Source organism: Vigna unguiculata, chromosome 10, assembly GCF_037176805.1.
Source record: "Vigna unguiculata cultivar grain cowpea cultivar isolate G323 ecotype 2 chromosome 10, ASM3717680v1, whole genome shotgun sequence".
In the NCBI taxonomy this organism is placed as follows: domain Eukaryota; kingdom Viridiplantae; phylum Streptophyta; class Magnoliopsida; order Fabales; family Fabaceae; genus Vigna; species Vigna unguiculata.
The window spans coordinates 41,331,573-41,403,661 of record NC_140801.1 but is presented as its reverse complement, the minus strand read 5'-3'; the positions used below and the strand labels follow the sequence as shown (position 1 = coordinate 41,403,661).

General features: G+C 35.1%; 3 protein-coding genes and 1 pseudogene across 6 annotated transcripts in view; all 4 read right to left on the bottom strand.

The window, feature by feature from the left end:
• Nucleotides 1-4,472: 4,472 nt before the first annotated feature.
• Nucleotides 4,473-10,901, bottom strand: LOC114166825 (MACPF domain-containing protein CAD1-like). The gene is made up of 7 exons (XM_028051677.2): nt 10,149-10,901; nt 9,082-9,320; nt 8,804-8,999; nt 8,631-8,708; nt 6,777-6,960; nt 6,492-6,655; nt 4,473-5,522 (listed from the first exon to the last, which is right to left on the bottom strand). Exons 1-7 carry the CDS (start codon nt 10,404-10,406, stop codon nt 4,896-4,898), a joined length of 1,746 nt encoding a protein of 581 aa, XP_027907478.2. The 5' UTR covers nt 10,407-10,901; the 3' UTR covers nt 4,473-4,895.
• A 22,146-nt stretch (nt 10,902-33,047) lies between these two features.
• LOC114166855 (serine/threonine/tyrosine-protein kinase HT1-like) lies at nt 33,048-38,574 on the bottom strand. 4 transcript variants are annotated; one of them, XM_028051727.2, is made up of 8 exons: nt 38,281-38,574; nt 38,078-38,171; nt 37,673-37,898; nt 36,465-36,597; nt 36,079-36,274; nt 35,012-35,136; nt 34,311-34,469; nt 33,048-33,543 (listed from the first exon to the last, which is right to left on the bottom strand). In XM_028051727.2, the coding sequence occupies exons 3-8, from the start codon at nt 37,882-37,884 to the stop codon at nt 33,250-33,252; spliced, it is 1,119 nt and encodes a 372-aa protein (XP_027907528.2). In that variant the 5' UTR covers nt 37,885-37,898; nt 38,078-38,171; nt 38,281-38,574; the 3' UTR covers nt 33,048-33,249. The 4 variants fall into 4 exon arrangements, with proteins under 4 accessions (XP_027907528.2, XP_027907525.2, XP_027907526.2 ...); XM_028051724.2 differs by having other exon boundaries at nt 37,673-38,171; XM_028051725.2 differs by lacking the exon at nt 38,281-38,574 and having other exon boundaries at nt 37,975-38,274.
• Nucleotides 38,575-61,323: 22,749 nt separating this feature from the next.
• Nucleotides 61,324-61,819, bottom strand: LOC114165491 (dof zinc finger protein DOF3.5-like; annotated as a pseudogene).
• A 5,466-nt stretch (nt 61,820-67,285) lies between these two features.
• The window catches only part of LOC114167492 (protein DETOXIFICATION 53-like), a 5,692-nt gene continuing 888 nt past the window's right edge, over nt 67,286-72,089 (bottom strand). Inside the window, exon 3 of the mRNA XM_028052590.2 lies at nt 67,286-68,856. Coding sequence (XP_027908391.1) covers nt 67,453-68,856 — 1,404 coding nt within the window. The 3' untranslated portion in view covers nt 67,286-67,452. The remainder of the gene's footprint in view (nt 68,857-72,089) is intronic.

Here is a 72,089-nt window from a genome sequence, read left to right as displayed (position 1 = left end):
AATCTTGTCCCTATCATAAATTATGGATTCGGGAAATCCATGCAATTTCACCACCTCTTTCAAGAATAACTCAGCAACATCTTTAACATTATAAGGGTGTGCCAAAGTAATAAAATGAACATATTTTGTGAGCTGATCCACCACTACCAAGATAGTGTCCATCCCTCCCAACTTGTGCAACCCCCCAATGAAGTCCATAAAGACACCTGTCCAAATTTTTTTAGGGATAGGCAAAGGTTGTAACAATCCTGTAGGACTCAGTGTCTGATATTTATTTCTCTGGCATACCTCACATTTATGCACATACTCCTTAATGTTCCTCCTCAATTTTTTCATACTCCCTTACAATTTTTCTATAATATCCCGTGAGGCCTAAGAATCCTCTCAATCCCTTGACATCTTTCGGGACTGGCCATTCTAGCATATCCTTTATTTTAGCTGGATCAGCCACAACTCCTTGCCAAAGATGATGTGTCCCAAGTACTCAATACTTTCCTTTCTAAAGGAGCACTTCTTTTGATTCACTACTAATCCATGCCTTCTCAAAGCAGTCAAAACAATTCTCAGATGCTCACAATAACCCTTCATATTCTTACTAAATATAAGTATATCATCAAAGAAAACTAGAGCAAACTTCCTCAAATATGGCTTTAGTACTTGGTTCATGAGGGCTTGGAATGTTGATGGGGCATTAGTAAGCCCAAAGGGCATGACAAGGAATTCATAGTGGCCTTTGTGAGTTCTAAAAGTTGTTTTTAGAACATATCCTTCTTTCATGCGAATCTGGTGGTACCCAGATTTTAAGTTCAACTTCGAAAACACTTGAGCTCCTCCTAATTCATCTAGAAGTTCATCTATTACTGGTATAGGAAATTTATCTGGTATTATCACCTTGTTTAGGGCTTGATAGTCCACACAAAACCTCCATCCCCCATCTTTCTTCCTTACTAGAATCACTGGGCTACTGTAAGGGCTGTTACTAGGCCTTATAATTCCAGTAGTCATCATTTCCTTCACAAACTTCTCAATCTCATTCTTTTGATAGTAGGGATACCTATAGGGTCGTATGTTGGGAGGATTCGCACCTTCCTTAAGAGTAATGGCATGATCACAAGCTCTCTTAGGAGGTAATTCAGTGGGTATACTGAATATATTCTCAAATTCTGCTAAAATAGTTGTTATATCATCATTGAGAGTATCCTTGTCTGACACTTTTTTCTATGGGTGCAAGGTATGCTAACATATATATTTCCCCTTCATTGTTGAGAGCCTTCATCATTGCCTTCCATGAAGCTTGCGATTTACAGAGGGTTGGATCACCCTTCATCCATTTTTTTCTCCCCTTTTTGTCCCCAACACAACACTAAGTTTCGAAAATTAGCTTTCACGTTTCCCAAACTTGCGAGCCACTCCATCCCTAACACCAAAGCAGTTCCTCCCAATTTCATTAGATAGAATTGTTGCACAATTGGAATCCCTTGCACCACCAATTCCAATTGTTTTCATATTCCTCTATTCACTACTTTATCTCTTGTTCCTACTTCCACCTCGAACTCTTTTATATCATTCACTTCTAAATTGAGATGCTGAACTAAAGTTCTTGAAATAAAGTTAGCAGAAGCTCCACAGTCCACTAGAACCAATACCTTTGTTCCTCCAATACTTCCCATTACCTTGAAAGACCGATTAGAAGTCAGCCCTTCTTTTCTTTTCAATGAAATCTGCAATATCTTAGTAGTAAGATTGCCCCCATTTTCTTCCTCTCCCTCACTCCCTTGCGACTCCTCACCTTCCAAATCCTCCACCAACACGAATTGATAATGTTTAAATTTGCACATATGATCTTTGCCCCACATTTCTCCACATTTAAAACACAATCCCTTTTTACTCCTATCATGTAGCTCTGTCTGTGATAATCTTCCTCCCCCCACTATCTTCCTTTCAGTAGAATCATTTTCAGTCACTCTAATGGTTGACCCCTTTTTACTTCCTCCCTTCTCCCATCTAGTAAAGCCTTTTGTTTGCCTTGTTAGAGGTCGTTCCCCACCTTTCTTCTTTGTACCCATCAACCCAGCTTTACGTAAAGCATTATTTTTTTCTTCTAACAATAATGCTTTATCCATTAATTCCTCCAATGACCCAATGGCATGTAACTTCAGTTCAGTTTGTATCTCTTCTTTCAACCCGTTGAGAAAAATACCCTTCAACATAATTCTTTCCTCTTTTTTCAACAGAGTCGATTCCCTCTCAAACCTCTCCATGTACTTCATGATTGAGCTTGTCTGCTTAATACTCAACAATGGGCCAAACGGGTTTTGCACCAACCTTGGTTGAAAGCGTCTAATAAGAGCCCCCTTAAATTCCTCCTAGTTTAACTCTGGACTTTGTTCTTCCCACCATTGGAATCAGCTCAATGCCTTATCTTCCAAGGCAATAACCACAACATCTAACTTCTCTTCATCGTGCACCATATTCAATTTGAAATATCTTTCGGCTCTAACTATCCAACCATAAGCACCATCGCCCCTGAAAATGGGAATTTTCAGTTTGTGTCCCCCGAAGTCGTGTGACGATTCGCCACTCATGCTTCGTGAAGTGGAGCACGAACCCCCTTCAGTTTCGACTTCGCCATCTCCGTCATCGTTCCTCTACCCTCGCCTATGTGTTCATCTTTTGTAAGATCGTCCCCGACGAGACCTGCTACGTGAGATGATTAAATTTCTCAACTCCACTAGTTGTTGTTTCAGGCCTTCCATATGCTTTTCCATTGTGTTTCTCGTAATCACCATGCACTCCTAGAACCGTGCTCTGAATACCACTTGATAGAACCCAATAAAACAGTAAAAGGAATTTGAAAGACAAAATTCAATGTATTATTTCAATATTCTCAAAACAAAGAGGTCTAATAACACTCTCATCCTATCCCAGACCAACCTAGCATTTGGTTTTTCTTCCAAAAAACCAACTCCCTCTTACTTTAAGACCCTCTCTCTCCTATACCTCCTGATCCTCTCTCTTTCCCTCCTCACAGTCACGTAAGCAATTTTGTTGCAACTGAATTAGTGAGTGTGTCTGTGGATCCCAAGTAATGGGCTTCCATTTTCTCCTCTCGTACACCTTTTGGGCCTTCCTAATTTGCCCTTCTATTTCAATGTTTGTATCAGAAGGGTTTTACCTTTGACTAGCATAGGAGTAATTCTCCCATTTTTGAATCATTATGAGGATCAATTTACTCAAACCCATTTCAGTAATACAAAAAAGAAGTGCAGAAAGGGATCGTCCTATTTCTCCCCTCTACTGCAACAAAAGTAACCAAGCTTACTACCATTCTCTCTAACCAACAATTAATAGAATGCAAAATAGTATAAATACAATTGCGGAAACGAACATTAAAACCAAAAGCCAGTAAAACTCTGATAAGATTAATTATAATCTAAGAGTACCGAAAGCTTTCCTAATATGAATTTTAAAGTAACATTATTATGCTTAGAATTATTATCAAGCATATTGATAGCTTCCAATGTAGTAAGAATTGAATCCTTATTTATGCCCTTAACAACACCATGTTGATTATTAGAGATAATAGCAATAGCAATTCCAGTCAATCTATCAGCAATGATTTAAAACCTAAAGTTAGCAAAAGCAATTGGCCTATAATCAGAAATAGAAGTGCCAGTCTCTACCTTAGGAATGAGAGATATCACATAGGAATTCATTCAAAGAAGAACCAAATTTTTCAAGAAAAAATCTAAAAGAAGTCCTCCGAGTTTGGCCTTTTCAGGACTTTGCTGCAGACATTACTCCATTTATTTAGACATGATAAGCTACAAAAAGTTCGGTCCAGTTAACATCAATCCTTTGTGGACCAATATGAGCATTAGTCCAAGTGTAATCAAAATCAGAAGAAACAATGTCTACCATACAATTGGAATCAAACTAGTCAAAGAAATTCGCACATGAAGTAGAATTAGGAATATTACCACCCTTCTTAAGATAGTGGGACAACAATTGATCCAAGACTGCAAAGGGATTCATGTAAAGAAACATGTTTTATTGTAGAAATAAAAAGGCGCAAGATTCAAACAGAAATAATTAGTATTCTAGAGTCTCGAAGAAAAAAGATCACTAAACCAGATTGAAGTGAATGTAAAATTACGTTTTTGGGAAATAAATTAAAGAAAGAAATACAAGTCATGAAATTGAAAAGCCTTGGGGAAAAAAGCTTCGCTTAAACCAATGTGACAACTTTTGTTCCAAGAATTTTTCTTTTTAAAAGTTGTTTTCAGTATTTACACTAAATAAGGTCCTAAAAAATTTAAGAAAGTATATATCAGATATCAGTTATTACTTCTTTTATATTTAGAAAACTAGGTAGAAGGGACAATGATATAGTTAAAAAAACTATATGATGAATTAACTAATACACAAATAGATGCATAACCAGTTAAGGAATATCCCACAAGAAAACGATGGATGATAAAGAATGTTCAAGACTTCACTAACCACCTTTTTGCCCCTCTCTGTCACCCTCTTGCTTTGTAGTAGAGAGAAAGGGGGAAGCAAAGGGTTTTGTCATTTGTATTTCAAAGCTATATGGTTATAAACATTACTTTAAAATGGAGCATGGTGGAAAAGGTTCTAACTCCTATGAGATATGGACATCACATAGCAGTGGCAATGGAAACAAACAACATTTGCCACCACCACAACATGCATCCACTCATCATAATCATCAACTAAGTAAAAGCTTCCTATTCAACTCTGGTCATCAAACCGCAAAATGTTTTTACATGGACAACAAGGGAAAATTATGTGCACCAAAGCACAAGCACTGCTTCTTCTTACACAGGCCACCACTGCATGCACGTTCTCAAACACAAACTTGGAAAGTGAAATCAGTAATTAAGCAATGAATATTTCACTCTCAAAACAATTTTCCCTTTTTCCACACCAAGCTTTCCACCAGTGACAAGCCAATGGCCAGGAGGGTCTTGGGGCTCTTTGGTCATCGCAGACATGTCAACATACTTCACCAACTTGTTCCCTGTGGCCTTTTCTCCCACAATTGAGTTATCTGAGTTGGAGGTGGTTCCAACATTCACTGTTTTTGAAGAACTGTTTCCGGCATGATCCCACAGCGATCTTCGAATCGTGCAACCGGGTAACCTTGAATATAAGAGCTTCATGTACAACACATTCCGTGATCCAAAATCCCACACTCCAAGCTGAGCTCCAGTAACTATGTGGACACCAGAGAAGTCTCCTATGAAGGTTTCAGGGTTCTCAATTGGTGCAGTGCTCACATGAGAAAAGTTCTTCCATTTAACTGGTTCAAACCATCTGCTGTCTTGTTCCTCGGGTCCCTGCCACTTGGGAGCACCTATAGCAACATGGCTGTCCCAATATGGGTGAAGGATTTTTGGAAGAGATACCAAGTGTTGAACCAGAATGCTCAGCCGATTCTGCTTGCTACCTTCTAGACAGAGACGTAGTCCGGTTACCGGCCTTCGTCCCACTGTAATCTGCATTCAAAGAGAACCATGTTTAAAGTAAAACTGATTAGATATGTGCCATTTTTCACTACCAATGAAATCTTGTCATAAGTTAGCCACCAAACACCAACTTAATCGAAAAACTTCTTGAATCTGTATACAAATTTCTCTAGAAGCTTTCCTTCCAAAAGCATAAATACGGGTTATTATCATATTCTGATATTATTTCTTTACTAAAACTTCTTGTGAGAGGGATTACAAACTTATAATATGATGCAGAACTACGGTGGGAAGTCATGTTTTAATGCAAACATTCATATTGTGAAATGTTCAGAAAAAAGGGTGTTAACCGAAGAAATAATAGAAGGTAACGTGAACACAAACAATAGTTGGTTTCACGTGATGTCTATAGTTCAACCTATTCTAATACAAAAAATGAAGCTTTTTGACTTATTGTTCTTATATTTCAACGCTTTGACAGCATACACAGCACCAATTTTAGCATGAATGACACTACACTGAAAAAGGATGCAAAACAAGGTATTTGTCACCTTGAAATTATATTTACGGGAAATAATGAAAAGAGTAATCAATCATTTTACTTTAAATATAAACTTGAACTAAAATAAGCATAACACATAACCAGGGTTCCACCGCTGTAAAAGAAAAACATTGATCTAGCACATCCCAGAAATTAGGAAAATAAACTATTTCATTCAGATTCATAAATACTTAAAATGAAAGGTTTTATTTATTAGATTCCTCAGACCTGAAGATGTTACCAGAGGCACTAGCTGGTCAACTCTTAGAATTATATTCTGCTTAGCAACTCAGTGACAAACCAAATGCCCCCATAAACAAAGAAGAAATGCTAGAAACGAAAGAAAAGGACTGCCTATGTACCACAAATAGTAAACACGTTACATTTCTTTAGAAGAATCATTCTCAAAGGATAAGAAAAGTTTCTAAGCGAAGGAAAATACCAAAAATGATGTTTACCTGTTCTTGACTGATGTAAAGTTTCTGGCCCATTATGCTGAATTGCAAAGATGGACACACGGGTTCCTTTCTTTGCTGACCAGGAATCCTGTCTTGTAAAGGAGCCCATACACGAGGAATCTGAAACTCCAGGAAATATCTAAGTTCTTCAATTGGAGGTTTAACTGTGAGCAAAATTTGTGGAAACAGAAAAAGAAATGTGTGTGACTGATATTAGACTATGCTCCTCAAAGCCAACATGAAAAAAATTAAAAATAATAAAAAGTAAAGGATAAATTGACTTACATTCAAGATAAAGACCAATGGCACGAGTCAAATGCTCCTTGGCAGGCATTTCATCAAGTAGAGCAGTTATAGGACAGAAAGTCATCTCAATGATATCTGGGGAGGACTTCACAGTTGATAGCCATTTCCTGTGGTTCTGTTCTAAATCATCTCCTCCTCTTCTTCTAAAAATGACTGTGACATCCTGACCAATAAGTATTCGAGGAAGTTTAGAAAAAAAAACATAATACTTGATAAAGACTTTTTTCTAGACAAAATTGACAAAGGCATTCCACAGACCAGACAGCTACTGACAATCAATAATGACGCACAGAATCAGATTTCACATTCATGGCTGAAAAAGATGGGGCATTAATGGAGAAAGACTTGTGAAATATTGCCAATGCCTTTGAAAATAGAATAGTGATATTTTATCACCAGTGTTTTAATTTTGGCATTGCTGTGCATGCCAAGCAAAACAAGGATATCAGATTTTAATTTCAAATTCATAAAATGAAATAAAAAGAAGCCATTCCCAACTTCCCATGGAAAAGTAGTTGTCAGAGTATCCAAGAATTCTGTAATGTACAACCTACAGCCTAATAAGCAGGGCCCTAAAGCCTAACAAGGACAACGTCTCAGAACAACTATAGATTACCACTACTCTCAATTACTTGTTCGGCACCACAAATACCAAAACTCTCCCGGTCACGGAGGTATACTCATTCTCTTTTCCTCACTCTTATTTGAATCATTTCTCTTTATGCTCAATATGACTAATAATTGATAAAAATCTATCCGATAAACCAAATCCCCTCTTACTTGGGCACTGGAGTACTCCAAGACTTGAGACCTTACAGAGAAGATCAAGACCAACCATACCTGAACTCAATCCATTCAGGTACGACAAATTTGATTACATATTCTCAAATGTTAATGACACAAAAGGAAAGTTATTTTGCAAGAAAAGTGCATGAAGGAAATACACAAAAACAACTATTACTTAGAAAGCACTAATAGTTTCCAATGTCTTTGAATTGATGTTGCATGTATAACTGTATCAGTATCAGTATCAGATACTTCACTAAATCAACATCAAATACAGCTAGAGCCAAATTCTATTATTCTATTGAATCACTAATGGCTAAGGTTGAAAATAAAAATAAATAAATAAACAAACTTTCATTTTCCCCATTAACCTTGGAAATGGAACAGCCAGCTTAATCTTCTTTTTAGAAAAAATTAAGATGTATATTGTGATGAATGTGTGTGTTTATAAAATGTTTTGTGCAATGGTATACATAAATCATGTTGGATTATGCCAAAAGTCACTCAACCACATCCTAAATTGAAATGTCACATCCCTATACCAGTATCATCTCCAATAATGTACCGATACTTGTATATGCACAGGAGCTATTAACTAGCTAATTTTTTTTATTTTCTACATCAATTTAGAAAAGGATTGGGATGTTGAAAATCAGGTTCAGGGGTTAGGAGGGAAAAGAACCATGTTAGAGGTACTTGCTGAAGTTCACAATGAGAAAATAATCATTTTCGTGGTTCTTGGTTAAGCCCACCATGAGAACCTAAGACTATGTATACTTCTATGCCTAGGTACATGATAGATTACCATATACATACACAGTTTACTTTTGAAAAATGGTTCATCAAAATTTAAATTTCCATGATTTTGGATATAACTGTAAAAGTATCCTGGAAATGAATATTTTATAATAGTAGCAACAACAACAATAAAAACAAAGTTTTATCCCAATAGATGAACTTGTCTATATGGACCACATGACAACATTCAGCTCTGCAAAAAAGAAAAAAAAAAACTAAAAACATAATAGTGAAACGTATATTGCATACTTCTTTCCCAGAAGGATATGTTGCAGTTGTAGGTTGGGGGTAAACCCCTTGACTATTGAATGAAAACGGATCAACACCCTGCCAAAAAGGTAATCAAAATAATCAAGCATTACATTCATAGCTACTGAATCATGTAAATTTATGTAAGAAAAGGGGTATTGAGGTGAACTAGCCTTATCCTTGGATTTTGTTTGACCTGCACTTGTTTGACTATTGATGTCAGAGAACCTCTGATTTCCAATATCCTGAATATAATTTTTCATCTCCAACTTTGACAAAGGAGAAGTATGGTGTTGTTTAACATAAATAACATCTTTACCACCAATAGTTATAGATGTAATGACATGAGTCCCAAAATTTTCGATAAAACTGTCAAAATATAACTAAATGTCAGTAACAGTCTTAGATATCTTTGTTATAGCATTACGTAGACAACTTGTTGTATTCATACCTTGCCAAGGCCGGTGGGTCCCAATTGAATGGGACAGCCTTTTTGACATTTCCTTGCAACGTTAAGTGGGATTTTTTAAGCTGAACCTTTGCAAGAGGAATATAAAATCCTTCTGTAGACAAGGTTTTTGTGGCTGCAGCATCAACATGTTTTGAACCAGTGAAGCTAAATGCGGCATTAAAACTCCCAAGAGGAAAGTTCCCTGATATATTTGCCCTTCCATTAAAGTATTCCACCATCTGTAATCACAGCAGAACTATCATAAATTTGAGAAAATGTTGCAGGGGACAACAGTAAAATATGACACTTGTTCTTATGTATAGTTGTGCAACCTGAAACTATAGTTTGTTTGTTTCAAATACTTAATGCATAACAAATACAAGGCAATCAAGATACGAAGTACTATGAAAGCAATTTACAAAAACAATGGAAAGCATAAAAGACAAGTGTCAGTAGTACATATGAATATATGATTTCGAAATTTCTGCCAAACTAAAAAATCTTCTAAAGTGGAGGAAAGGAACCATAGTCTGCATTGTCTCCATGCTAAGGCCGGAACCAGATAAATATCATAAGACAGGTCCTCTAATTATATTAGTTTTGACAAACCCCCTTTTCTATACTATATCCTCATAAATATAACTTTGAGGGTTAGCTGCCATTCCACACCTCAATTTCATTGCACCAGGATAACCTCTTCTCCATAATCATAAAAACCAACGTAAAACCACTGTCAAATTCATCAAACAAAACATACATTTCCCCTTATACGGGCACAAACAATTAAGCACAAGTGAAAACATTACTTAGTTACATTCAGGAAACAATTTTCAAGGTTTTAAAAACACTTGGCAACTGCAATTTTGGCTGCATCGTCAAGGTTTTTGAGGTCTCTGCCTTCACAATTGTGACCACATCAGTGTATTAGTCAGCAATTGCCCACAATATCCAGGAGCGCAGGGTATCCATGACAGCAATTTAAAACCTCGACGATTCCCCCCAAAGCATTCTAACAAAACAAGAAAAAATAATTACAAAAAGAAAACAAATTCAACACCCAAACTTACCTCGGGAAACGTGCACACCCCAGAACTCTGACGCTCCATGGTCTCCTGGGAGCTTCCAATGTCCCTGGAAACGTCAGGAACAGCCACATCATCGTACAACAACAGTTCCCTACGGTGTTCTTCATCAATTTCAACTACCCTAGACCCTGAAATTCCTTTACAATAGAGCAACCTCGTATCAAAATTCACATCAAAACCCCTCCCTAATGCTTGCAAAGCGTTAGAAGCAGTGTGCACCGCTGCTACATGCTCCCCCATGGCTCCGCCGAGCCACCTTAAAAGACTCTTCTTTTACGCAACAAAAGGAAAACCCAATTCTGAATGGAACTAAAAGGTGGACTATCTCACTAATCGAAGGGAATTGAGACGACCCACATGAACAAATTCCATAAAACACAAAAAAAAAAAAAAAAATACGATTTTAACTTTTGCGCTATGAGGGCATGTGACGCATCAAAAGGGTCATGATCAAACCCATCTCTTCAAACCCTCTCTTTCTTCTGTGTGTTCAACCGGTGTTTGACCCACAGAAAATCATGATGTGCAGGAACAACCTCAATGGATCTAAGAGTGATGAAGATTAGACTATTATCCAAAATCTGATGTGGTTTGGGTGCTAGCTACTTCTTCTTGTGGTGCTTGTCACTGACTTTCCCTCTCTAAAAGGTTTCTCTCTGTAAAATAAAAACCTCTGTTCTCTCTCTACATTGACATTATCGTACGGTGTGGCTTTGTTTCCTTTATTTGTAGTTTCTACCTTGGGAGACTCCTTGGTTTTGTCTGTCCAGAGATGCATTGACTTCAGTTTCAGTCATAATTTACTTTCTTTCCATCCAAACGTTTGCGTGTTGATTTGCCTAACATCTTCACCGTTCATTTCTGGTCGTACCATGTGCGTCCAAGCAAGTCGTGACTTTATTTTAACTTTTCTTTAATTAGATAATATAATTATTATTTTAACCCATATTTTGTTCATATATTAAAAATTTTGTAATTAATATAATAATGATAATGTGATTAATGAAAACACTAAAAGTAGCATTAATCATTTATCATTATTTTTATTATTTTTATATTAATGATGTATAATTTTACATAATAGTAAGATAAAAGAAGATAATAATGACATTGTATAATTAATAAAAAATTAAAGAGTTAAATATGTTGTTCCTGAACTTTAATATAAAATTAAAATTTTTAGTTATTCGAAATTTTTATGTATTTTGATTCTTAAATTTTAAAAAATAAATGACTAGAGTCTTTCTAATCTAACGTTAAATTATTTTGACGTATCAACCATTTTTTCTAATTGACATTGAAGGAACATGTTAAATGATGTAGAAAACTCAAATGTTAACATGAAACGCATTTGACACGTACAAAATAAGTTAACATAATTGAATAAAAATGTGTAACATCCCTATTTAACAACTTGAAACTAATAAAATAGGATGTTTCATCATAGTGTTCAAAACAGATAATCTAGTGTAAAAGAAAATATATCAATACAATTTTGCAAAAGATATGACTATATAAAAATATATGATTTATACACTATATCTAAACTAACAAGCCTATACAAAACTAATCACTTACTAAAGCTAGAATAATAAATATTTATCAATACATTTTTACAAAAGATAGGACTATACAAAAATATATGATTTATACACTTTATCTAAACTAACAAGCCTATACAAAACTAATCACTTACTTAAGCTCTTTGAGACCTTCTACAACTTTAACGGATAGCTCCTCATCCTCCAAAGGTGCTTTTAAACCTGCAACTTTGTCTGCTTCCACCAAATAGGTGATCATCGCAAAAGAAGAGAACACAACACAAGAGAACCACGAAAACAGATAGATAGGGTAAGGTAGTTGAACGAATGATATAAACACTTAAACATTTCACACATATATAAGTTTCATGCATAATATAAAACACAATCACTTAACAAATCATATTATCAACGAAACTCTTCTAGACTCGATATTATCTGGATACATGCATTTGTGTTAGACTAGTGAAGTCATGTACATGTGGTAATATAACATGCTTTATCGTGTGTTAGAAGATTGCCACGTCACAGCCTCTATGACGCCTCTCTACCATCTCCCACTAGGGATGCCGCCAACGACTTGTCCACCATGTTCAACTTAAATTTCGTCGTCAACTTCACTAGCACCTTCATAATCCCCACCTTTATCGCTCTAAGGTTGTTCTCCTTCACTATGCACGACAAACACAGCTCTATCGACGTGTACTTCTTCGCATGGAACCTGTCGCTCTCCAAAAAAAGGCTCACCAACATTAGAATCGCGTCGAATCGCCCAATCATCGCCTTGTTCTCCTTCATTTGCAACAACTGCAATAGCACACACGTCGTGTTCTCTTTTTTCGTCGCAATTCTTGTGCTCAACTCATGAAATAACAACTTAATTACGTCGATAGAGGCGATGTCCTCCTTGTTCTCGTCACATTGCGAGAGATTCAAAATTGCGGCGGAGGCGATATTCCAGGAGTTGGAGTCTAACGAGGAAATGAGTGAAATCAATAGTTTAATTGTATTAGCTTTGGAAATTTTTACTTAATTCTCTAGCTTGTTCTTAGATAGTAGTTTAATTTCCATGGTTATATGCTTATGTTCATGATTTGGAAGAAGAATATGACGCTACCAACTTCGACAACATTCGAAATCCCATAAATGCCCTGACCGAGCTATAGTGGCACCTATGAGAAGGAGCGGTTGGCCTAGAGAAGTGACCATTCTTACTCGCGTGCAAGAACAAACCCTAAATGAGAGAGAATGCTTTGACAACCCTTTGTTTGTGTGTTTGCAAATAAAAAAAAAGGAAAATACTTTATATACTAGTTATAACTAGAATCAGTATTTAAAGTTTTCTTCTTTATTACAAAAATGTTACCGTGACCATTTTTTATACAAATTATAACTAGAAGCGATATAGAAAGTTTTCTTCTTTATAAGAAAAATGTCGTCGCAACCACTTTCAATACTGGTTATAATTACAATCAGCATAAAAATTGTTATCTTATTTACAATTATGTCACAGCGTCACTTATTCATTAGTACAGAAAAGCCTTTTTATACCGGTTTAAAAAGAATTTTTATATCGGTTTTGGAATCGGCATAGATACAGATAATATAGAAAGTTTCAACTTTCTATACCACTTCAATGACAGGTATAAAAAATCAAATTTTTTATACCATTTTCTAAAACACGGTATATAAAGTCTACTTGGAAAGGGAAGGCTTTTAATAAAAATGAATTATTATACCGTTTATAGATCCAACTGGTATAAAGGTTTCGCCTTTTATATCGGTTGTAACATTAACCGGTATAAAAAGTGATTTTTTATTTTTTTATGAAAAATTCGTTTATGCTTCCTACCATATACAAAACATGTATATAATTAACCAAAACATCTAGACAACAGATTTCATTCAATTTAATATTTACATTTACATCAAATACAATTTAATATTTATATTAAATATAAAATAGCTCCAAACTGAATGACTATACATTTAAGATTCACATGAAAACTCATAAAATACCTAATACAATATTCTATAAACACTTAAAAGAAACGAAGTCCATTGCTCACAAACTTCCTTCAAGACTCCTTACTCCATCGGAGACATGTCATTGAAAATCTACACTATGAACAATTTAAATCAACAATATTTTGGTGATAAATACTTAAGTTATAAATTGTATATATTATCATATCGCATGAGTCAACAACATTGGTCAGATTGAACTAGAAGGATGCAACTTTTTTTATAATAGAGTCTTTCTACATCCGCAATTAAAATTAAAAAAAACACATGTGGAGTTAGCACCAATACAAATAAATGCCTTCAAAATTTCCAATTTTCAATCAACATTAAAATGCTTTTAGCACCATGTTGCAAATTTTCTAGGTAAAAATTATGCCAACACATTGATAGACATTGGCTTGGATAAGCCTATAAATCTCATTAACTATGAAATTTTAACTAATGCACTAACAACCAACAACAACCAACCAAAAACTATCACAACCATTATACTCTAGAATGCAAGAAAAAGATAACTAAAATATATTGGAGAAGATTGAATACCTTTATTCGCTTTGGTATGTCTACTTGCATATGAGAAACATAACTTTCGATAAGGAATTTAAATCCAATCTCCAACTTGACATCAAATGATTCGTCTGGATGGTTTCTAAATATGTTTGACCTTTGATTGAAAAAAAAATATTAAAGTATAAAACCTTTATTGGAAAAAAACATTAAAGTATAAAACATATTACACATTATGATTATTATATATACAAACATTTTAACTTAAATGTATGTTAACAAATTACTTATTTGAACAATACTACCTAATACAATAGAGCTTACTACTTCACCTTGAAGCACTAAGGTGGCCTTGAAGTTCGCTACTTTGACTTGTAAAGATAATGATTCTCATTAATTCTTTTACCCTACTTTGGTTTGGGTGTAATGGATAAAGTTCTTGAAGTGAGAATTTTGCTTCCTTCTACATAGAGATTTAGCAGGAAAGTTTTACACTATTTTTCTCTAATCAGGTTAGCCGTGGAAATGTTGTTAAAATGGCTAAGGTGTTGGCCTTAAAGGAAGGACTCATGGTAATCTTCACAAATTTTTATGCATGATTTTTTGACAAATTTTCATGCTTTTGCATCGTCAGCCCATCACGCAAAATGCAAAAACAACTACAGCCCATCTGCACGTCAAATCTGCACTAACCACCGCAAGTCCTCCACGAAGTCACCACGCAATCACAGCGTAGTCGTTGGAGCACCACCATCTCCATAGGAGCATATCGCGCTTCACCTCACAAATCAACCACCAGCCACAACAAGCACTTGTAGAAATCGATCCACTTCCTACAACACTCCATCTTGCCGGAAACGAAGATGTCAACCACACCACATATCTGTCTCCAAACAACCACTGTAAAAGCACACGAGAGGCACCACACCAAGAGCAAACACCCTTTGCGACGTCGCCAACCACACTCCTCTATTGTTGCACTTTGACCAAACCATCGCCACTGCGTCTACGAAAGATTGGGGGTTTCAACGTAAATGGAGGTGCACCAAAATAGAATCAAAAGAGAAACAAACCTCTCAACAATCAATCATGCGATGAAACACTAATGCAGTCGTGAAACCACAAATTCGCTTTCTCACGCAGTTGCGACGCTGTGGGGAAGAAGATTAGGAATTTATGTTTTAACATTTACGTCTGACGCGCTATAGTCAAACGTAAATTTACATCTAACTGGAATAAATCAGACATAAATTTACGTGCAGCATGTGCAATCAAACATAAAAAACGAGATTTACGTCTGACCCTAGGCCGTCAGACGTAAGCACTTAGTAACTTATTTATAAGCTTGCCACCGGTCATTTTTTATGTAAAATGTCTATTTTGTGTTAGTGATACATGTGTAAGCTGTTTTAGATTTAAGTGAAAAGAAATAACTCTTTTTTGAATTTATATCATAGAAAAAGTATAAAAAACATAAAGGATGTTAGATTTTTTCTACTTAGGCTTTCAAGCTCAAAAAATAGAGGAGTGAACTTAGTAAATAGAAGAAATGCATATAACAACGGAAAAGACTCATTTTTAATTTTAAAACAAGATTCTTTTTCTCATTATTTTTCACTTTACCTTGTTTTTCCTAGTCTTCTTTAATTCTCATGTTTTCTCCTCTTCATCCCCATAAAAGCCTAAACTTTCTTCTCCTTTTACTAAGAATTCATAACTTCAAGCTAGCGTGTGGATAGTGCATAATATCAATATTGAGTTGTGTTTTGAGTACATTTTTCCCTTTTTTGTCAGCTTTTCATTTAGAAAAATAATATTTTGACAACTAAATTGTCTTTTAGGAAAATAATATTTTGACAACTTTTTTTTTTACAATATGAGGTAACATCTTCAAAGTGACTTTCCATTTTTCCATTTTTTTTATTTCTCTATATTTCAAAACCACTAATAAGATATCACCTTAGTTTGTAAGAGAAAGTTGTCAAAATTTAGTGATCAAAATATCATTGTCCTTTCTTATATGTATGTATGGACTTTAGGATTACAAAGAGGGGCTTAAGTTGACTTTGATCGTAGTGATGATCGATGGTTAGAATTTCAAATTTAAGGTAATCTAAGAAGTTATTATTTGATGTTTTTTTTTCTTTTTATCACCCTCTTCAATCCTATATCAAAAGAAGATTCAAAATGTAACTAGCTCTACTCTTAATTTTAGTTGAAGTTTTAAGTTATACTTTGAATTTGTATTGGATGGTGCTTTTGCATGTGATTAAGGTGGAAGCAAACATGACTCTGAATAATTGATTTTATAAGATTTTATTTTAGGAATTATTTTCTAGGATGCAAAACTTATTTTTTAGTGAAAATTTTGACTCTAGTTAATTAGAGTTTCGATGATTGAAATGTAATAATAATACGAGGAATTCTATCAAGAAATGAATAATGATAGGAAATTATTGGTTGATTTCCGTATGTTTAAGTCTTGATTAAGGATATGCTACTTTTAAACTTTTACTATAGAATTTAGCTTGGGACGTATAAAATTGCATTAACTTGATGCTCAATGTAATATATAGAAAAATTGTGTCTTTTGAGAATATTTTTTAATGAAAATACTGTATTTAATAATAAGGTTCTTTAACTTGTATATATTTAATTTAATGTAAATTAGGAAATGATGTGGTTAAAGAGGTGGTGATTTTTTTGCTAATTGTATTTTCATACAAGGTGAGTCAATATTACACTTGTAAGTGATTAGAAGTCTATTATGCATATTGGTATACGGAAAATTATTAAATTTGTAACTGTTACTAGGTTTAGGTCTTTTTCATGTCTTACTCAAGTAAGGTAATTTTTCTTAGATTATGGTAACAAAAGCTATTTAGTAATAGAGTTCTTTTTTCAAAAGATTGAGTATTACTTATGGAAGAACTCGTTATTTAAATGAGAAGAAGACCAAGAGAATATCTATTTTATTGAAAAATATTAATCAAGTAAGAGCATATCTCTGAAATGATATTTACATATGTTTTAAAACATATTTTGACTTACTCAATTGTTATTTAAAATATTGAGATTTTAATGGTGACCAAAAACAGTGATAATTTTGACCTTTAAATACAATGTAAGTATTGAATTACAAATATATATATATATATATATATATATATATATATATATATATATATATATTTGTACTAATTTTACATTTGTGATTTAGGTTTTAACAGTGATATCATTCATCAAAATAAAATAAATTAATTCACCCATACCTTTAAATCTTAAAGTTTATGATATATTAAGTTTTTAAAATTTTAAAACGTTGCGATGATATCTTTATAGTTAAATATTTATTTTAACTTTGTGAGTCCATAATTATCTTATATTATTATTTTGTTTGAATATTGTAAGGCCCAATTATTTTCTGCCCATTTTATTTTAGAGGTTGTCCAATCTTTTGGGCCTGAATGAGGTTGGCCCAATTCAAAATCTGACCTAAGGTACCCCAAAACCCTAACTAGTAACCACTCTTCGTAAAACAGATCCCTCACATCTCTTAGAGCAGCTGCCGTCATCCTCTGCTAGGGTTTGGGAGTCGTCATAGCTTTTGGGCCTGAATGGGGTTGGCCCAATTCAAAATCTGACCTAAGGTACCCTAAAACCCTAACTAGTAACCACTCTTCGTAAAACAGATCCCTCACATCTCTTAGAGCAACTGCCGTCATCCTCTGCTAGGGTTTGGGAGTCGTCATAGCTTTAGCAAGCTCAGCCTCATTCTTCCGTTCCGCGTAAGTTCCTCCTAACTCAGACTCTATGTTCTTTTGTTTTTCTGTATGTTCTCAGTTCGAGCCTCCTAATGAGCTCGTTTTCGGAACCTGTCCACTGTTTTTCAGCTCGCAAAGTTGTCCCGTGAGCTATTGTTCTTCACTGTTCGAGTGTCAAAGCTTTAGCTAGTCAAGGTACGGGAAGTTAGGGTTTAAGTTTAAGTTGTTTTTTTTTTTCTGCCGTTTCTTGAGCTTGCGAAATGTTTGTATGGATTAATTGTTGTTCTGGATGCCTGAAATGTTTGGTGTGTTTTATTGGATTGAATGATGCATCTGTTGCAGGTGAGACCAGGGCGGGAACTGGTAATCTCGCCTAGGCGAGTCTGGCGGAGGCTCGCCCAAACCATTTTCGCGGAAGGTCGCCTAAGCGACCTGCTCATTATTTTGAGAGAGCGAACCACTCGCCCAGGCGAGAGGGGTCTCGCCTAAGCGAGATCCCGAGGTGGTTCATGTTTCCTGTTTCGAGCCCTCACCTAGGCGGAGGGGGACTCGCCTGAGCGAGGGGCTGGGCGAGACAGTATGTGGTTTGGTTGCTTGGTTGCCCTTGGATGAGTGGTAATTGCTTGGGTATGCTTGTTATGTTGAGATATATGTGTGTGTGTGTGTGTATATATATATATATATATATATATATATATATATATATATATATATATATATATATATATATGATGGATTGCAATGTATGTGTGACATAATTCTTGAATGGAATGATGGATATTGTGGAAGTTCGGCATGTGAAATTAATGAGTGAGTTGGAACTTATGGGACATGATATTGATATGAGATGAGGCCCTATACTAATGGGGTGGTGATGATCAATGGTATGGATTCAACTTGTGATACGAATGATGTGTTATTTTTCAGAGGTTGACATGGAATTGTGAGCATGATTGGTAGTCTCCTATTGTTGATTTATGACTGTTAGGTCCGTGTCAGTGTGTAATTCCTTGGAGTCTCTAGGTGAGACTTCCAGGGTTGCGCTTCAGTGGTCGAGACGTAATTCCATGGCCCTTGATAGTGGGTGTCCATGATGGTGCCCCATCTGTATAACTAGGTAAGGATTCAAGGTAAGGATTGCATCCTGACACTCTAAGGAATCGGTTAGTCTCACTTAGAGCGGACTGACTCCTGTGGTGAGAGTAGCAGGAGGCCTGAAATTCATTAAGGGCTAACCTTGTGGTGAGGGAAAATTGATTCATTGAAACACTTGTAACACATAGCTCGGGGGTGAGCAGCTCGGGGGTGAGCAGAGGTATCCACCACAAGTGCAAGCATCCGCTGAATCCGACCAGGTTATATTTATCTGGATGAGTCGAGTCGTGTCTTAGTGTATTGCCTGAGAAGTCATAGCATGCTCGATTGGTATATGTGTATGAGATGGTGAACATGTATTTTAATTGTATGGATGAAATCTTTATACTCTGGCTTACCCTACTTTTGTTGTGGTGTGTTCTCCTGTGTGGTACTCTCTCTTACGATGATCATCAACTTGTTGGTGTGAGCAGATGCGAGGAACACCCTCGGGCAACAGGGAGGTGATGGTTTCGCGGCATAATCTGCATAGGCTGGTTTTAGTTTCTTTAGTGGGCTTCGCTTTAGGGCTAAGGCCCATGTACTTGTTTGTTCTTTGATTAACATACATTTCCTTGTAAACTTGTTAACCGGTTTTCTTTTGGACATCGTGGTGTGCCTAGGTTTTTAAGGAGTTGGGTTTTGAACTCCAGGACTGCGCTTTTACGTTATCTTTTGTGACGCTTCCTTCAATTTCGTATATTAAATTAAATGGGGTGTTACATTTATGGTATCAGAGCGGTCATTCCTTAGGTCTGTGGACTTGGTTTGTCCGCTTAGCTTTCTCTGTGTGCCTTTGAGTGTTTAGTTAAAATCCTATCTTACCGAGCCTAACCAAGTGATTTTCTCCGTTCCAGTGAGCTATGGCACCTCACCGTAGGAACGCTCAATCCTCCCAGGGCGATGCATCGAACATCGCTACAGCTATAGAAGCCATGGTAGCGGCTATGGCGCAACAGAGTGCTGCGATGATGCAGCAGCATGAGGCAACTAGGCAACGACAGGCGGCGTCGCTTGAGTAGCAACAGGCAGTGATGCAGCAGATGGAGACTGCGAGGGTAGCTGCTGAGGATGCTCATCGGCAGCATATGGAGGCCCTCCGCCAGCTGGAGGAGAAGAGGGCGGCTGCCCCTGTGTTTGGTCCTAAACCACGACCTGCAGTCAGGGAGTGGAGCTTAGAGGATTTTCTGAAGCACCAGACCAATGGCTGAAGGACCTAGAGCGCATCTATGATGCGAAGATGTGCCCTACGGAGAATAGGTTGGCGTTCTCTATGTACATGCTCACGGGGGAGGCAGAGCATTGGTGGATCAGCACCAAATCCATACTAAAGGAGAGAGGTGAGCCAGTGACATGGGAGGCTTTCAGAGAGAGATTCCTCTCCGAGTACTTCCCAGACATCATCCGGTACGCCAAGGAGGTGGAGTTCCTCCAATTGACTCAAGGAGGGAAGACGATAACAGAGTATGCTGAGAGGTTCAAGCACCTAAGCCATTTTTACACCCTGCCACTCGATGAGGAGTGGCGATGCAGGAAGTTCGAGAATGGGCTTCGCGGTGACATCCGCTTGATGGTGGCTCCCTTGTCCATAAAGGATTTTGTCGCTCTGGTGGAGAAGGCCAGGGTGATGGAGAAGATGAAGCGTGAGGTGGAAGGTCAGCACCCACAACAGCCACAACAGCCTCAGAGGATTGGTGGACCATCTAGGTCCAAGCCCAGACATGAGGAGCGGAGGAGACCATATGATAGACCCCACCATCAGCCTTAGGGGTCTAGGAGCTTTTCTCCTCAGCAGGCCCGAGTTCAGTGTTACATATGTGGAGGACCCCACCTGAGGAGCGCTTTTCCACGTATGGAAGGTTATCGCAGGTGCAACAACTGTGGCAAGGAAGGCCACTTTGGAAAGGACTATCCCAATCTTGCTAGGCCAGCCACATGCCCTCCAGTTCAGACTCCCCATCAGCATCAGAGGAGGGACAAAGGCAACATGCCTCAGGCGACCAGCAGGGTATATGCTATGTCAGGAGCTGAGGCATCAGGCTCAGGTAACTTGGTTATGGGTAGTTGCATGATAGCTGGTACTTCTTGCTGTGTGTTGTATGATTCTGGAGTGACACACTCCTTTGTGTCAAATGCATGTGTGGAGCGGTTGGGTCTGCCGGTGCACGAGCTATAGTGCGAGCTTGCAATGTCTACTCCGACATCGGGTTTGGCCAGGACGTCGTCTTTATGTGCTAGGTGTTCAGTGGAGGTAGAGGGACGTAGGTACAGGGTGAACCTAATATGCCTGCCTCTACAAGAGTTGGAAGTGATCTTAGGAATGGATTGGCTCTCTGCCAATCGCGTTCTTATAGATTGTCGAGAGAAGAAGCTACTTTTTCCCAACACTGAGGAGCATGAGTTGGTATCTTCTCAGAGTGTTATGAAGGAACTCCATGACGGCGCGCGGTGTTACATGATCTTCACACATCTGGAGGTGGAGGGAGGAGAGACGACATTAGTAATACCGGTTGTGCAGGATTTTGACGATGTGTTCCCAGAGAAAGTGTCAGGGTTACCTCCCTGCAGAGGGGTAGAGTTCTCTATCGATCTAGTGCCGGGAACAGGTCCAGTATCGATAGCTCCCTACCACATGGCTCCGGCGGAGTTGGTTGAACTTAAGAAACAGATAGAGGACCTGATGGCAAAACAGTTTATCCGACCCAGCACTTCGCCTTGGGGAGCGCCAATACTGTTAGTGAAGAAGAATGATGGGAGTTCGCGTCTGTGTGTGGACTACAGACAGTTGAACAAAATGACAATCAAGAATAAGTACCCTCTTCTGAGAATTGACGACTTGATGGATCAACTACATGGGTCAGCCGTATTCTCGAAGATTGATCTGCGGTCAGGATACCACGAGATATTGGTGAAGGACGATGATGTACAGAAGACGGCCTTTAGGTCCAGATATGACCACTATGAGTATGTGGTTATGCCACGATCTAGACAGTTGAAGGTGCACGAGAAAAACTACCCTACCCACGATCTGGAGTTGGCGGCTGTAGTGTTCGCTCTTAAGACATGGAGACACTATTTGTATGGCTCTCAGTTTCAGGTATTTAGTGATCATAAAAGCCTGAAATATCTGTTCGATCAGAAGGAGCTAAATATGAGGCAGCGGCCCTGGATGGAATATCTCAAGGATTACGATTTTGAGTTGCTTTACCACCCTGGTAAAGCTAATGTGGTTGCGGATGCCTTGAGTCGGAAACGGATGCACATCTCAGCTATGATGGTGAAGGAGTTGGAGTTAATTGAGAAGCTCCGGGATATGAATCTGGGTATGCAGTTGAGTGAGGATTGCATCGAATGTGGAATGCTTACACTGACTAGTGATGTACTGGGAGTTATTAGGGATCGACAGAAGGAGGATGCTGAGTTACAGCAATTTGTGAGTTGGATAGGGACTGAGAAGGGGAAAGACTACCGGATTGGGACAGATGGTATTCTGAGGTTCAGAGATCGAATCTGTGTGCCTGGGGAGTGGAGGTTGAGGAAGCAGATTCTAGAGGAGGGCCATAAAAGCCGTCTTAGCATACATCCAGGTATGACTAAGATGTATCACGACCTGAAACAGTCCTTCTGGTGGAACGGGATGAAGACCGACATTGCTGACTTTGTGGCATCATGTTTGGTATACCAGAAGGCCAAGATTGAACACCAGCGACCAGGGGGTACACTTGAGTCATTGGACATTCCTCAGTGGAAATGGGATAGTATTGCCATGGACTTCGTTACTCACTTGCCGAAGTCTGTGAAGGGGCACGACTCAATCTGGGTAATAGTGGACAGATTGACAAAGTGTGCTCATTTCCTTGCTATTAATCAGAAATGGTCAATGGACAGATTGGCGGAGTTGTATGTGAGAGAAGTGGTCAGATTACATGGTGTGCCGGCCAATATAGTGTCAGATAGAGACCCGAGATTTACATCTCGTTTCTGGCAGTCATTGCAGGCAGCGTTGGGAACTCAGTTGAGGATGAGTTCTGCATATCATCCTCAAACTGATGGTCAGTCGGAGCGTACCATCCAGTCTTTGGAGGATCTGTTGAGGGCTTGCGTATTAGACCATATGGGTAGTTGGAGTGAGATGCTTCCTTTAGTGGAGTTCACATACAACAACAGTTATCACGCCAGCATCGGTATGGCTCCGTATGAGGCATTGTATGGGCGGCGGTGTAGGACGCCACTGTGTTGGAACCAGGATGGGGAATCATTGGTGTTGGGTCCTGAGTTTTTACAGCAAACCTCTGAGAAGGTTAGGGCAATCCAGGAGAGAATGAGGGCTACACAGAGCCGACAAAAGTCCTATGCAGACAAGAGGAGACGACCTCTAGAGTTCGAGGCTGGGGATCATGTATTCCTCAGGGTAACGCCGACAGCTGGTATTGGGAGGGCCATCAAATCAAGGAAGCTAACTCCGAGATTTGTTGGGCCCTATCAGATTCTGAGGAGAATTGGAGTTGCAGCGTATGAGATCGCCCTACCACCACACCTGACGAATCTGCATAATGTGTTCCACGTTTCTCAGTTGAGGAAATATGTTACATCCGTCACACATACTAGAGTCGGATGATATTCAGATTCGGGAGGATTTGACGGTGAGCACTAGGCCAGTGCGAATTCTGGACTCACAGGTGAAACAGCTGCGGGGGAAGGAGATTAAAACTGTGAAGGTGTTGTGGGATGAGACTACCCAGGAGATGACCTGGGAGATGGAGGATCGCATGAAGCAATCTTATCCGTACTTATTCCCTGGTAAGTTTTATTTTCGAGGACGAAAATCTTAAAAAGGGGGGTGTAATGTAAGATCCGGGAAAATTAAATAGTTATTTAATTAATTATTTAATTAGGACGGATAATGAGAATATTTAAAGCAATAAATGTGAGGAGCTATGACGTGGAAAAGTACTAGCTCATGTGGTTGAGAGTACTTTATTGTGTGTGAGGACTTGGGTTCGAGTCCTATGTGTGCTACTTGGATGTTATTTAAATTATGTGTTTTTGTGTGATTAAATATTGAACTCGTATGGATCATAATAAACTCTTAAAATTGTAGGATTTAGCATGAAACATGTATTGGTTGAGTGGTCTGGCCTTGGTTGGTATATGCATGAGTGTGGGTTCAAACCTTGGTGAGAACTAAATTACTTTTCTTTTTGCCAAATTTTCTGGTGCATGAATGTGGAAGGGTTGGAAACCTAGCAGCCAAGAGGGAGGCAACTTAAGGGATGGAAAACAGAGGGTGATTAAACAAACTGGTTAACTTTGTATCAATTTTAATTAAAAATTCGTATAAGCCACTAAATGAGTAATTAAGGGAGAGAGATAGTGAGAGCAAGGGTTAAAAGAGAGGAAATAACACTTAGGGTTCGTGGTACACATAAGCAGAGGTCTTTCTGAGAATTGGGACTAATAAAGTAAGGTATTGGGGCTGAAAAACGCAAAAGAGGGAGTGAGAAGCAAAGCTAGAGGGGTTTTGGTGAAGGGATAAGCGCACTTATTCGAATTTGGGCAAGAATCCAGGTAAGGGGAGTTGCTTTCGATGTTTTTAGATACATACACATTGTTTTATGTTTTTGTGATCGAAATTATATGCATTTCATCTGTTCTATGTACTGTTCGATTGGGTTTCTGGGTTTTTCCCAGAAACCGCCTGGCGGTTTGATCCCTACCGCCAGGCGGCTCATCAGGGATGAGCGCGTGTTCTTGTTTTGGTTTGAGTCGCCTGGCGGCGACGAGTTCCTGCCTGGCGGCGCGACCTGATTGTGTGCTATTTTGATGGCGTGGATGCTAAATTGGAATAATGTAATTAACTGTTGAGTGTCAAATGATTGTATAAGATGGTGTGGTGGATTATTGTTATATACTTCTTGGGGAAATACTTGTGATTATATTGGGGTTTTGTACATGGAATTGTTGGGTGAATTAGGAATTGACTGGAATCGAGGAATTGTGTTAATTATAATATTGTTGAGTTTAGACGCTGGAAAGGTTGGAACTGAACGTGTAGTGGTCATCTGGGAAGGAGGGAAATAGAATATATTTGTGGGAAGTGCAGAAACGCATACAGGGGGTCTGATTCTGGTGTGCCGCCTGGCGGGGCTGTTCCATCCGCCAGGCGATGACGTGGGCTGGAGGCTGTTTTCGTGAGTTCTTGGTGATGGGATTGAGAGTGAGGATTTGGAGTAGGTGAGGGTATTGATAATTGGGCAACCTAGAAAATAGGGGAATAAAATACTGTGAGGATTAATTAAAGGGATGGTAAAGAGTAGATGTAAACTAATCATGGTGTTGGAGTGGTACATAAGGAAGGAAAGGGAGAGGGGAAAATTGTGATGACTAGAACAGGCTTCTGAAAACGTGGAAATTGTGAAATTATGACTATCTAAGGTTGATTAGGATTAACAGATTTTAGTTAAGGATTGGGGTAGTATACTCAATAGTGGTGATAAATTGGTTAAGTTATATTGCATGAGGGGTTCTGAGAAAAAGATTCTAAGTCAGATGAGAGTGAAGGATGACTTAAAAAGTGGGGTATAATTTGGAATGTAATTGAGGCTATTAAATTGTGGACTGTGTTATTAAATGAGGGGATTGATCGGGGTGAGGTACCTGTAATTGTTTACTTATGATAGTTGTAGGTTCGCCTATGTGAGGGTTGAGATTGGGGTTCTTCTGCGATCTATGGAAGGGAGCTAAAAGGGTAAACTGGATTAACTGGAGTGTCATAAACCAGAAAGGGGTTGTTCTGGTATGGCGCCTGGCGGCCTACTGATAGCGGCCAGGCGATAGCCTTAGAGTGAGAGGGTCTGCACTGAGCAGGCGCCTGGCGGCACGGTGTGCTCCGCCAGGCGGTGACGAGAAACCAGTGGGGTCTGGGAGCACGCTGGCGCCTAGCGGGAGGTGAATACCGCCAGGCGGTCTGGAGCGATTTCGCCTGGCGGCGTGTGGGCTGGGCCAGGCGGAAACGCTGTTGTTCTGTGTATTGTGGTGTGCTGTTTTTAACTAAAACTGATGCTTTGCTTGGATCGGGAGATGCTGTGCCATGAGCGGGTAGGTTCATGGATGGTGTGACATGTGATGATATGAGCGGGGAGGTTCATATCAAGTTACTCTCACGTGGGGATACGAGCGGGGAGGTTCGTATGTTCCGTGCTCACGTTGAGAGATGCCACGTGCGGGGAGGTACGGGGGCTGGTGGATCACATGTGTTGGACTACGGGCGGGTAGGTCCGTAGAGCAGGACTACGAGCGGGGAGGTTCGTAGAGGTAGGACCACGAGCGGGCAGGTTCGTGTGAGCATCAGATTCCCGAGTCCAAGGCTAACCAATTGTATGACTTGAAGACTGTTAAGTCTTGGGGTTAGGGTCTTGGCCAAGATTTATAGATAATGATTAAGATGGGTAAATGATCTATCCTGTGATTACATGCTTATTATTTTATTTTCTCAGCTCACCCTTTCTGTTTGTGTGTGGCGATGATCGTGTAATTCGTTACACGGGAGCAGATGTTGATACAGGTGGTGCTGAGGATGCTCAGATGGCGGAGTGAGGGCTAGCATGGGAGTAGTGCTAGGGTTTTACATAAATTGTAATGTATGTTTTAAATGCAAATTTTGGAAACTTGTAATGAATTATGAATTAGTTATGAGTTTTGGCGCGCTAACTTAATGAAATAAAATTTTCCCGCGTTGGGATTTTTATCGAGATGATTATTTAATGAAATTATTTATTTTTAAGTAATATTCCCTAGGGATGTTACAGTTCATGGACTACATGAACAGGATCTTCTGGCCTTTCCTAGATAAGTTTATCGTAGTCTTCATAGACGACATCCTTATCTATTCTAGAACTCAGGAGGAGCATGCAGAACACCTGAGGTTGGTTCTTGATGTATTGAGAGAGAAGCAACTTTATGCCAAGTTATCCAAGTGTGAGTTCTGGATGGATGAAGTTCAGTTTTTGGGATACGTGATATCGGCGCAGGGTATTTCAGTAGATCCAGCGAAGGTCGAGACAGTGGTTAAGTGGGAGAGTCCTAAGTCAGCCACAGAAATCAGGAGCTTTGTGGGGTTAGCGGGCTACTATAGGAGATTTATAGAGGGATTCTCCAAGGTAGTGGCACCTTTGACGTTGCTTACTCGGAAGGACCAACCTTTCACTTGGACGGATAAGTGTGGAAAGAGTTTTCAGGAGCTTAAACGGAGGTTGACTAGTGCCCCCATATTAGTAATTACGGACGTTAGGACCCCGTTTGAGGTCTACTGCGACACGTCTCATCTCGGGCTGGGTTGTGTCTTGATGCAAGAAAAGAAGACAGTGGCGTATGCTTCAAGACAACTTAAGGTGCATGAGCGTAATTATCCCACTCACGACCTAGAGTTGGCAGCGATAGTCTTTGCCTTGAAGATTTGGAGGCATTATCTTTATGGCGCTCAGTTTCGTGTGTTCAGCGACTACAAAAGTTTAAAGTACTTGTTTGACCAGAAGGAATTGAACATAAGGCAGAGGAGGTGGATGGAGTTCTTGAAAGATTATGACTTCGAGCTCCTATATCATCCGGGGAAGGCAAACATGGTAGCAGATACCCTGAGTAGGAAGACTATACATACCGCACATCTCATGATTAAGGAGGTGGAACTACTGGAGAAGTTCAGAGACATGAGGATACATGTGGAGTTGGGGTCCGAGTCCATCAGGTGTAGTACCCTTACTATATCCAGTGACTTCTTGAGCTTAGTGAAAGAGAGGCAGTTATTAGATGCCAGCCTGAACAGAGTCAGAGAGCAGCTTGGGTCAGATGAGACTAGAGATTTCACCTTGGGTAATGATGATATCTTGAGGTTCCAGGGCAGTATCTGTGTACCAAATGATGCGGAGGTAAAGAAGTTGATTCTTGAGGAAGGACATAAGAGTCGTCTTAGTCTGCATCCTGGCATGACTAAGATGTACCAGGACCTCAAGGAAACTTTCTGGTGGCAAAGGATGTGGCTCAGTTCGTATCAACATGTTTAACTTGTCAGAAGGCGAAAGTGGAGCACCAGAGGCCCGGTGGGAATCTACAGTCCTTGGAAATACCAGTGTGGAAATGGGACAGCATCTCCATGGATTTTGTAACCCATTTGCCACAGACTTTTAGAGGACATGACACCATCTGGGTGATAGTGGATCGATTGACCAAGAGTGCCCACTTCTTGGCAATGAACTTGAGGATGCCCATGACCAAGTTGGCACAACTGTACGTTAAGGAGAACGTGAGATTGCATGGAGTACCTTCGAGCATAGTCTCCGACAGAGACCCACGGTTTACATCCCGGTTCTAGCAAACCTTACAAAAGACATTGGGGACCAAGTTGACTATGAGCTCAGCCTACCACCCCCAGACTGATGGTCAGTCGGGGAGGACCATCCAGTCACTTGAGGACTTACTGCAGACGTGCATACTAGACCACCTGGGAGCTTGGGATGAGGTATTGCCTTTAATAGAGTTCACCTACAATAACAGTTTTCATGCAAGCATTGACATGGCGCCATACGAGGCTCTTTATGGCAGGAGGTGTAGAACTCCTCTCTGTTGGTATCAAGATGGAGAAGCGGTATTAGTTGGACCATAACTGTTAGAGCAGACCACTGAGAAAGTGAGGAAGGTGAGGAACAGAATGCATGCCTCTCAAAGTAGGCAGAAGACCTATGCAGACTGTAGGAGGAGGCCCTTGGAGTTCGCAGCCGGCAATCATGTTTCTTGAGGGTTACCCGAACCACTGGCGTGGGAAGGGCTCTCCGCTCAAAGAAGTTTTCCCCTAAATTCCTTGGTCCATATCAGATCATGAGGAGGATTGGACTAGTGGCTTATGAGATAGCCTTACCCCCGCAGTTGGCGAACCTTCATCCAGTGTTTCATGTCTCACAGTTGAGGAAGTACGTGTTTGACCCGGCGCATGTGTTGGAAGCCGAAGATATACAGATCAGGGAAGACCTCACAGTGGAAGTCCCACCCGTCGCTCTAGAGGATAGCAAAGTTGAGGAGCGCCGAGGAAACGAAGTCCGCCTGGTTAAAGTCATCTGGGATCAAAGAACGGGCGACTTGACTTGGGAGTTAGAGGAGGACATGAGGAAATCACACCCGTACCTTTTTACCTGGTAAGTTTCATTTTTGAGGTCAAAAATTTTTGTTGTTGGAGGGAATGTAAGGCCCAATTATTTTCTGCCCATTTTATTTTAGAGGTTGTCCAATCTTTTGAGCCTGAATGGGGTTGGCCCAATTCAAAATCTGACCTAAGGTACCCCAAAACCCTAACTAGTAACCACTCTTCGTAAAACAGATCCCTCACATCTCTTAGAGCAGCTGTCGTCATCCTCTGCTAGGGTTTGGGAGTCGTCATAGCTTTAGCAAGCTCATCCTCATTCTTCCGTTCCGCGTAAGTTCCTCCTAACTCAGACTCTATGTTCTTTTGTTTTTCTGTATGTTCTCAGTTAGAGCCTCCTAATGAGCTCATTTTCAGAACCTGTCCACTGTTTTTCAGCTCACAAAGCTGTCCCGTGAGCTATTGTTCTTCACTATTCGAGTGTCAAAGCTTTAGCTAGTCAAGGTACGGGAAGTTAGGGTTTAAGTTTAAGTTGTTTGTTTTCTGCCGTTTCTTGAGCTTGCGAAATGTTTGTATGGATTAATCGTTGTTCTGGATGCCTGAAATGTTTGGTGTGTTTTTATTGGGTTGAATGACACATCTGTTGCAGGTGAGACCAGGGCGGGAACTGGTAATCTCGCCCAGGCGAGTCAGACTCGCCTAGGCGAGTCTGGCGGAGGCTCGCCCAAACCATTTTCGCGGAAGGTCGCCTAGGCGACCTGCTCATTATTTTGAGCGAGCGAACCACTCGCCCAGGCGAGAGGGGTCTCGCCTAAGCGAGATCCTGCAGTGGTTCCTGTTTCCTGTTTCGAGCCCTCGCCTAGGCGAAGAGGGACTCGCCTGAGTGAGGCCCTTCAGCCTGAGCGAGGGGCTGGGCGAGACAGTATGTGGTTTGGTTGCTTAGTTGCCCTTGGATGAGTGGTAATTTCTTGGGTATGCTTGTTATGTTGAGATATATGTATATATATATATATATGTATATACATATATATATATACATATATATATACATATATATATACATATATGTATATATATATATATGTATATATATATATACATATATGTATATATATACATATATGTATATACATATATGTATATATATATATACATATATGTATATATATATATATATATATATATGATGGATTGTCATGTATGTGTGACATAATTCTTGAATGGAATGACGGATATTGTGGAAGTTCGGCATGTGAAATTAATAATTGAGTTGGAACTTATGGGACATGATATTGATATGAGATGAGGCCCTATACTCATGGGGTGGTGATGATCAATGGTATGGATTCAACTTGTGATACGAATGAGGTGTTATTTTTCAGAGGTTGACATGGAATTGTGAGCATGATTGGTAGTCTCCGTGTCAGTGTGTAATTTCCTTGGAGTCTCTAGGTGAGACTTCCAGGGTTGCGCTTCAGTGGTCAGGATGTAATTCCATGGCCCCTGATAGTGGGTGTCCATGGTGGTGCCCCATCTGTATAACTAGGTAAGGATTCAAGGTAAGGATTGCATCCTAACACTCTAAGGAGTCGGTTAGTCTCACTTAGAGCGGACTGACTCCTGTGGTGAGAGTAGTAGGAGGCCTGAAATTCATTAAGGGCTAACCTTGTGGTGAGGGAAAATTGATTCATTGAAACACTTGTAACACATAGCTCGGGGGTGAGCAGAGGTATCCACCACAAGTGCAAGCATCCGCTGAATCCGACCAGGTTATATTTATCCGGATGAGTCGAGTCGTGTCTTAGTGTATTGCCTAAGAAGTCATAGCATGCTTGGTTAGTATGTGTGTATGAGATGGTGAACATGTATTTTAATTGTATGGATGAAATCTTTATACTCTGGCTTACCCTACTTTTATTGTGGTGTGTTCTGTTGTGTGGTACTCTCTCTTGCGATGATCATCAATTTGTTGGTGTGAGCAGATGCGAGGAACACCCGCGGGCAACAGGGAGGTGATGGTTTCCGCGGCATAATCTGCATGGACTGGTTTTAGTTTCTTTATTGGACTTCTCTTTAGGGTTAAGGCCCATGTACTTGTTTGTTCTTTGATTAACATACATTTCCTTGTAAACTTGTTAACCGGTTTTCTTTTGGGCATCGTGGTGTGCCTAGGTTTTTAAGGAGTTGGGTTTTGAACTCCAGGACTACGCTTTTACGTTATCTTTTGTGACGCTTCCTTCAATTTCGTATATTAAATTAAATGGGGTATTACAAATATTGTCACATAATATTTATTACAAAAATTTAGTGTTTTTAACAAAAATTATTTAAAATTTTGTTGAAATTATAAAATACAATATAATAAATAATTAAAATATATAAAATTATAAAAAAAAATACATGTAACTATAAAATTATATAATTATAAGTTAAAAAAACAAAAAATAACAGATTAATAATTTATAAAGTTATAAAATATATAATTTCATAATTACAAAATTATAAAATATATATTTTAAAATTATAAAATTAGATAATTATTAAACTATAAAATTATAATATTATGAAATTATAAAATCATCAAATTATAGATCTTTAAACTTTTTATTTTTATAATATTATAATTTTATATTTTTCATAAGTTTATTATAGTTATATGTTTTATATTTTGTTTTTTATAATTAATTAAATTTGAATCAATTTTCATTAGCTGTAGTAAATCTTTGAAAAGTATCTCATCGTCATATTTCCATTTTGTAATAAAATATTATTTTATGACAATAATACATAATAATTAACATGTCACATAATTAACGGATATAATTAGATGGACTTAATTAAAAATTTTAAAATTTGAAAAATTCAATAAACTAAAAGATTAATAAAAATTTAATTGAAAATTTTCAAATTTAGTAAAAATTTAAAACATAATTAAACTTTAATAAACTTTTATGTTTTCATTCCTTAAACATATTTCTAATTTTGAATTTAGTTTGAGTTAACCAACTCAAAAAAATCTCTATCATTTTTAATTGCTTCTATTTTTCGCATGCATGTTATATATATATATATATATATATATATATATATATATATATATATATATATATATATATCGTCTTTCAATATATTTTAGTCTTTATTTTCAAATTGAATATCAACAACGTTTTACAAATTATTAGAAGTTAAAAGTAATCATATATCATAAAATAAATATGTTTATTGTAAATCCAAAGTTTCATGTATAGTTTAAACATATCTATTCAAAATTTTAAATATAATGTAATTTATGTATTAAAAAAATTTAAAACTTATAAACATCAATTACAAAAAAGGAACACTAATTATATAATATACTAAAATAGTGATTACATTTTAAATCATCCACTCATTAAAATTGGCAACCGAAGTTTGAAACCACAAACTCCACAAAATATTAGCTCAAAAATTTCAGAGTCTCACATTTAACATCAACACACGTCAAAAGAGAATGAAAATTTTCTAGTTAAAGGGGAAAATGCAAAAACAAACTAGTGTTTTTTTATCCTGTTGTATACTTAACAAACCAGTAACATCAGATCAAAGAAGCAATGTGCATCATCATAACAATAATAACAGAACTTTCAAAATTGACATTCATTCAATGAACATAAACAAATTATTAAACACTCCTTGGATACAACTACTACACAATGTGTTGCTTCACTGTGATTAAAACCATGTCTTAGAAAGGAGGCAAAAATCTAATCCAACTTGTTCTTAAACAAAAAGATCAACTGCATAATATAAACAAACCTTTATTTTTCCTTACTCTTTCAAAAGTTTATCATCATATTCTACACTTCTGTTGGACATGTTACATCCCTGTAGTTGTCACCCTAGATATAATTACTTGTAAATGCATTAAACTGTATAAAGTACTGTGAGAAGAACTCTTTTATCTACAGCAAAAGGAGGGTTCTCCAAATTTACAACTCATACTATCAGCTTTTGGTTCTCTTTGAAGAAAAAAGGTGGCGAATAAAAGAAAACTTAACTTTATTTCGCGTAGAAAAGTCAGTTATGGTGCCATTACTTGTCACGGCCTCGGGTTCGTCGTCCACTTCAGGTTGTGTTTGTGCTGAAAATGGTGGTGGTTGGAGAGTGAGGATGAACTTATTGAGCATGCGGATAATCTGACTGAAGCTTGGTCTCATGTTAGGATCTTCAACCCAGCATGATTGAATTACGAAGGCAAGATCAGGAGATATGTCTTCAGGAAGGTTAGGCCTCTCTTGCTGCAATCTCAAATGAAAACCATGTTATGCTTAGCAAGAAATTCAATGCCATATGAATCCTAAGGTGAGTCACAAAAAAAGAGAGGATATTTTTATATAAATATGGACAATGAAAGAACAAATTTTGATGATTTTGTGCAAAAAATATGGCTATCTTTTCCATCTTGATGAATATCTTGTCAATATTTACATTTGGGTAATTCTTGTCACAAATATTAGGATTAAGTGTTTTTTTTTTTTTTTGTTTCTAAACTATAACGTGATTTTAGTTTTCATCCCTATCTTAAACTCTGATTTTGTTAGGTTCTCATATTTAAGAAATACATGGACGCAGTCCTTTTCGTCCAATGGTGTTAACTATTTTTTAGTGTATCAAACGGTGAATCACATTGGCGTTGACAGGAAGGGAACTTGTGGACTGCATCTAACGTAATTTGTCATTTGTCATGTCAAAAAACAGTTAACACCCTTAAGACGAAAAAAACTTCATTCATGCATTTCTTAAATATGAGGTCCTAACATGATCAAGGTTTGAGATAGAGATGAAAACTAAAATCTCATTATAGTTTAGGAACCAAAGACATACTTAACTCTAAATATTACTCCAAGCTTTTCAACTTCAAAGCATAAATTACACAAGTTACATTGAGGAAAAATCCATTGCAGTTATCCAAATATCACAAGAGAGAAATCCCTGTACAAGCATTTGTAATTTGCATAACATGATAACCAGTTATGGATGACCAATCTTCTGCCAATTTTAATACCTTAAATGCAGCAGCATAAGCAGCCTGTAAATTGGACATTCCTTCAAAAGGCATGCGATTTGTTAGTAGCTCCCACAAAACAATTCCAAAGCTGTAGACATCAACCTTATTGTTGTAATGCTTTTTCTCCCCTTGACGCAATGTCACTGTACTGTACAACTGGAAAAACACAAGCAATCATAAAAAATATCTTCACAAAAAATATGCATAAAGGTCAGTGTTTACAACTATAATGACAGTGGAATGGAACTTTACTCAACTAAAAAAATGAAACAACTATAATCCCCCTACAGGTTACTGCCAACATCCACCATGATGATTCACTGTAGCGATTAGACAGAATCCAGGAAGAAATACATGAACTCTATCAGATGAAAACTGATAAACAGCTTTGTTTATCGTGCTTGAAAACCCCAACAAATCTAATCTCAAATACTGCTTGTGTATTGCCACTGTCTAGAGCACAGCGTATTAGTTCAGGACTCTACAACCTGATGAGTGTTCATTTCAAGTGAGTCTGCCACTCATCTATCTTATATCACATTAGTATATAATGAAGTATCATTTTCACTGATAGTGATGACAAAATAAGATAATGAGCACCAAATAAGTACTAGCTTTTCTGAACACTTCAGTGAATTTTTTTTCATTAATTGCCAGCAGAATGAATGATAAAATCTTGTTCATAAGGCACAACGCACCTCAGGCGCCATCCAACGGTAAGTTCCAGTTTCTGCAGTCATCATTTCAGTTACAGATTCTTCTCTTGCCAAGCCAAAATCAGCAAGTTTAACTGACTTCTGGTTTTCCGTGAGCAGCAGATTGTCTAAATGGTACCAATTTGAAAACAATAGTTCAAGTGAGTCAGACTATGAATACTAGAAATTATCAATATAAATCTATATTTCCAACTTAATCATTAATGTCAAAAATTACAATGATTAGCTATCATAAAAGCAAAATTTTCAATCCAGAAATACAAGGTGCTCTACCCTAAGTCAGAGGGAGCAAGTCAAGTGGTGTATTTGTACATTCTTAACTATACACAAGTCTATCATAGAGCAGAGACGAGTGGGCTCAAATATAAAAGATTAGGGAGCAAATCATTTTCTTTTCAGATATTTAGCAATATTTTTAACAACACCAAGGGTTGCACCTGCATACCCTGGTGTACACATAGGTCCGCCTTCCTCTTTATGATTTCTAGAGAGAGAGTCATAGGAGGGCCTTAAAGAAGCTCAAAAGAAAGAAGATTAAGTGGTTAAAGGATTTTATAGGCTAAAGTCAAAATATTATTTAGTTTATATTGTAATTCCTTCCTGTTAGATCACACTTGTAGAGTCATCTTATCATTTACTTGTTGGTATTTTTTAGGCTATATAAGTGTATTCTTTTTATCTATCAATCATCAATGAAGAATATGAATGCTTCTCTTATAGCTTCTCTTTAGCTTTAATGGTAGCTTTTAGGTATTTTACAGTAGCTTAGATTTAGCTTCCAATAAGATAGAAAAAAAGTTTCACAAAAAATTATAATCATGAAAGAAATTTGGCAACTGAAAATAGCATTACAGAACAGAAGCTGCAACTAGATAAAATTATGGGGCAAACTGCCAGCACCATAAGAAATAACAATTTTAAGGTACCAGAGCTCCCAAATCACATTCTAACTTCTCAATAAGAAAGAAATTTTCTTTTGTTCCTTCAATGATATATATGACAATTTCCCAGTACCAAGAGTAAAATGTTTTAAATTAAAGGGTACCTACCAGGCTTCAGATCTCTATGTATGATTCCATTGGCATGTAACCAATCCATGGCCAGAGCAATATCAAGAGCAAACTTTATAGCCACATAAAGCTCTAATTGTTTAGGGCGTATGGCGATCAGATATCTTCGCAGTGACAACCCAGGTAACATCTCTGTAACAATCACCATCAGAGGATCTTTACAAGCTCCAATAAACTGGAAGAAACAAATCAATGCATTATCTTCAGAATCTATTAGTTCTACAGTAGCATAAAGATCAAAAGACCATAATATACACTTTACACTATACATAGACAAGTCTTCTGTGAAACAAATGATACAAAGCAGAATCAGATATAGCATTTGCAGATATGCTGATATATCCCCTACAAAGCACACTACTGACCTTAACAAGATTCTCATGGTGGACACGAGACATCATATTAACTTCCCGAGCAAAACGATTCTCCAATGAAACTCTTTCTTCTAAAGTGCTCCCACGATGCAGAACTTTGATAGCAACAATCCGTTCTCTGTACCTGGAAAATTATTAACCTACACCTACATAAACCAGCACTCCAGCTGCCAGCAAACCACTTGAAGTATACACATAATTGTACAGTTGAATCCACCATACCATAGCAATATTGTCTTTTTCTAATGCATCCACAATTAATGACATTGGAATAAAAGTCAAATTAAGACTTGGAAGCTCTTCATCAAAATCTCCATCTTTATATGGAAACTTCACACGTGTTGGGAAAACCGTTACAAAACTAGAAATCACGTCAATTATACTACAGAATGTGGAAGCTATAACTACTTCCTTCTCATTAGATGTGGAAAACCATATCTGGAGGTGAGACCAAAATGCATTTTTTGTCTTAAACCATAGTAAACATTTACTTTTAAGTAATATCCACCATCCGAACACAATTCTAGTAGATATTACAGTAGTGTTATGATTGAGTCTTAGCTTAGCTGATTGCAGGTTAATACACAACTGCACATAATTCCAGTAGATAGTACCATCTGTGTAGCACGGATACGAACACAGATACAACACCAACACTTCGACATGTGTAGTCTCCATAACATAGGTCATGGGAACACATATCTATATATTAAATTATTACGTATTTACATATTCAAAATCATCTATAAAGTTAAATATAATAATCTAAATACATGGTTACCAAATATAAAAATAAATCTAATCTATCTAAATCTAACATCAAAAAGAAAAAATATAATAATCATATTCTTTATTTCTATAATCATAATAGAAATTTACGTCATGAATTTATAAATCTTTTATAAAATTACTGTATTTTAAAGTGTTCACCAATACGTACCGTATACGTGTGTCGGTGTCCGATACATGACACACCATACATCTATGATTGATAGAGAATTAGCTTAGCTAATTGAAGGTTAATACACAATAGTCACACTACTGCTGGGTCTTACATGTAAGAAAAAATATCACCTTTAACTGGTCTTCTGACCAATTGTTCACAATAATTGACAAACTCAGAATAATCAATAAAGGGAAAAAAAGTTACTACAAAAAATTGAAAAATTTAGGCAGGCAATACATTTTGCCACACTGACCTTCCTTCATAAACTCTCCCATGAGCTCCCTCGCCAATTTTTGACCCAATAAACAATAGCTTGGGGTCAATCAGAAGACTTTCATCAATTGTTAGCGGTTCATCTTCTATTGAACCAATGCTTTGCCTCACTGATTTTGATTTCAATCCAACAGAACTGTTCTCATATTCCTTCTCTTCTATTTCCCCTTTCTTCCTTTCTCTGCAACTCATGCTGCAACCTTAAACTATAACCAAGCCCCTCATTTCAATACATACCAAGAATAAGAAACAAAGACTCTTTAAATCCAACAACAAACCCACCTCCCCTGAATCATCGTTCCAACATAAACACACCTCCAAAGTAAATGGAAAATATAAATAAACAGAATTCCTCTAACAGCTCAATGATCCACTGCCACCCCACCTCAAAAAAATAGTAAAAACCGAATCTTTCTCATAGGTTGTGTTCACCCATGTAGCACGTTCCCCCTCTTTCAAACCTTTGCTTCAATGAGAAGCTGGCCAGCGTTTGAAGTTCATCCAAAGAAACCCATCAAATAAAAATTAAAAATTCACACAAAAAATTATGTTGAATGAAAAAAAAAAAAAAAAGAGAAAGTAACTTACAACAGACGAAAAAAAAAATCTGAGAAAATTCACATACAGCCAACAAAATCCCTCCAAGTTTAAGTTCTAAAACTCTCTCAAAAAAACACCCCAAGTAGCTGAAAGTGAAGAGTAAGTGAGAATATTCGAGTTCACTTTCTCTCTCTAAAAAGGGGTGGTTTTGGTCCTGAGTCTTCTCTCTCTACCCCCAAGTTGGAAGTGGGAAGAAGACATGTTGGTTCCGACGAGAGAGGGTTGAAAGTGTATCCAAAAATGTAGTGTTCGGTGACAGGTGATGTTTGGGAAGACGAAAAAACCAAACGTGAAATGAAAAATGTGATAAATAATGAGGCATTGTCGTATGAAAGAAAAACACGTGGATTTGGGAAAACGATGTTGCCGATGTGGACGTTATTAGTGGAATCAGTGTGGACAGATATCACCGTTACGCCGGCTCGGCTTACTCGGCTCCCCGCTTCTTATCCATAGCATTTTGCCACGTGCACCTTTTACATTTCACTCTTCTAGAAACTTGGACTACACTTTTTAAATATTTTCATTTGATAATTGTTATTCGTCTCAACGGGCGTTTCAAACTCCCTTCCCTATAGTTATAGCTTAACTTAAAATAATTCAAATGGGCGGTTTTCAAATTTTAGATACAATATTAGCTTATATTTTAAATTTATTTTCAAATTAATTATATTAACTCAATAAAAGTAAAATATTTGTTCAAAATATTTTTATTTTAGTATAACCGTCTTAAAAAAAAATCATATATGTTGTTTTATTTATTACAAGTATAGTAAAACAGAGGTAACTTTCTCGTTTACCACTATTATATTTTCTCAATCCAAAGTAACTGTATATTTGAACATGCATTATTTAGAAAAATGTAAATATATAACACTATAATTTATAATTATTAAAATTATTTATTAAAATAGGAAATATTTATAAGTTCAATTTTAATTATTAATTATAATAAAATAAGTGAATATAATAATTTTTTTAATTTAATTAATTAATTAATCAATTGAAACATAAAAGATAATTATATAATAGCCATATATAGTTTTAAAAATACATAGTCCATCCAATAAACAATAATATGTTTGTCCAACTAGTCTTTCTTAATTTATAAAAGGGAGTGAAAAATGGTTCTTGAAAACTCATCGTAACTATCCTAGAGGGAATCAACTCATTGTTTTCATTCTTGAAAACAATCATTCTTCTTTTTAGGTAGAATTTGAACAGGGTTTAGACATATCATTTATGTTGCATGTGACATCAATTGTCTCGTGATGGAGGCCAAATGGACCGAGTCATAATTGAATCGTGGCAACGTTTGGGCTGTTACACTCTTAAGTAAAAAGAGTTGTGCCCTAACCAATGGCTATAACTTTCAGTCAAGTGGTAAGCGCTCGATCCTAACAAGTGGTATCATAGTCGATGGTTAAAACCGGCTCAGACGAGTGCAATATGGTCCTTGTATCGAAAGTCTTCCTAGCAAGGGTTCCAGGTAGGGATGTCAACGGGGCGGATAGGGTACGGGTAGTAGCTCTCCCGTACCCTACCCGCTGGATAAATATTCGCCTCGTACCCATACACATATCCGTCGGGTATCCGTTATGCGGGTACCTACCTATTTTTTTCATATATAGGATATGTGTATTTACAAAATTATTTAAAAAACAAATATTTAATTATAAATTCAAATAAAATACATTAGTGTCATAAATTTTAAATAAAATTCAAATAAACTCAAGTTCATACAAGTCCAAATAATTACAAAAATAAATATAAAATGACGTTCAATCCAATGGAAATTCTTTAATTAGTGTTTCCATCAACAAGTCCACTTTTTTCGATTGAATCCTGAAAAATAAACATAATAAACATCAATTGCCACATGCCAAGTATTCTTATTTTGATTTCATCATTTGACAACAAGCATACCATGAATGTCACTGTCTATATAGGGTTTGATGTATATGCCTAATTTCAAAGAAAGGAAAGAGAAGAATGTCAAGGAAGGGGTGTACTTGGAAGAAGACAACATACCAATACTTGAAGCTGAAAGAATGAAGACAAAAGACAAGATGTGCAGCTTAGAAAAAATTAGATCAGAATATTTTTTACTAATATATATATATATATATATATATATATATATATATATATATATATATATATAAGGGTATTTTTGTGAATTAAAGTTTAGCGGATACGGATATCCACGGGTATGGATTATGATACCCGTACCCGTCCCGTTAACATATGAGTATCAAAAATACCCATACTTGCGGGTATCCATTTTTAATATCCGTTTCCTAACCGTTGCAGGTTTTATCCGTGGATACCCGCGGATACGAATTTTTTTGACATTCCTAGTTCCAGGTAAGTGTGTCCTGTTAAAAAGAACGATGGTATAGAAAAGACAGAAAATGAGTACTCATGATTGGGAATGCTTCTATTGGAGGAGCAGTGTAACAATGTAGTTGAAGGGACTCACACTTGAGGAGGAGATCGTTAGGAATCTAAGTGTGAGTCTAAGTCCCACATTGGCTAGAAATGAGAAAGTATAGCACTATATAAGAATAAAGACCCATAAACCCATTGTCTTAAGGTTTTGGGTTGAGGGTGGTGTCAATGCCTTTTGTGGTTGGGCTTAGGTCTCATTGGTGGTGTCTCCCCAGTGAAATCTCCTCTGTAAACCTAACAATTTCAACTTCAAACAACTTTATTACCTCCTCCCTCACTACTTCTTTCATGGTAGGAGAAGCTGAGCTACAGGCTTAAACTCATCTTCCATCAAAGTTTTATGCATACAATATGATAGATTGATGTCTTTCAAATCCTATAGCCTTTTTGTTAGCCTTTAACACCTTCATCAATCTTGATTCTTCTTCTTTTGTGAGGAAACAATTGAAGATCACAAGTTCACCACCATTTTTTCCAAGGAAAAATATTTTAGGTGTGGTGGTAGGTGTTTTTGTTAGAAAATGATTACTTAAATAATACTACTAATAATAAAAAATATTAAATAATATAATAGTAATTATTAGAGCAATAAGCATAAGACATATATATAAATTAACGAATATTAATCTTATAAACTAATAAACAATAGATAAAAAATAAATGAGGTAAGGAGTAGAAATAGCTTGGGTTGAGGCACACATAGTGCTATCCTTAGAGAGAAAAGGCTTCATTGCACAAGGCAATACAAATACACAATCATATATATTTCAAATCATATGTGTTTCTTTCCCAAGATACAACAACCCGTCAGATCGATCAGTGCAGCGAAGGATCTCTAAACCTTATGAACATCACTATCTTAAAAGATAGTATAGAGAAGAAAAGAAGAACACTATACTCTAGTGTTTGTTGTCTCTGTTATGTCTTTCCCCATGCACTTATGTGGTATTTATAGGTAACAAAAGGAGACACAAGAGTAAATAGTAATAAGAATATAATCATTAGCCATAAATGACATTAACCCATAAAATTAAAAGTTCATAAAAACTTGAGTAACTGGAGGTTTTTTATTTTAATTATTTATTTTTTAAATTATATTAAAATATTTCCAACAATTTTAACTCTAATGGTTGTTGTTGTTGTTCTTATGTCCTATTTTTCGAGCTAAGCTCTAGTTTTTGAGTTACAACAAAGGAAATTTCATTGGCTTTATCCAGTTCTTCTAAGCATTTCTTTATATCTTCCTCCTCCTTATCATTCAACCCTTCAAGATGGCTTGTGACAACTTTCTCCAAGGGGTCAATCATTGCAATGTTATCTTGAACCCCTCAACATATCTCATCTAGCACATCCATTCTGAAACATTTCTTTCTATCACTAGGATGTTTCATTGCTTCAAGCACATTAAAGTTCACTTCATCATCTTGGACACACACCTTTAGCTTTCCATTATCAACATAATTACCTTTATTGTTTTCATGAAAGGCTTTCCAAGAATGAGGGAAACTTCCATATCTTCTTCCATATCCATGATTACAAAATCCACAAGGAAGAAGAATTTATCTATACCTTGACTAGCACGTCTTCCACAACTCCATAAGAGTGTTTGATTGACCTGTTAGTCGATCGCACCGTCATTCTTGTAAGTTGGATTTCCACTTCTCTAATTCTCTTCAATATTAAAAAAGGCATGAGGTTTATTGTAACATCTCAAATTTATTTTAGGTTTAATTACTCGAATGGTACCCACTTTGGTATAGGTGTGTCAATCTGGTACCCCGCTTTTTAAAAAGTGTCAATTGCATCCCAACTTTTGAAAAGTGCTTCAATTAGGTCCTTTTCAGACGGAGTTGACTAACGTCATTAGTCAACGTGCCACGTGTCAGTATGTGGTTTTTTTTAATTTTTTTTTTAATTTTTTTAATTTTTTTTAATTTTTTGAAAAAAAAAAAGCCACGTGGCATTGCAATGCCGTGTTAGTGTCACTATCAGATGTCATTGTGTTGATTTCGATTTAGTCCTCATATATGTCTTTTTGATTCAATTTAGTTCCTACTTATGTGTATCTGATTCAATCTTGACCTAATTTTTTTTAATAATTAAAATCCATATTTTATAAAATTAAAAGTAATTAAGTATAAAATTTTTACAAAAATTAAGTATTTGATATTTATATTAAAATTTAGTGGTAAAAGTCATTTTATTAAATCATTTTTAATAAAAAAAAATAGTACAACATTCAGACAAATAAAAATTTTTGTTGAAAATTAGTATGAGACAATATTGTTCTATTTTAGAAAAAAAAATAATTAACAAAACATGAGTACTTAATAAAAAAGTAATTAATAAACTAATATGTTAAAAATTAATTTTTAATAAAAAAAATATTCGTAAAACATTTTATACAAATAATAAATTTAGTCTAAAAATTAGTAAAACAATATAAATATTAGTACTTAATTTTGCAAAAATATTTATACTTAATTAGCTTTAATCTTAAAAAAATGGATTACAAAAATATTTTTCTTATTAAAAAAAATGGGACAAAATTGAATCAGATACACCTAAGTGCGTACCAAATTGAAACAAAAGGACATATATAGGGATTAAATCGAAATCAACACAATGGTATCCGATAGTGACATTGACACGTGGCATTGCAATGCCATGTGACACTGACAATGCCACGTGTCACACACAGGGACCTGACACGTGACATTTTTAATTTTTTTTTCAAAAATTTAAAAAAAATTTAAAAAAAAATTCAATTTTTTTAAAAAATAAAATAAAAATAAAAAAAACCACATACTGACACGTGGCACGTTGACTAATGACGTTAGTCAACTCCGTCTGAAAGAGACCTAATTGAAGAACTTTTCCAAAAGTTGAGATGTAATTGACATTTTTTTAAAAGCGGGTATCAGATTGATATACCTATACCAAAGTGGGTATAATCCGAATAATTAAACCTTTATTTTACAATGACTTTCCTATGGTAGCATCTAAAATGGTATGATATATTACTTTTCGTATACAATATATTAAAGTTATATTATATATCTTCATTATTTTAAGATAGAAAGAAATATTAAAAAATATAGAAGATATTCACAAAAGAAAAATTTGACATCAATATACAATGATTATTATATTCGATCATAATTAGTTAAGTTGTAATTATTTATTATTATTATTATTATTATTTTGGGTTACGCTCTTTCATTATTTCTATTTTTTGCAACATCCCAAAAATAAAACCCTAATGATCATATTAATATATATTAGTAACAATTTATTTTTATAAAATTTTATGATCAAATCAATATATTTTAAAGAAACTATGTTAGATTTAAGATCTTTATTGAGAAAACATTTTATGCATAAAATAAAAATGTTGATAGTTTTTATGATACTTGCTGTTGCTCAATTTATAAAATAAACTGTATTAATATAATAACTTAAGTTATGTAAGCAATTATTTCTTTACTAACAAATTATATTATATTATATAAATGGTTGAATATTCTATAAAGAAAATGTTGTAGCTCAATTTACAAAATAAACTGTATTAATATAATAACTTAAGTTATGTAAGAAATTATTTCTTTACTAACAAATTATATTATATAAATGGCTGAATATTCTATAAACAAACCCATTCAAATATTATTAGTATTTAAAGTGAGATAAGGTTGCACATGGGAAGTGTAGACCTTGTCCCTCTGTTAATCACGTCAAAGAAGAAAAAATCTAGTGGTGAAACGTTAGAAGCTGCTGAAAATGGAATAGTATTTAAACAAATTGAATTGAAACCAAACTAAGGCAATGATTATAATAGATATTGTAAATAGGTGTGGGAAGGTAAATGAAAGGGAAGGTGAGAAAAGAGTATACATGTTAAAGTGAGCTAGATCCGTCGAGTTGGCTCGTCAATTTGCTATAGTTTGATTCGTTTAGTACATCAAATTGACACGCTAGCTCACTTTGATCCGTTGGCTCTTTTTTTCCTAATTTTTTATGTTTAAAAATTTAAAATAATTAATAAATAAATAATTTTTTATATTATATAAACAAATATATATATATATATATATATATATATATATATAAATTTATAAACAAAAATTTAGGGCTAACTCGCCAGCTCGCTCTGAGGCGGGATGAGTTGTAGTGTCTAATTAGGGATGTCAACAGGGTACGTAGGGTACGGGTAGTAGCTCCCCAGTACCCTACCCGCTAGATAAATATTCGCCTCGTATCCGTATCCATATCCGTCGGGTATCCGTCATGCGGGTACCCACCTATTTTTTTCATATCCGCAGGTATCCACGAGTACCTGTGGATATTTACAAAAAATATTTTAAAAACCAAATATTTAATCATAACTAATGCTCGGATCAACAAGCTCACTTTCTCCGGTTGATTCCTGAAAAAACAAACAAATAAAAAATCGCTAACAATTTATACTGTAGTTTATTTTTGAATGAAATATTAAAGAAATTACTAACTTCATCCATGTCCACATCTTGCAACATTATATAAAGTTTCATGTTGTCCAATTTTAATCTAGAAAAGCCTGAAAACATAAGAGGTTCATTAAAAATTTCTAACAATCACTTAAAATATCTAAGTAAAAATGTTAATTTCATTACCTTCCATGTTGGTCCATAACCAGTCTTGGAAACACATCAATGCCTCCTTAGTATCTGGAAGTAATATACTCCGATGTGGGGTAAGAATCAGATCACCATTACTAAATGAAAACTCAAAATGTTTTTTACTAATATATATATATATATATATATATATATATATATATATATATATATATATGAGGATATTTTTGTGAATTAAAGTTTAGCGGGTACGGGTATCCACGGGTACGGATACTATGATATCCGTGCCCGCCCTGTTAACATGCGGGTATCAAAAATACCCATACTCGCGGGTAGCGGGTATCTATTTTTAATATCCGTTTTCTACTCGTTGTGGGTTTTATCCGCGAGTACGGATTTTTCTGACATCCCTGTGTCTAACCCGTTTTCTAATGGTGGACTAGCCTGGCCCAACCCATTTTTGGTGGGCCAGGACAAACCAAAAAGGGTCAGGTTGACCCGTTTTGCCACCCCTAGAAGAGAGACGGTAAGAAAAAAAAATTGAGTCAGTGCGAGTGTGAGAAAAGAAATAGGGGAAAAAATACAAAAATCATCTTCAAACTTTTCAAGCATATCTTCCATAACCAAAATAAGGGGAGGAGACATCTATCATTTCATCTTTTTATTTTATTTTTTTTATTTGTTCATAATTATTTGTATTTCTATATTTACCTTAATTAAGGTGTCCCTAACCTCATTGTAATTTATATTTAGTTTTCATTCTTATTTATTTATTTATATTCATCTCTACTTGTCATATTTATTTAATTCATATTTACTCTCATTTATTTATTTATATTTATCCCCAGTCACGTCCTGATCCTCTTCATTTATTTATATTTATTTTTAGTTATGTATGGATTCTATTTATTTATACAATTATATGGTTCAATATCAAAATAACATTTATGATAAATAAAGATTTGATTATTGTAGTTGGAGGTATGACCTTGGGGATTTAAATGAGTAAGTATTATTAAAGATGAGATGTTCTTTGATTACTTTGTTGGCTACGATGAAACTCATTTATCCTGACTAGTTAATACAAAATTGATCCAATTCTTTATAAAGTATGATAAACATCAAGTTTATGGATTTAAAAGAGTTTTAGTTTATTTTGTTTTATTTTATTTAGATATGTTGTATTTTTATGTGATATTTGTGTCACTTTCCCATTTTGTGATTGTGTATATGAAAAACAAAATTTTATAATCTCATCATAGATGATTGCTCCTAATATGCATGACCCCTTCTTTGTTGATATTGTAGCAGTTTTCTTAGAAAATACATGGCAAAAAAAATGCGGTAAATAATTCGGTAACATTTCAAGGAACAAAAAATTATACCATCACCTTCCTAAATGCTCCAAATATACCCGTTATCCTTGAAAGACAAATTGGAGTCAATTTTTATCTATCCCAATAGTCCAAATGAATCCTATCCATAACCTCTTTCCTCCAAATGCTTAAAGACTAATATATAAGGAAAGAAATGTAGCTAAATAATACTTTTTTCCTTTTTAATGAAGGAAATATAATATGTATTAAACAATGTAAAATATAACATATTGTGTAAAATATAATATAGTATCCTAAAATATAATATTTTAGAAATTCAAAAGTTATTAATTGCTATAGTATTGAATTGGTGTTTAATTTATAGAATAATAAATGATTTTAATTTAATGAATAATAAAATAGTTTTTTATGATACCCGTAACCACTTAGAAAGATGTTATAATTTGTTTTTGTTTTATAAAATGTTAGGATAGAAAAATAAAATAAAATAAAACTTAAAAAAATATTTTAATAGACAACAAGAAGAATATACCATGAATTAAAATAAAACGTAACGTACATATTTTTTTCTTTTATTTATTTCAGTATAATAATAATTTTATCATAATTAAACTTTAAAAACTTTTAAATTAAGTATAAATTTTACTTTTATTAGTCAAACCTTTATATAAGAGCATATCAACACTTCTGAATAAAGAGGTCATAAAAGTTACTCACGTAGTTTTAAAGATGTCATATTTATGTTTGCTCCCAAATCCGACAATAAATTTTCCACTAGTAGATTGCCAATTACTACTGCAAGGTAAAACTGTTAGGATTTATTGGGGTAGAGATTTTTGGATGATTGGACTACATCCAACTCCCAACTTTGCAGTTTCTTGTTCTTGGATTTTTTTTCTTCTTGGTTAGCAAATCTCTCATGAACTTTGTATATATAGGCATCTGATCCATTGTCTATATGAAGGGAATTATTGCGGATTTTGACCAAAAGTTCTGGAGGGGTCAAAGTAATATAATGATTTGATTATTTGATTGGATCATTAGAATAACGCTTCAAAGAATTACACTTCTATAACACAATGAGGAAGTATAATTTATCTTGTTTTCATTTTTCACATATAGTTTTTTTTTATCTCATGAGCCTTTTATAACTTTTACAAAATGAATCTATTATCTTATTGTTCATCGATATACTTTTTTTTAATATATTAAAAAATAATTTACCATAATCTAATAAAAGATTGGGAGACATAATTATTAGAAGAAAAATATATTATAATCAAGTCACAATTAAAAATCGATTATAAAAAACACATAATACATTGTTTTTTGCTTCTATAATACAAAAGGCTCATGAGATAAAAAATAATTTTAATAATTATTAAACTAATATTTCATCATCAAGTCAAACAAGAAAGACTTACATTTTTTTTTCTTCGAGAAATGAAGGAAACAAATGAGAAATGAGAGCAAAAATAATGACTATCTATTTGACTTCATTTCTTCAAAAAAAAAAATGAGAGTAAGAGATGAGTACAATTTTGTAAAAAATAAGAAGGTAATGACAGAAAAAAATAAAAAATATCTTAAAAAATGTTTGATTTAATTACTTGGTTAGTGTTTCTAAAAATGTCAAGCTAGCCCTCCAGTTTTTTTAGTCTCAATTTAGTTCCAATTTTTTAGTCGAAATTTGATATTTTTAGACGAAAACAGAGACCAAAAGAGTAATTAAACCTAAATATGTTTATTTTTTATTAAATTTGATTTTATGTTTTATTATTTATTAACATTAAATGTTGTATTTTATAAAAGAAATAAAAAGAGATAATTTAATTTCTATCAATTTTCAAAATATACTATCTATAATTTTAATTTCAAAATTTTTAAAAATTTCAAAATAATATATATAGTTTTTCAAAAAATTAAAAAATATTGGGGGGGCCATGGCCCCTCCCTGCTACACTAATGCTCCGCCACTGAAGGGAATATTGATTTGTAATCTCTTGATCACGTCTAAGAATCTCGTAAACTACCCTTCCTTATCCTTTCTTGATGGTGCATGTGGATAAGGAATATTGATGATAAGAAGATTCTCCTTTTTCTTTTCCTCCTTCTTACCCTTTTTTTTCTTCATCTTTTTCTTTTTCTATATTTGCATTTTTTGTTGTATTTACATCCACTTCTATCTTATTTACATTCTCATTATCAACTCCATCTTTCAGCTCACATTCCATTTCCCCTATTTCTTTTTCTCTTCTTAAACTTCTTTTTCTTTTGCAGAATGTCACCAATCCCTTTATCTATCACAATACCTTGTCCGATAGTGATGGCCTCACAATGCTATTTGGGATTCAACTTGGCATTTGTGGAAAATCGGCTTTCTTGTTGATCAGCTAATTGCTTAGCTATTTACCCAACTTCTACCTCCAGGTTCCTAATGGAAGCTTCAGTATTTATCTAATTGGTAGTTGAGACTTGGATGAATTGAGTGAGTGCATCTTCTATTTTAGACTATTTGTCTTGTTGGAAGAATTGATGGCCTTGGTAAGATGCTTGCTGAGATTGCCTTTGTGCATGTCCAACCTCCTGTTTCCAACCAGAAAATTGATTCGGGTTACCTTTCCAATCAAAATTTTGGTTGAAATTACTGGTATAGCTATTTGGTTTCCTTGAGCTATTCAAGAAATTGACATGTTCTTCCTAAGAAAGTCTTATTGTTGAGCACTGATCATTAAAATGATCTCTAGCACAAAAGTCAAATCTCATAACTTGTTGAGGTTGATCCAATTTTCATCTTGGTCATTTACTTTTTAAGCTCTTCCATTTGTAATGAGATAAGCTTTTTCTAAGCCAAAATAGCATTCTTCGTGTCTAATTCCATGACTCCTTCAACACATTTATAATTGACATTTTCAATTCCATAACTGCTAAAACATTTATAAATGCAATTACTTCTTCAACATCTTTTGACATCGTTATTCCACCTGCAAAGGCATCCAAGAACATTTTGGTTTATGGTCTTAACCCATGATGGAACTTATTAATTTGAGCCACACCATCAAATCCATCATTAGGACATTTTCTTAGGAAAGATTTATATCTCTCCTAGGTTTCACATAATAGTTCATCAACTCCTTGTAAGAATGTGGCAATAGCTAATTTAGCTCATATATATATATATATATATATATATATATATATATATATATATATATATATATATATATATTTGTCTTTGTGGTGGGAACAATCTAGCTAAAAACTTTTTTTTCAATATCTTCCCAGCAAGTCAAACACTGATTATGATGAGATTGCAACTAGTTCTTTGCTTTTCTTGCCAATGAAAGGGGAAATAATCTAAGATAAACTACTTCTTCATCTGCCCCCAATATTCCCATGGCACCACACAACTAATAAAAAGTGGACAAGTGGTTATAAGGACTTCATCCTTCATGCCTACAAATTGGTTGAAAGTTATGGGTGACAATACGACAAACTTAATTTCTACACCTTTGGATGGTCTGACTATGTTTTTGAAATGCCTTGGCCCCTAATGCTAAGCATAATCTCCTAATAATCGTCTTGGTTCATTTTGTTCTACCATTTGCTTCTCTTGATGGTGTTGAACTAGACTAGAGTGGATGTTTCTTCCCTTCTCTATTGTTGTTTTAACTTTTCTACTTTTTTTTTCTATTCTTACTATTGTTTTGTTTGGTAGTTCTTTCTACTGTAGGAACAAATAACTTATTTTCCTCCTATTTTCTTCTTGGCATACAACAAAAACTTAAGACCAAATGTGTAAGACCCACGAAATTTGATTAATTAAATAAATAAATAATTAATAAATGTAGGTAGTGAGAACATTTATGGCATCAAATATTGATCATTGTGATGTGGAAAAGTACTAGCTTAAATGGTTAAGAGTACTTCGTTATAGTGAGGGGGCTTGGGTTCGAATCTTATAAATGCAATTTATGTGTTATTTAATTTATTATTATTTTAATAATATGCTTGATCATGATGAGCAATAATATAATCCTATATTTATAGGAATTATCATCAAACATGAATAGGTTGAATGGTTGTGCATTGATTTGACATTGGTATGGTTATGTGTTCAAACCTTGGTAGAACCAAATTAAACTTTCTTTTTGCCAAAATTCTCTTTGGCATGAAGGTGAAAGGGCAGAGAAACCCTAGTCATCTACGAGGAGGACAGTTGGAAGGGGTTGGAAAACCATCTTGAATGGCTATTGATTAACCATTAATCACAAGATTAATGTAATTCTTGTTTTTCTCTTAATGACCATTAAAATTAAGGTTGTAGAGTAGAGATAATAGAGAAATTAGAGAGATAGAGCAATTTTTGGTACAAGCACCCATATAGCACTAAAAACAGAGAGTTTAGAGGAGATTGGAATCAAGTTGGAGAAGGAGATTAAAAGAAGTCAAGGAGGGGCACATTGCTAACGCAAAGGACTAAGATTGTTGAAATTAAGCAAGGAATCCCGGTTAGGGGAGCTAGAACTGTTTATTTTAATTCATAATTGCTTAATTGTATGACATGTATGAATTATTTGATGTATATATTCTGTCGATTCTGAAATTTTCGTGTTTTTGAAAAATTTCCAGAAACCGCCTAGTGGGCTATTCGTAGCCGCTAGGCGACTCATGCAAATTGGAGTGGTTTTTGGGTTACTGAAGAGGAACCGCCTGACGGCATGACCTTGGCCGCCACGCGACACATGCTTGTCACCTAGTTTTTCTGGGTTTTGAATGAAGTGCCTGGCAGTGATGAACAACCGCTAGGCGACGCGAGTTAATTTGACTCGATTTTGATATTTTGGGGTTTCTGCGATGATTCTAATCGGGGAAAAAGATAGTACTAACTAGTTGTGAATGATTAGAAGTCATATTTCGTTGGATTATATGTAATTGGAGGTTAAATTGGATGAAAAATTGTATGAACATCATTTTAGGGTTGATGATTTGGGATTCTTATAGTTGCACTAAATTAAGTGGAAAATGTTAATGGAATTTCGTATATTGGAAGTTTTAGGAATGAACTGTGAACCTAAACACGTGAGTGTAGTCTATTGAGTCGTAAATCGATTGAAATCAAAATAGTTGGGGTTGGTTAAGATTCGCAAGTGTAGGGGGAAGTTCTGGATTCCTGAACAGCATGAACCGCCTGGCGACACCCAATTGGCCGCCAGACGCTATACCAGAGTAGTGGGTTTTGGGTGTTTTGGTGTGTAGTGGAATTGGAAAGTTAACCTAGGTTATTTTGAGTATTAAAAGAGAATTTGAATATGCTGGATGGGGACTAAAAAGATAAGAAAAATGAGTGAGATGGGGTTATGCAAAAAATACTAAGTTGTGATTGTCTTGGACAGTTTTGGATGCTATAATAGTGAATTTCAGTTTAATTAAACCAGAGTTTGGCTTTGTGGAAAGACAGACTCAATGTTAGGATGGTAAGGTTAAGTGGATTTGCCCAAGTTGGAAGTGGGGTGTAAATATTGTTAAGGTACGATTGTTATGGCATATGAAATTTGGTAGAGAATTAGTTAATAATTGGGTAAATAATAGAGTATGAAGGGTATGAGGTTAATAGTGGCATATTGGGACTTAGAAATGTTGAACTTAAGCTAGTCTATTTTGGTAAACTTAGGTTGGTGAACCTAAATGGAATTAAGAACATTGGTAACAAGTTGATCAATGAGAGCTGATGTAATTAACTTGGCAAATTTCACTACGGGTCTTGAGGCTTAGTTAGAGTTGCAATCTGCTCTGTGTGTCTAAAATCCAGTAAAGCACGAGTACTAGTGTAGCACCTAGCAATAATGTTGGCACCGCCAAGTGATAGCTATGATATCAGAGGAAGCCTGGAACGCGTGGTGCCTGGCAGTAAGGGTCGTCCCACCAAGCGATACCTGCAGAATAGTGGCAACAACGACGCTTGGTGCTTGGCAGCATGTGTCCCCCGCCAGGCGATTTGGAGGCGCGTTTCACCTAGTGACTCAGGAGTAGCCCCAGGCGATAATGCAGAGGCCATACTTGTGTTTTGCTTGCTTTGGATGTGCGTGGTCTACAAGGCTTTGGTGATATTTCGAAGGTCGGCTTGCTGGTGTTCCTTGAGTTGTGGCTCAGAACGCATCCCTTGAGTTATGGCTCAGGATATGGGTTAAGCACATGACATTCCTTAAGTTATGGCTCGGGATGACAGATGAACACGAGGAACTCTTGAGTTGTGGCTTGGGTTGGCGAGTGTTGCAGGTGTGAGTGTGCGTGTTATAACGCGTACGGATGGGTCTAATTAGATTGTCCTCCTCGATATTAAGCTGATGAGTTTGGTAGTCTTGGGACATTATGAATGATATTCGTATTGGGAACTCCACCTAGCATTATGGAGTGTGGTTTGTAGCATGGTTTCCCGCACGTGCTCTACTAGTTGTGGCTGGTAGGTGTGACTGGTAGGTGTGGCAGCAAGACATCTCGAGGTAATAATCAGAAGACGTAGAACACGAGTAACATGGTGGTGGCTATGTGGTGAAAAATCAAAGGATAGAAATTCCTTTGGTGTATTTTTGTATGGTTATATGACGTGTATATATATATATATATATATATATATATATATATATATATATATATATATATATATATATATATATATATATATATATATATATATATATGTTTATATAATTGTAAGCTCACCCTATCTGCTTGTATTTGGCGATAATCGTGTATGCGGTACACGGGAGCAAATGATGTTGCAGGTGGATCTGGTGAGGTATAGAGCCGGAGCAGGGCTAGTTTGGGAGAAAAGAGTTTTACCAGATTTTTTATTATGTTTTGAATGACTTGTAAACTTTTATATTACCAGACTGTGATATTATAATGGAGTTTTATAATTATGAATTTAAGAGTATTTTATGATGAAATAAAGTTTTAAATTTCCCATGTTTTTGGGAATTACAGTTATATTAAATGAGGTTTTAATATTATTTCTATTCTATTTCATTTAAGCTCGTAATATCTGGTCGGGATGTTACAAAATGAGCAGAGTAAGTAATTTTAAATAAATCTAAAACTATAACAAATATGCAAAAATTTGCACACAAATCCAAATTGATTAAAGTTATAGGATTATCTCGACAAAAATCCCCTACAAAGATGTTTATTAATGTTCTAATACTGATCTAATTTCCAACAAGTACAATGGATTCTGTCGTAGCACAACAAGGTCTTATCCACAAGGATTTGGTTGAATAAAACAATGGCTTGTAATCTATTTGAACTTATAATGAATCAATGGTTATAATTGATAGATTTAAAATATAAACTATTTAATGATTAATATAAGTGATGATGATAAAAGTGTTGGGATTAAACTTTGCTCATCTTCTTGTACAACATTGTTATTGATTCGTTATATGTCAAGTTCATTACTTAGTGTTCGTGAAAGTACTAAGGTAATTTTAAATCAATTCCTTGACTTTAGAACCTAAGGCTATCAGAATCAATGTGATTCCTCAACCCCTGATTGAATGACTCATTACATTAAGAACATGACTCTATGTTTAACTAAAGCAATTAGATCTATTCCTAGCATCTAGCAGTTAGGTGACCTAATTAGATCTTTAACTTAAACCAATTTCCACTCAATTCAAGTTAATGAGGTAAGATGAGTGGCCAATTCATCAAAACAGTAAATGAAAATCAGATCATTAACACTAAAGTAAATGCTTAAACATATATATAGTAAATAATAGTATAGAGATTCAGAAAAGTTACATTCAATCATAACGAGAGGGAGTTTAGTTGCTCAAGATGATGAATTCAAATATAGACATTTGGAGTTGTTTTCCCTTTCTCATACTCTCCTAATTTCTATTACAAAGCATCTTAAAAAGTGTTTAGAGAAAAGCTAAAAATCAGCATATGAATAACAAAGAACAACTCTATTTTTATAGAAAAATATGACAACTCTAGCTTCAATAGTGGTGATCAACTTCTAAGGTTTCTTTTCTTGGAGAGTTTTCTCCGAGGTTGAGCCTTTGATCTAGTGTTTAGCAATGGAACTTTCCTTTCTAGAAGGGTTTCCTCTAGAGCTCAGCTTCCCATTCTAGTGCTTAAATTTTGTGAAAGTTTCTTCTTTTTGACTCAACACCAGTATTGCTGCTCAACTACAAAGGATGTATTTGAATTCTTACAAAACTGCCTTTTGGTGCTTAGCGTTAGATTTGGGGATTAGCAGCAATATTCTTTAATTCTTTGAAAATTCCATCAAAATCACAAAAAACATATCAATTTCCTATTTTTCTGATTCTCAATACCTCATTCTGTAATTAAGTTAAAGGGGTCTAATTTACTTAATAATGTATCAAATTTATGCATTATAAATTCATCCATTATAAGGGTAAAAAAGCATATATTAAAATAAGTAAATTAGACACTTTTTAGAACCAAAAGCTTGTTAATTGCCAAATGTTGGTTAAATTTTCAACAACTGCATTGTAGTTAATTGTAGCACAATTAGGTTGTATCCACGGGAATTTAGTTAGACAAAATAATGATCTATAATCTATTTGAATTTGCAATAAAATATTAATTGGAGTAAAGAAATTTAAAACATATTGTATTGATGGTTAATATGAAATGGTGCTGATAAGAGTGTTGGGGCTGAACTTTAATAATCTTCTTTTACTATATTTTTATTAATCTGCTATAGAACAAGTTCGTTACTAGATATTCCTGAAAGTACTAAGGTAAATCTAAATCAATTCCTTCACTTTAAAACATAAGGCTATCAATTCCTCAGCCTCTGATTGAATGACTCCTTGCATTAAGTATAAGACTTATGTCCAACTCAAGTAGTTAGATCTATTCCTAGCCTCTAACAACACTAGATGATCTAATTGGATCTTAATTCAAATTAGTTTTCCAACTCAATTCAAGTTGATGAACTAAGATGAATGATCAAGTCGTGAAAATAAATGCAAATCAATTGCTCATGATGATGAATCTAAATACATGCATTTGGAGTTGTTGTCCCCTCCCATGTCTCTCCTAATTTCTATTACTAAGAGTGTCTAAAGGAGTTCTAGAAGGAAGCTAAAAATCAACATTAGAAAAATAGAACATGACTATATTTTTGTAAGAAAATATAACACAAATCTAGCATCAATTTTGGTGATCAACTTCTAAGGTTTCCTCCCTTGGAAGGTTTCCTCCTAGCTTGAGCTTTTGATGTGGTGGTCAATAATGAAGTTTTCCTTTTGTTTGAGGGTTTAATCTAAGGCTCAACTTCCCATTCTAGTGCTTGAGGTTTCTTTGTTGTGAATATTTCTTCTTTGTGGCTAAGTACCAATATCGCTGCTCAACTACAAAGGTCATATTTGGATTCTTGTAAAACCACATTTTGGTGTTTAGCGTCAGATTTAGGGCTCAAATGCAATACTCTTTAATTCTTTGATAATTCCTAAAACATCGCCACAAATACATTAATTTCTTGCTTTTCTGTTTCTTAGTATCTCATTCTGTAATTCTATTAAAATTTTGGCAAGTGTACCATATCGTACTAGTAATAAAGTGGATAAGTCGAGATATCGTTTTGCCATAGAGACTTGAGTTGTTCAAAAAACTATGATTATTTACTACTTTAAGCTAAATAATTTAAAATAATAAAAGGAATTAATAAGACAAATTCTAAATTATAGAAAGCATTTAAATGATGAAATTAATAAATGCGGTAAAGACTTCACTGGGGTTAGATGTCATGAACCAAATCAATATAAAAACACTAAGCAATATACCTCAAATTCCTACTCTAGCATTCACACCACTATTTAACAACTGCTAATGTCTTAGAGAAAAGTCTAAACTTAATAATAAAACCCTAATGTCTTAGATCTTTTTTTATTAATAGTCCGCATTAAGCACTAAGTTAGAATGTTAAGCATGACCAATGATGAACTCTATGTCTAGATGCCTAATTAATTAATTGTTATATTCTAGTCTAGGATTTAATATTGTGTCCAATTATCAGATATCCACAAATATGCAATCAATCAATTCATATAGTTAAGAACAATAATAGAACACAAGAGTAAAGAAAATTGAATAATAGAAATAACAAAGAGTTAAGATTTATTACGTCCAACTCCCGTGAATGAGGGAGTTAGTTACTCCTATACAATCCGAAAACTAGAAAAGGAATAACGATGAATGCCTCTAACCTCTAGAATGTGTCTCTACCTCAATAGATCAAATTTCATCTTTCCTCCAAAAGGTTTTTTTTTTTTTTTTTTTTTAACTCTGTAGAGCCTTCTATTTAAAAACTTTAAGGATTAGACTATGAATTTGTACTTGAATTTATAATTGAAGTAACCAACTTTATTGATAATTGATTATGTTGATAACTTCTTAAATATCTAACATCTTCACTTATCTGCAAAATATAAACCACATACTTATCTTTTCTAGTTTATTAAATAAAACATTAATTATCTAATAAAAGATAAAATACTTATCTTTTCTAAATTATTTTATAAACCCTTAATTATTTAAAAAGATAATAATAAAAATACCAATAAAAGATAAAAAATAAACATAATAAAAATATGGTAATGTCAATTATCAAATTCTAAGTTAAAGGGGCTTGATTAACTTAAGATTGAATCAAATACATGCATTTAAGTGTAAAAACATTTATCAAAATAAGTAAATTAGACACTTATTAGTTATACAAATGTAGACATGACTAGTGATGTGGATTCTAGGAAATCTACTTTTCTAGTTATATGATGACTTTTGCGAGGAGAGCAACGTCATGGTAATCTAGACTACAAAATACTGTTATAGAAGTTGTTAAAGAGCTTTTGTGGATTCAAATATTCCTACAAGAGGTGGGATTATCACAAGAAAAAAATGTTTTGTATTGTGATAGTCAAAGTGTAATCCTTCTCAGCAAAAACCTGCCTTTTCATTCATGGTCAAAGCATATTTTTGTATGATATCAATGGATACAAGATGCATTAGAGATGAAACAATTATCATTAGAGAAAATTCATACCGATGAGAATGAGCTAGATATGATGACAAAGATCTTACCTATAGGAAAATTTGCTATCCGCAAAGAGAAAGTCGGTTTAATTGATTATGAGCCCAATTAATTGGTGAGGGAGAGATTTCTATGGTACGTCACCAATTTATTGGGCTCAAACTGACTTAATTAAGAAAAGGAAAAGGAGGTATTTTTTATTTATGGGCTTTTAGCCCGTTATGCAAGTTAAAATAATTTAACCCTTTGAATCATATTTTTAGGATGGAAAACAGTTAGAGATAAAGACAAAAGCTATGAGTACCTTTAGTGAGAAAAGAAAATAAGTCACCAAATAGTGAAAAAGAAGAGAACAACTAATATATCCTAGGCAAGTTTGTGTAGAAATGGTAGCTTGTAGAAAAGGTTTAATTCTACATCTTATATATTGATGTTCTTTATGTTGTTTGGTGAAGTACCCATTGATGTTTTCTTGTGTTGTTATATGCCTTGTTAGTGAAGAGAATATTTTTCTATTGATTCTCGGAAGGTTCAAGAGAACTTATGGTGTACCCAATAATTATTATTATTAGTGAAAGATTTTACTGGAGTAGGTTTTGTGGGTTTTTCCTCCATATTGATGTTTTCTCATGTTTAAAAAGATTTGGTGTGCGTTAATTTCCCCTTCTCTAGTTTGTGTCTCTCATTTTTTGCATATCATTTATATAGGAAAGAATTAATATGGGTTTTGCTTATGCTTGCTATTTTTTATTTGGTATAATTACTAATTTGGTACCCAAACTTTTTCGTTAACTTCAATTTGGTACCCAAATTTTTGGTTTGTTCAATTTAGTACCCCAATTTTCTAAAAAGATTCAATATGGTCATCTCCGTTAAGTTGAACTTAACACCGTGTCAGTACAGGACACGTGTCAAGCCATAAAATTTTTAATTTTTTTTCAAAAAAAATAAAAACTACCACGTGTTAGTTTATTATCGTGCCACATGGCAGCTTACAATCATGACACGTGGCAGTGGTAATAGTTTTTTTCAATTTAGTACCCCAATTTAAATTTTTGATTCAATTTAGTACCCAAATTTTTTAAAATGATCCAATTTCGTCCTCTCCAATTTGAGACCAAATTAGTAAATAAGCTTAATTACAACTTATATATATACATGTTACAATAACTTTTTCTAATATATACATCAAATCATTTCACCTAAATACTTAAATTATTTTATTTTTTACATTTTAACCTTTGTAATTTTTTACACATGAAATTTTTTACACTTGTAAAAAATAAAATAATTTGAATATTTAGGTGTAGTGATTTGAAGTATAAATTCAAAACAATTATTTTAACATGTATATATAAGTTATAATTAAACTTAGTTACTAATTTGGTCTCAAATTGGAAAGGACGAAATTGGATCATTTAAAAAAATTGGGGTACTAAATTGAACCAAAAATTTAAATTGGGGTACTAAATTGAAAACAACTATTACCACTGCCACGTGTCATGATTGTAAGCTGTCACGTGGCACGATAATAAGTTGACACGCGGTAGTTTTTAAATTTTTTGAAAAAAAAAGTATTTTTTAAAAAAAAAAATTAAAAAAATAAAAATTTCATGGCTTGACACGTGTCCTGTACGGACACGGTGTTAACTCCAACTTAACGGAAAGAACCAAATTGAATCTCTTTAGAAAATTGGGGTACTAAATTGAATAAACCAAAAATTTGGGTACCAAATTAAACTTAACAAAAAAGTTTGGGTACCAAATCAGTAATTATACCTTGTTATTTTTGTTATCTTTTCAACATATATACCAAAGAGTATTGCTGAAATACTAATGGATTTTGATAGGATTTTTTTAAGTGGGTAAGTATAGTTTGAATAGAATTTGTCAACTTGGGGAGATTTGGAATTAAAATTCATATATTCATCTAATATCAGTTAACTTGGTATACAAGTGTCTAAATGATGAAAACCTATAGGTACAATTTTCTTATTCACAATATGGGATTTAGAAGGGATAAGTAGAAAGGAAAGATAATTATTAATATATGTATTGATTTAGTTTGGTGACAAGTTTTGCGTATTGAAGGATGCATAAATTTAAATCTTTCTAATTCTTAAAAATGTGTGAAATAAAATGAGAAATGAAAAATCCAAAAAAATTTAGAAAGATCACTTAGATAGGTTTAACTTTTTTAATTTTTTTTTAAGAAGACAACTATGGAACAAACAACACAACCTTGTATTCATGACAACATCTACACTAACCTTATGAAGAAGAAACCTCTAAATGATATCTCCACTCGCTACATCACAAACTCAAAATAACACAATCAAATGTGATCCAAAGGTGATGCAAATACCATCATCACCAAATCATTTACTTCAGTGTTCTTGTTTTTCTACAAGAATATCATGTGTATGTTAGGTAAACTTAAATGTGGGTAGTTATAAGTTGCTACATTAATTGTCTAGGAGATTGCAAAAGGTTGAGAGTGGGTCTAGCTATGATTAAGCATGCAATAGAGTTCATTAATTGTGAGTTAGGTAGTGATTATATTTAATGAATGTAGTTGAAGGGTCATGTCTAGAGGCCTATAAAAGGACAATGTAGTGCTTCATTTCAAACACAACAAATCTGAATACAAAGAGTATTTATCCAGAGAAATAAGGGTGGGCAAAAAAATTGGTTTACCCAATCTGGTCCAATTTTAAACTGAACTGATCCATTATAAAACTACTTTATAGATTCTACTTTTTACTTTATATCCACTTTTTATATATTTTTTAGATCAGATTTTTATTTTATTTTTACAGATTTTAAAATATGGGAAATCTAAATTTTAATGGTGGATCAAAATTTTATCCAAACTTATCTGAACCGTATTCCCTGTTCCAAGATTTTAATTCTCTGAACCGTAAATTTCTTCTCTCTTCCTTTGTTACGGTTGATTGATTCAAGGTATATGAATCTCTTTTCTCTTCTCAACCAATGTTTCTCGTTTCTCCTATGTTATTTTATCTAGTTTTAAGTTGATTCATTGTTTTTGTTTTAGAGAACGAATTGCTGGTTCTACTACGTTCGACACTGCTGCGTTCGACACTGTTGCGTTCTGTTGTCTTTTTATTGATTCAATGTCTATTTTCCTTTTTCTTCTCTCCTTTATTGGTGGATCTATTGAATCTGTTGAACATTGACGACAACTTTTTTAGAACATTGTGTCCCTCTATATTCTATCAGTGATTGGAAGCTACTTCAACTTTGTCAATCTGCTATATATTGGTAAGCATTTCTTCATTTTTTTCTTTTTCTAGGTTAGATTACTCATCCGGCTAATGTTTTAGCATTTTTATGCTATCAGTAGCAAGTAATAAAGAATACTCTCTGAATAATTAAAATATAATTACATGATTAAAGAATTAAAAGAATAGTTTTAATCATATCTACTTAAAAATTCTTAAAAAAGGGTTCTATTGGTTTAGATAAGAGAAAGAGTAGTGTCAGTAAATGAATTCAATGTAAAGTCCTGGTGTGGATGGTTGTTCTAGAAGATTCAAACACCAGTAACATCTGTGTTTGATAGCCTTGAATTATTCTCAAGAGAAGGATCAAAAGCTGTTGGAACTTGATCTGGGTTATTGCTCTCAATCCCAGATTCAGAACTGGGTTTTTGGTTCAGGAAATTTGCATAAACTAGTGCAAGATCAATATTTGGACCATCACTAACCATTGAGGAGGAACCAGAAGCTGCAAAACTTCTTATTACGGGATCATAAGAATGCTTAACAAGGTTGTTGTTATTATGATCTGTGGCATTGGCAGAAGGTGATGATGAAGTTTTAAAAGTGAAACCATCAATGGATTGGCTCAACAAATTCTTGTTACCTCTTCTGTTCTTCCTGTAGGTACCACCAACATGATCATTCCGCAGAGACCTTCCTCGGTTGAGTTAAGCTGTAGTTATTGTAGTAGCAGAACTTGGTGTTGGAAGAACCACACCTTGGACAACTTGGTGATATCTCAACCTCACCCTTCAATCCACTCTCCATCGTCACAAAAACCTTGATGTTACTTTTAAGTGAGAAACATAAGGTTATGAATGGTTAGAATATTGTCTTGGTGTGAAGTCCCTTTCATTACCTATTTGAATCTTCCTCCTCTTCTAAGGTGATGATTATGTGTTTTTGACAATCTAGCCAGTATCAGAGGCACGTGATATCAGTTTGTAGGATAGCACAATAATTAATAATTTCATTGTTTCTTATCCTTTTTTGCATATGAATACATGGATGTATGTACATGAAAGAAGAGGTGTTATGTTAAAAAGTGATGAGAGATTTTGAGTTTGGTTTTATGTGATGATGCAGGTGCCACCGAGACCAAACACATACATGCCTTTTGGAAATGGCGTCCACTCTTGTCCAGGCAGTGAGCTAGCCAAGCTCGAACTTCTTGTCCTTCTCCATCATCTCACACTTTCTTACAGGTTTCTCCCTTCTAACCATAAATTCCTCAACCGTGTGTTTGGTTATAAACTAATTTCCTTAAAGAAGTGTATATTCAAACCAAATTTCAATTAATGGCAGATTTTTGGAATTGAAAGTTTTGACATGTTGTGTTTAAAATGCTATGTTGATATGATATGATATCTTCCAGGTTGTGTTCTTGGTTAGTCAATATTGCAACATTGTTCTAAAAATGTCATTAATACATGAAGATGATTGATTTGTATCAAAACCAATTGAGCATGCATTTTCTACTCCATCAATTGTTAGTGGCTCTACAAATATGGGACCCCTTTCTCATGAGGGACGAAAAAATCGATCAGAAGCTTGGAATCATTTCATTCAACTAGAACCAAAATCGGATAAAAGGGCTCAATGCAAGTATTATGATATCCTTATTTGATATGAGAAAGGAACAACTGCAATGCGTAATCATGTGTTGAGATGTCCAAATAGCCCCAATAAAGAAGTAAACAAGAGACAAAAAGTAGGTTCATCTTCAACAATTGATGGAAATATTAACTCTCCTTCTTAAGGTAGATTTGACCAAGAACTTTGTCAAGAAGAACTGGTAAAAATGTTTGTGGAAGCTGAACTCCCCTTTCGATTTGTAGAGCATGTTGCTTTTAGGAGGTATTCAAATGCTTTGCAACCAAGATTTAAGATCCCATCACATTATACCATATCACAGAATATTGTGACATTATGGAATGCAAAAAAGATATATTTGAAGGATTTTCTTTCTCAACATTGTTAAAGAGTTTGTCTCACTACTGATGCATGGACTTCACCTCAAAATCAAAGTTATATTTGTTTAACAGCCCACTTCATTGACAATGATTGGAATTTGCATAAAAGAATTTTGAATTTCCGTCAAGTAATAAGTCATACTGGAGAGGCCATGACTAAATTTGTTGAGTCATGCTTGCATGAATGGGGGTTGAGTCGTGTTTTGACCTTGACAGTAGATAATGCTACATCAAATGACACGGGAGTTCAATACTTGAAAAAAAAGACTATTGTCTTGGAATAACTCGGTTTTGAAAGGTGGCTATACTCATATGCGTTGTTGTGCACATATTTTGAACTTAATTGTGAGTAATGGTCTAAAAGAGATTGATAACTCTGTTTTAAGAATTCATGCTGCAGTGAAATATATTAGATCATCTCCTTCTAGATTTATGAAATTCAAAGAGTGTGTTGAAAGACAAAAGATTGAATATAAAGGTCATATTTGCTTGGATGTTGAAACAAGTTGGAATTCAACATATTTGATGTTAGATGCTGCTTTCAAGAATAAAATGGCATTTGTTGAGCTTGAGTTTTATGATACAAAATATGCTAATGAGTTAGGAAAGGGGATTGGTTGCCTTTTTATGAAGATTGGGAGTATGTTGAGTCTATTCTACCTTTCTTGAGCATTTTTTATGAAGCTACTTTGTGCATTCAGGTAACTCTTATGTTACTAGGAATATCTACATGTTAGAAGTGGTAGGAATTTGGAATAGGATCAATCATCTCCTCAAGTCCAATGCTACAAGCAATGCTACATATAAGATGGCTGAAAAAATGAGAAAAAAAATATGAGAAATATTGGGGTGAACCAAACAAGTTCAATATATTGTTGTTAATTACTGTTGTCTTAGATCCTAGATACAAAATGAGTTATATGAATTGGGCAATTGATCAACTTTTTGATCCTGAAAAGACAAATGATGGATGGGTGTTAAAGTCACAGCTCGATACTTCCTTAAAGTTGTTGTTTGATGAATATAAAAGTCGAAACGGGGGAGCTGAAAATGACCCACAATAAACACATGTTGATGTACCCAATTATAAGCATGATCCATATGGTCGGAATAAGTTTTTGCAAACAACAGGATCAACTTCTTTAAACAAATCTGAACTTCAAAAGTATTTAGAGGAAGAGCTTGGTGAAACAACTTTGGACATTCTTGATTGGTGGAAAATGAATTCATGTAGATTTCCAATCTTGTCAAACATAGCACGAGAGCTATTAGCTATGCCTGTTTCTACGGTAGCATCTGAGTCTGCATTTAGCACGGGAGGAAGAGTGCTTGATCCATATCGAAGTTCTTTATCACAACAAAAGGTGGAGGCACTTATTTGTACACAAGATTGGTTGAAAGACACACATTCACCATCATTGTTAGACTATGATTTTGAAGAGCTTCAATCTGTTGACCAAGGTATGTTGATGTTTAAATTATGTAATAGTATTATAATTAAATATGTATTAACTAATGATAATTTTTTTTTTCATTTCTTAAAGAGTTGGTTTCTCAACAAGATGATGACCACAATATAATTTCTTTGAGTTAAAGCTCACGCCCAATGCCTCTTGCAATTAGTAAGTAATGAATGGACTTCCCTTTTCATGTGAATAACTTCTCTTTCTTTGTATTCTATTGTTTAGTGATTTTCTTAAAACCTTAAGTTGTTAATGACAATTAAAGCATGATTGTGAAGCGGATTGATGGCAACTCCAACTGCTTCATATATAGATGGTTGTGAAGATATTGCTAATGAGTTTGAGTTAATGAGTCATGGAAGAGATTTTGAACTTTGTAATCGAATGGGTGCTAGTGCATTATATTTGAAGAGACTGTTAAAATTACCATGAACTCTAGAGTGTTTTGGGTTTGTTATTTTTTAATGTTAGTGATATTGTATGAGGATGTAAGACTTTATAATCATTTCCATTACTAAAAGATTAAATGACTTTATATGGACAGTTATATGATTTTAATTTTTTTTAATGTCAAGAATTTAAATAATATATTATGTTCAATCTTTAATACTATTAAATTTATAATATTTTTATATTTTATTATTTTATATATTATTTTATTTTTTTAAAAAATATTTGTATTGAATGAAATAATTATTTTATTTTTAAAATATAAATATAAATTTAAAATTATATTTATAAAAAGTTAAGTTTCATTAAAAATGGATTTAGAAATTAATCTAGATTTTTAATTGATCCAAATATTTAGACATGGATATCTAACTTGATTATAATATTTGAATATAGATTTTAAAATATCCAAATTGTTTTCTCAAAAGAAATGGATATGGATCAAAATCTGAACCATCACCAGTGCAGGAAGGCCTTTTGGCAGCGGTTATTTTTCATATTCTGCACCGGTTCCCGGACCGAGGCATATTGGGGCGAGGCCAAAAGAGGATAGTCTTTGGCCTCGGTTGTAAACCGAAGCCATAGAGTCCCTCTTCTGCCTCGGTTGTTAGGTCTAACCGAAGCCATATGTGCTCACATTTATACATTTTAAAAAAAATCACTCACGTTTTGGCCTCGGTTTTAGTATGACCCGAGGCCATATGTCCCTTTTTGGCTTTAGTTTGCGTAGTACCCGAGGCCATATGTCACCATTCTCAACACCCACAAATCTGCATGCCTCCCCAAAGCCCTATCCCAATCCCCCACCACCACGGTTCCCAAATGCGCTTCCCTCGCCCTCCTCAACATCTCCGAAAAATCTGAATCATCTGAAACCAAAAACAGCCACAAACACCCCCGCCCGTCGCAGCTCCGTGCTTATCCTCGTGAAACTTATAAACCATAACCCTATCGTACCTTGTCAATTCCCTAACACTCTCAACAATAGTGTCACACAGAAGCTTAACATCACCGCCGGGGAGAGACTGCAACCGCGAAATTGCGCGCACGGCGAGCTTCTGCGACTGAACGGCACCGGCGATAGAAAGCGCTGGGTCCTCCGTGCGCGCGGGCTACAAATCGATGACGATTCCGACGTCAATCCGGTGAAGGATGCCAAAAACAGCCACAAACACCTTCAGCGACTTCAAGCGGTTCAGCTTCTTCTCTCGCTCGCGCTGGTGCAGCTGCTTGAAGTGTTTCTTCAGGTCCATGTGGGTCTTGCACTTGCGCCCACACACCCCGCACGTCTAGGGCTCTGAGGGTGTGACCACACCCTTCTGTTTGAGGATGTCGAGGTTCCTGCATTTCTGGCGCTTTTCTAGGACCCACTGGGGGAGGTGGACGAAGGTGTGGCGGTTGGCGTTGGCGGAAGGCGAGGGTTTTTAGCGAAACGGCGGCGTCGTATGGAGGCCCGCGTGGGGGCTTGTTGTAACGCTGAGACGAGAACTTGTTGGAAGCAACGTGCCTGCTTTGTGTTTGTGAAAATGCGGAGTGGAAAGTGAAGTGGATTGGGTTTGCGTTGTGGAGAAAAAGTGAATATTTGCAGAGAGAAATGGAGGATAGCAGCGCGCGCGAGGAAGAAATGGGGTTCAGTTTTGAGCCCTAATTAAATTATATGGCCTCGGTTCAATTTAGAACCGAGGCATATAACCCCTTTTGGCCCCGGTTCCTGAACACCCGAGGCCTAACATCCCTTTTGGCACCGGCTTTTTCCCAACCGAAGCCTATAAGTCAAAACGAGAATGGCATTTTTGAAATTTTTGGCAACCTTTTTGGCTTCGGGCCTTCTTAACCGAGGCCTAACACCCTTTTTGGCACCGGGTTTTTTGTAACCGAGGCCTATAACTGTTTTTGGCTTCGGGTTTTAGGTGAACCGAGGCATAAAAGTTGCCTGTAATTGCAAAATTGCCACCGCGCCATTATAGGCTTCGGTTCCTTACCAACCGAGGCCTATAAGGCGAGGTAAAAATGCAATTCTGCACTAGTGCATATATTTAAATTCAAATTAGATCTGGAGCAGATATCTAAATATCCAATCCATACTCACCCCTTACAGATAGACTTGTTTGTCAACGGTGTATATAGCATAAAGTTATCAAAATTTAAGAGAAAATTATATATTTTGGACATTAATTAATCACGTTGAAGCGTCTATGTCTATTTGATGTTTGATGCTGGTGTTGGAATCCATGGTAATGGATTACAAGAAACACAGTACGGGCATGGACATAAGCTAGTCACACATAACATAAATGTTAGTGATATTGTAGAGTGAACGCATCTTTGAAGAGAGTCCAAAAAATTGATTGATTGTGGACCATAACATAAGCAATTTTTAAGCTCGTGAATGAGTTGTTCACTTGCAAGGTTTTCTAAATTTTGTACATCCTGATGAATCAACACTACGTTATTGAATGAACACAGATGGTTAACTAACACTACACAAAAAAAAAAAAAAAATTGAATTGTAGTGTTATTGATCAGAACCAAGTAACCCACTTTCCTCATCATTTTTATTTTCCTGATCTGTTGTTTTCTGAGCCAGTTCCACTGCCCTCTTACATTGCTGCCCCCAATCTGTTTGAATCAATGTGTAAACCATCATGCAAAGACAAGAAGCCTGTGCAGCAACCATTCCAGACCACAAACCCACCAATTCATACTTGTATACAAAAGTAGCAAAAACAGAAACTGGCAATCCCACCAGATAGAATGCACACAAGTTTATTCTGGCACCCAAATAAGGCCTAGCAGTCCCTGACAAAATCCCACATGAAACTGTTTGAGGCCAGTTGCTAATCTCACACAGCCCAAGAATGGGAAGTATAGTTGTGACCAGATCAACAATTTGTATCTCATCGGTGAAAAGTTTCGCCCATGATTTCCTCACAAGAAACAACAAAATGAAGGCAGTGATGCCCAGAGTAAATGCTGTGATGAACCCAATTATGGCAGTACTTTGTGCCTTGGATGCTTGCCCTGCACCTAAGGAGTGACCGATTCTTGTTGTCAAGGCTATACTAAGAGAAAACGGGAACACATACAAGAAGCCAAGTGTTTGAATAAGGATTCCCATGGTAGCAACAGTGGCTTGTGGATTGCTTAACAAGCCACAGAGAAAGAGCATTATCTCATACCACCACCACTCCAAGCACACTGAGATGCAACTAGGCAATGCCAAACTCAGCAGTGGTTTCCACCCATGAAAGGCTGAGAGAACAGTAGCTCCTTGCCAGGGTTTGAGTGGTTTGTTTGAGAAGAAAACATAGAGCATCAAGCCCAAAGTCATGTTTATAGAGTTCAAACCAGTGGCTAATGCAATACCCTTTACCCCCAAGTTCAAGTATGTGGCCAAGAAATAGTTGATGGGAAGGTGCAAGAGTGCTGCACAAGATGCAGCTACAGTGACTGGGGTGGTTAAGCCTTGGGTTCTTAAGAAGGTCCTCAATGGATTAAGATGAGCCTGTGCTAGCAACTCTGGAATAGAGAAGACCATGTAAACTTGGGCAACTTTTGTGACTTCAGGGTCTTGACCTAGCATTCGAAGGATTGGTTCCATGTTTAGCCATAAAATTGAAATGGGTATGGCAACAAGTAGGAGGAGACATATAGTTCTGAAAAAGGTTTGGTTGAGAACTGACCATCTCTTTGCTCCAAAAGCTTGGCAACAAATTGGGTCCATTCCCATTGTGAGGCCTTTGAGAACTGAATTCGCAGTTATGTTGGCAAATCCAAGTGCTAGTGACCCTCCTGCAAGTTCTACTTTCCCTTGCCGACCCAAGAACAACATGGACACAGCAGATCGAGAGTACATCATCAGACTAGTCATTATTATAGGACATGCAACCTTTGCAAGAGATTGCAACTCTTCTTTCAACTGCATGCAATTGCATTTCTCACATTTGTTAGCAGAAAAACAACCAACCACTCAATCACTCTGTATATTTTAAAATGTCAAAATAAATTACCCAATAGAAAAATAATACAAAAAAAAAATTCAGTAAAAAATCTAAATTATATTGTTAGGATAAACAATAACAGGGTCATTAAAGTCAAGCACATCATTAATTACCCAAAATTGTTATTTTTTTTTTACTGGATATCTGGTTCGGTTTTTTATTTTCATGCTAAAACTAAACCAAACTGCAAATAATGTATCAAGTTTATGTTAATTATTCCATTTTAACCTATAAAAACTTGAGATTGTTTTCATTTTGTTTTTTTTTAAGTTATATAAACTTATGATTAACGATAATATTTAATATTTTTAATTTTCTTTTTGTATTAAATATATGTTGCCCTTTAAATGAAAAATTAAGAAATCGTAATATTAGTTTTAGACTCACTTAAGGAAGTAAAATTTTATTTAATTTTTAACTAAAAATAACAACAAAAATCCTTAAAAGAACATGACAAACCAAAATCCAATTAATATATTCCGCATAAGATTGGAATAGATTGGAATATTGAATTGTATCAATCAGATACAATTAAATATTTTTCATTAATCGATCCATAAAACCTTCAGAAGAATATACTTGAAAGAAAATCTCAATTAACATAGATATATATACATTCAGCACTTCAAAACTTGTAAAATATAAACAACCTCTTCTATTAAGCAAGTGCACACAAACATGATCCTTTTCTCCCTGATTTTTATTCATTGTTAAAGACAAAAAAGTTTTGTGGTTTTACGAAAGCAAATTTTCCACTTTATAAAATGTCAAATCACCTGAAAAAAGGAAAAGAAAAGTTGAAAAGGTTTTTTCTCTCTGAAAGTGTAAAAACAAGTATAAAAAATTGATCAAATAATGAGAAGGAAAGAAACAAAGTGGGAACATGGAAGCTTGTGAATTGTTTAATTTATGGAGGTTTGGAGCAAGAAAAGCACAGTGAAGTTGTTGAAAAGAAAAGTTACTGCCATAATTCTGTTGGTGTATAAAATATGCAGTTTTTATGCATTAATTATGCAGCAGGAAAAAGGAAGCAAAGAGAAAATTGAAAACTCATGACAGAAATGCAAAAATGCTTGCAGATCTAGGAGACATAGGCTCTACTTCAAGACAAGCCGCCAACACAAACTGCGATAATATGAGCATGTCTCACAGACGTGCGCATATAGTTTAGGTTATAATGAAAAGATAACTATATTTTATTAATCTTTTGAAAAAGTTTTTCCAAAAGATAATAATAATAATAATTATTAAAAAAAAAATCTATACCACGAGTTTCTGCATATTATATATATATAGTCCTATTGCAGAATTGAGCTTATAGACGTAGCTATGAACATCATTATGAATCTGGGATTAGTAGTTCCATGTATTATGATGTTCTACTCTCTCTATGTTATGATCAAGATCACTTTATTATTATATATGACGACATGACAGTGAAGTGTAGAAACATGGGAAAAAGGAGTTTTTGTGGTGTGAAAGAGACACAGCCTCCATATTTTCGGTCCCGGTTCATCTGGATGAAGCAGAAGAATACAAATGATATCAAATTGACCTCAAAACAAGCAAAATAACCTAAGTCATGGTAAGATACATATTTCAGTTCCCACATCACTACCTAGTTAACCTCAACCATCAATGGTATATATTTTTGAAACATGAAAAGCTACACAGAAGAGGGTATCCAAGATCTTCTAAACATGTTCTTATCAGTATAGCAGACACACTTTATATTACTATGATTCTAATTTTACCTTCAAAATTTTATGAACAGACAAATTATTCAATTTATGTTATTTTTCTGCAATGATATATGTATATATGCAGTCTTAATCTTTATATATACTGTTACAATCCCTAACACTAGACCAATTTTAGTGGTTGTTCATAGTTAATATGTTGTGCAATGATCATACACATATATGCGTTCCGAGCTTTGTTGTTTTCTTTATGCACTCAAAAGACTATGTTTTGCAGGCTATGAATTTGTACTTACATCATTGTACATTTGGTTCCAATTCCTGCGTTTTTGCTTGTTTGTTTTATTTCAGTTTTTTAATGAAAAAAAATATATTAGTAATATATATATATATATATATATATATATATATATATATATAGATATAGATATATATTTTAATGGCACTATTTATTATTATTATTTATATTTCATGTTAAACTACCATGTTTGGGTGAAAGAATAAGAAAGAAAGCAATAAGCTACTTCAATGATTTCAACAGTCTATTTATAGTTCATATATTTTTTTAGACCTTATTAATATATATATATATATATATATATATATATATATATATATATATATATATATATATATATATATATATATCAAGTTTTTTAATTTATTTCAATAATTGTATACTAAATCTCATGCATTTATGTGATAAAAAATATTATTTAACCAATACTTGTTGAAGCTGTGGATTTAAAATTCGACTCTAACAAGAAGGAACCGATATTATATAAAAGAAAGAGATGATTATTCCACGTGTACATGCTTCAATTATTATTAGAATTCTCAATTATGTACAAGGATAAAGGTTAGATGAGTTGTTTTAAAGATAAACTATTGTTAAAGGTTTAAAAATCAATAGATTTCAAATCCGTACATATAACGGAATAAAGCTTAGACTATCGTACATAATACAATTCAATGTCATTTTTTAAATTCAAAAAGCAACGTCAATTAACAAAATACTTTGATTTTAGTAAACTAAAGGGATTACAAAGATTCAAATTAAATTAAAAAGTGAGTGATTATATATTACATATTTTGAGCTGTTCAAATGTTTGTCACAAACTTTCTGATTATTTCTTCTTAAAAAGTTGGTCTTTCCACACACACACACACAAAAAAAAGAAACCTAGCTATATACACTAATTATACAACATTTTTACAGATATATATACCTTCCTGAAACTGTGCAATTTATAACTACAAAAACTCAAACCAATAAAAGAAAGTGCTTATTACTCCAAATTATTGTCTCCATAAGAAGCTTGGCTTTTTCCTCTTCATCACGTGAATGAGAGATTATCTTATTCTTTTGCAACACAAATTATAGTTCACAGAATAATGTAAAACATAGATATGCTTTCTTACTAATTTCTTTCCAACCATTAAGGACACAC

Coding starts and splice junctions, on each gene's coding strand:
- LOC114166825 (XM_028051677.2), bottom strand. CDS start 10,406: ATGGGGGAGCATGTAGCAGCGGTGCACACTGCTTCTAACGCTTTGCAA. Junction 9,321..10,148: donor GGGTGTGCACGTTTCCCGAG/GTAAGTTTGGGT, acceptor CTGTGATTACAG/ATGGTGGAATACTTTAATGG. Junction 6,961..8,630: donor CATATCCTTCTGGGAAAGAA/GTATGCAATATA, acceptor CTTATTGGTCAG/GATGTCACAGTCATTTTTAG.
- LOC114166855 (XM_028051724.2), bottom strand. CDS start 37,884: ATGAGTTGCAGAGAAAGGAAGAAAGGGGAAATAGAAGAGAAGGAATAT. Junction 36,275..36,464: donor ACCATGAGAATCTTGTTAAG/GTCAGTAGTGTG, acceptor TGTTTCTTCCAG/TTTATTGGAGCTTGTAAAGA. Junction 35,137..36,078: donor ACATAGAGATCTGAAGCCTG/GTAGGTACCCTT, acceptor GGTACCATTTAG/ACAATCTGCTGCTCACGGAA.